Source organism: Oncorhynchus tshawytscha, unplaced genomic scaffold (genome assembly GCF_018296145.1).
Source record: "Oncorhynchus tshawytscha isolate Ot180627B unplaced genomic scaffold, Otsh_v2.0 Un_contig_17841_pilon_pilon, whole genome shotgun sequence".
Classification (NCBI taxonomy): Eukaryota; Metazoa; Chordata; class Actinopteri; order Salmoniformes; family Salmonidae; genus Oncorhynchus; species Oncorhynchus tshawytscha.
The window spans coordinates 1-56,683 of record NW_024608297.1 but is presented as its reverse complement, the minus strand read 5'-3'; the positions used below and the strand labels follow the sequence as shown (position 1 = coordinate 56,683).

The 56,683-nt window shown below is 45.2% G+C and overlaps 1 protein-coding gene across 1 annotated transcript; it reads right to left on the bottom strand.

The window, feature by feature from the left end:
* Positions 1-17,717: 17,717 nt before the first annotated feature.
* On the bottom strand, positions 17,718-52,948 carry LOC121843430 (paralemmin-2-like). The gene is made up of 2 exons (XM_042313015.1): positions 52,813-52,948; positions 17,718-17,885 (listed from the first exon to the last, which is right to left on the bottom strand). The coding sequence occupies exons 1-2, from the start codon at positions 52,932-52,934 to the stop codon at positions 17,741-17,743; spliced, it is 267 nt and encodes an 88-aa protein (XP_042168949.1). The 5' UTR covers positions 52,935-52,948; the 3' UTR covers positions 17,718-17,740.
* Between the last annotated feature and the right edge of the window lie 3,735 nt (positions 52,949-56,683).

The window sequence follows — 56,683 nt, the reverse complement described above, 5'->3', positions numbered from 1 at the left end:
ATGAATGTTCTCTCTCTGAGTAGAGTAATGAATGTTCTCTCTCTGAGTAGAGTAATGAATGTTCTCTCTCTGAGTAGAGTAATGAATGTTCTCTCTCTGAGTAGAGTAATGAATGCCTTCTCTTTGAATGTTCTCTGTGTAGAGTAATGAATGTTCTCTTTCTCTGTGTAGAGTAATGAATGTCTCTCTCTCTGTGTAGAGTAATGAATGTTCTCTTCTCTCTGTGTAGAGTAATGAATGTTCTCTCTCTCTGTGTAGAGTAATGAATGTTCTCTCTCTCTGAGTAGAGTAATGAATGTTCTCTCTCTGAGTAGAGTAATGAATGTTCTCTCTCTGTGTAGAGTAATGAATGTTCTCTATCTCTGAGTAGAGTAATGAATGTTCTCTCTCTCTGAGTAGAGTAATGAATGTTCTCTCTCTGAGTAGAGTAATGAATGTTCTCTTCTCTGTGTAGAGTAATGAATGTTCTCTCTCTCTGTGTAGAGTAATGAATGTTCTCTTTCTCTGTGTAGAGTAATGAATGTTCTCTCTCTGAGTAGAGTAATTAATGTTCTCTCTCTGAGTAGAGTAATGAATGTTCTCTCTGAGTAGAGTAATGAATGTTCTCTCTGTGTGTAGAGTAATGAATGTTCTCTCTCTCTGTGTAGAGTAATGAATGTTCTCTCTCTGAGTAGAGTAATGAATGTTCTCTCTCTCTGGAGTAGAGTAATGAATGTTCTCTCTCTCTGTGTAGAGTAATGAATGTTCTCTATCTCTCTGTGTAGAGTAATGAATGTTCTCTCTCTCTGTGTAGAGTAATGAATGTTCTCTATCTCTCTGTGTAGAGTAATGAATGTTCTCTCTCTCTGAGTAGAGTAATGAATGTTCTCTCTCTGAGTAGAGTAATGAATGTTCTCTCTCTCTGAGTAGAGTAATGAATGTTCTCTCTCTCTGAGTAGAGTAATGAATGTTCTCTCTCTGTGTAGAGTAATGAATGTTCTCTCTCTCTGAGTAGAGTAATGAATGTTCTCTCTCTCTGAGTAGAGTAATGAATGTTCTCTCTCTGTGTAGAGTAATGAATGTTCTCTCTCTCTGTGTAGAGTAATGAATGTTCTCTATCTCTGTGTAGAGTAATGAATGTTCTCTCTCTGAGTAGAGTAATGAATGTTCTCTCTCTGAGTAGAGTAATGAATGTTCTCTCTCTGAGTAGAGTAATGAATGTTCTCTCTCTGAGTAGAGTAATGAATGTTCTCTCTCTGTGTAGAGTAATGAATGTTCTCTCTCTCTGAGTAGAGTAATGAATGTTCTCTCTCTGAGAGTAGAGTAATGAATGTTCTCTCTCTGTGTAGAGTAATGAATGTTCTCTCTCTGAGTAGAGTAATGAATGTTCTCTCTCTGAGTAGAGTAATGAATGTTCTCTCTCTGAGTAGAGTAATGAATGTTCTCTCTCTGAGTAGAGTAATGAATGTTCTCTCTGAGTAGAGTAATGAATGTTCTCTCTCTGAGTAGAGTAATGAATGCTCTCTCTGAGTAGAGTAATGAATGTTCTCTCTCTGAGTAGAGTAATGAATGTTCTCTCTCTGTGTAGAGTAATGAATGTTCTCTATCTCTCTGTGTAGAGTAATGAATGTTCTCTCTCTGTGTAGAGTAATGAATGTTCTCTATCTCTCTGTGTAGAGTAATGAATGTTCTCTCTCTCTCTGTGTAGAGTAATGAATGTTCTCTCTCTGAGTAGAGTAATGAATGTTCTCTCTGAGTAGAGTAATGAATGTTCTCTCTCTGAGTAGAGTAATGAATGTTCTCTCTCTCTGTGTAGAGTAATGAATGTTCTCTCTCTCTGTGTAGAGTAATGAATGTTCTCTCTGAGTAGAGTAATGAATGTTCTCTTTCTCTGTGTAGAGTAATGAATGTTCTCTCTCTCTCTGTGTAGAGTAATGAATGTTCTCTCTCTCTGTGTAGAGTAATGAATGTTCTCTCTCTCTCTGTGTAGAGTAATGAATGTTCTCTTTCTCTGTGTAGAGTAATGAATGTTCTCTCTCTCTCTGAGTAGAGTAATTAATGTTCTCTCTCTGAGTAGAGTAATGAATGTTCTCTCTCTGAGTAGAGTAATGAATGTTCTCTCTCTGTGTAGAGTAATGAATGTTCTCTCTCTCTGTGTAGAGTAATGAATGTTCTCTCTCTGAGTAGAGTAATGAATGTTCTCTCTCTGAGTAGAGTAATGAATGTTCTCTCTCTGAGTAGAGTAATGAATGTTCTCTCTCTCTGTGTAGAGTAATGAATGTTCTCTATCTCTCTGTGTAGAGTAATGAATGTTCTCTCTCTCTGTGTAGAGTAATGAATGTTCTCTATCTCTCTGTGTAGAGTAATGAATGTTCTCTCTCTGAGTAGAGTAATGAATGTTCTCTCTCTCTGAGTAGAGTAATGAATGTTCTCTCTCTGTGTAGAGTAATGAATGTTCTCTCTCTCTGAGTAGAGTAATGAATGTTCTCTCTCTGAGTAGAGTAATGAATGTTCTCTCTCTCTGAGTAGAGTAATGAATGTTCTCTCTCTGTGTAGAGTAATGAATGTTCTCTCTCTCTGTGTAGAGTAATGAATGTTCTCTATCTCTCTGTGTAGAGTAATGAATGTTCTCTCTCTGAGTAGAGTAATGAATGTTCTCTCTCTGAGTAGAGTAATGAATGTTCTCTCTCTGAGTAGAGTAATGAATGTTCTCTCTCTCTGAGTAGAGTAATGAATGTTCTCTCTCTGTGTAGAGTAATGAATGTTCTCTCTCTCTGAGTAGAGTAATGAATGTTCTCTTTCTCTGAGTAGAGTAATGAATGTTCTCTCTTCTCTCTCTCTGAGTAGAGTAATGAATGTTCTCTCTCTGAGTAGAGTAATGAATGTTCTCTCTCTGAGTAGAGTAATGAATGTTCTCTCTCTGAGTAGAGTAATGAATGTTCTCTCTCTGAGTAGAGTAATGAATGTTCTCTCTCTGAGTAGAGTAATGAATGTTCTCTCTCTGAGTAGAGTAATGAATGTTCTCTCTCTGAGTAGAGTAATGAATGTTCTCTCTCTGTGTAGAGTAATGAATGTTCTCTATCTCTCTGTGTAGAGTAATGAATGTTCTCTCTCTCTGTGTAGAGTAATGAATGTTCTCTATCTCTCTGTAGAGTAATGAATGTTCTCTCTCTCTGTGTAGAGTAATGAATGTTCTCTCTCTGAGTAGAGTAATGAATGTTCTCTCTCTGAGTAGAGTAATGAATGTTCTCTCTCTCTGAGTAGAGTAATGAATGTTCTCTCTCTCTGAGTAGAGTAATGAATGTTCTCTCTCTGAGTAGAGTAATGAATGTTCTCTCTCTCTGAGTAGAGTAATGAATGTTCTCTCTCTCTGAGTAGAGTAATGAATGTTCTCTCTCTGTGTAGAGTAATGAATGTTCTCTCTCTCTGTGTAGAGTAATGAATGTTCTCTATCTCTCTGTGTAGAGTAATGAATGTTCTCTCTCTCTGTGTAGAGTAATGAATGTTCTCTATCTCTGTGTAGAGTAATGAATGTTCTCTCTCTGAGTAGAGTAATGAATGTTCTCTCTCTGAGTAGAGTAATGAATGTTCTCTCTGAGTAGAGTAATGAATGCTCTCTCTCTCTGAGTAGAGTAATGAATGTTCTCTCTCTGTGTAGAGTAATGAATGTTCTCTCTCTCTGAGTAGAGTAATGAATGTTCTCTCTCTCTGAGTAGAGTAATGAATGTTCTCTCTCTGTGTAGAGTAATGAATGTTCTCTCTCTGAGTAGAGTAATGAATGTTCTCTCTCTGAGTAGAGTAATGAATGTTCTCTCTCTCTGAGTAGAGTAATGAATGTTCTCTCTGAGTAGAGTAATGAATGTTCTCTCTCTGAGTAGAGTAATGAATGTTCTCTCTCTGAGTAGAGTAATGAATGTTCTCTCTCTCTGTGTAGAGTAATGAATGTTCTCTATCTCTCTGTGTAGAGTAATGAATGTTCTCTCTCTCTGTGTAGAGTAATGAATGTTCTCTATCTCTGTGTAGAGTAATGAATGTTCTCTCTCTCTCTGTGTAGAGTAATGAATGTTCTCTCTGAGTAGAGTAATGAATGTTCTCTCTGAGTAGAGTAATGAATGTTCTCTCTCTGAGTAGAGTAATGAATGTTCTCTCTCTGAGTAGAGTAATGAATGTTCTCTCTCTCTGTGTAGAGTAATGAATGTTCTCTATCTCTCTGTGTAGAGTAATGAATGTTCTCTCTCTCTGTGTAGAGTAATGAATGTTCTCTATCTCTGTGTAGAGTAATGAATGTTCTCTCTCTGAGTAGAGTAATGAATGTTCTCTCTCTGAGTAGAGTAATGAATGTTCTCTCTCTGAGTAGAGTAATGAATGTTCTCTCTCTGAGTAGAGTAATGAATGTTCTCTCTCTCTCTGTGTAGAGTAATGAATGTTCTCTCTCTGTGTAGAGTAATGAATGTTCTCTCTCTGAGTAGAGTAATGAATGTTCTCTTTCTCTGTGTAGAGTAATGAATGTTCTCTCTCTCTGTGTAGAGTAATGAATGTTCTCTCTCTCTGTAGAGTAATGAATGTTCTCTCTCTGTGTAGAGTAATGAATGTTCTCTTTCTCTGTGTAGAGTAATGAATGTTCTCTCTCTGAGTAGAGTAATGAATGTTCTCTCTCTGAGTAGAGTAATGAATGTTCTCTCTGAGTAGAGTAATGAATGTTCTCTCTCTCTGTGTAGAGTAATGAATGTTCTCTCTCTGTGTAGAGTAATGAATGTTCTCTCTCTCTGTGTAGAGTAATGAATGTTCTCTTCTCTGTGTAGAGTAATGAATGTTCTCTCTCTCTGAGTAGAGTAATTAATGTTCTCTCTCTGTGTAGAGTAATGAATGTTCTCTATCTCTCTGTGTAGAGTAATGAATGTTCTCTCTCTGAGTAGAGTAATGAATGTTCTCTCTCTGAGTAGAGTAATGAATGTTCTCTCTGAGTAGAGTAATGAATGTTCTCTCTCTCTGAGTAGAGTAATGAATGTTCTCTCTGTGTAGAGTAATGAATGTTCTCTCTCTCTGAGTAAAGTAATGAATGTTCTCTCTCTCTGAGTAGAGTAATGAATGTTCTCTCTCTGTGTAGAGTAATGAATGTTCTCTCTCTCTGAGTAGAGTAATGAATGTTCTCTCTCTGAGTAGAGTAATGAATGTTCTCTCTCTGAGTAGAGTAATGAATGTTCTCTCTCTGAGTAGAGTAATGAATGTTCTCTCTCTGAGTAGAGTAATGAATGTTCTCTCTCTGAGTAGAGTAATGAATGTTCTCTCTCTGAGTAGAGTAATGAATGTTCTCTCTCTGAGTAGAGTAATGAATGTTCTCTCTCTCTGTGTAGAGTAATGAATGTTCTCTATCTCTCTGTGTAGAGTAATGAATGTTCTCTCTCTCTGTGTAGAGTAATGAATGTTCTCTCTCTCTGTGTAGAGTAATGAATGTTCTCTCTCTCTCTGTGTAGAGTAATGAATGTTCTCTCTCTGAGTAGAGTAATGAATGTTCTCTCTCTGAGTAGAGTAATGAATGTTCTCTCTGTGTAGAGTAATGAATGTTCTCTCTCTCTCTGTGTAGAGTAATGAATGTTCTCTCTCTCTGTGTAGAGTAATGAATGTTCTCTCTCTGAGTAGAGTAATGAATGTTCTCTTTCTCTGTGTAGAGTAATGAATGTTCTCTCTCTCTCTGTGTAGAGTAATGAATGTTCTCTCTCTCTGTGTAGAGTAATGAATGTTCTCTCTCTCTCTGTGTAGAGTAATGAATGTTCTCTTTCTCTGTGTAGAGTAATGAATGTTCTCTCTCTCTGAGTAGAGTAATTAATGTTCTCTCTCTGAGTAGAGTAATGAATGTTCTCTCTCTGAGTAGAGTAATGAATGTTCTCTCTGTGTAGAGTAATGAATGTTCTCTCTCTCTGTGTAGAGTAATGAATGTTCTCTCTCTGAGTAGAGTAATGAATGTTCTCTCTCTGAGTAGAGTAATGAATGTTCTCTCTCTGTGTAGAGTAATGAATGTTCTCTCTCTGAGTAGAGTAATGAATGTTCTCTCTCTCTGAGTAGAGTAATGAATGTTCTCTCTCTGAGTAGAGTAATGAATGTTCTCTCTCTGTGTAGAGTAATGAATGTTCTCTCTCTCTGTGTAGAGTAATGAATGTTCTCTATCTCTCTGTGTAGAGTAATGAATGTTCTCTCTCTGAGTAGAGTAATGAATGTTCTCTCTCTGAGTAGAGTAATGAATGTTCTCTCTCTGAGTAGAGTAATGAATGTTCTCTCTCTCTGAGTAGAGTAATGAATGTTCTCTCTCTGTGTAGAGTAATGAATGTTCTCTCTCTCTGAGTAGAGTAATGAATGTTCTCTCTCTCTGAGTAGAGTAATGAATGTTCTCTCTCTGTGTAGAGTAATGAATGTTCTCTCTCTCTGTGTAGAGTAATGAATGTTCTCTCTCTGAGTAGAGTAATGAATGTTCTCTCTCTGAGTAGAGTAATGAATGTTCTCTCTCTGAGTAGAGTAATGAATGTTCTCTCTCTGAGTAGAGTAATGAATGTTCTCTCTGAGTAGAGTAATGAATGTTCTCTCTCTGAGTAGAGTAATGAATGTTCTCTCTCTGTGTAGAGTAATGAATGTTCTCTATCTCTCTGTGTAGAGTAATGAATGTTCTCTCTCTGTGTAGAGTAATGAATGTTCTCTCTCTGAGTAGAGTAATGAATGTTCTCTCTCTGAGTAGAGTAATGAATGTTCTCTCTCTGAGTAGAGTAATGAATGTTCTCTCTCTCTCTCTGTGTAGAGTAATGAATGTTCTCTCTCTCTGTGTAGAGTAATGAATGTTCTCTCTCTGAGTAGAGTAATGAATGTTCTCTTTCTCTGTGTAGAGTAATGAATGTTCTCTCTCTCTCTGTGTAGAGTAATGAATGTTCTCTCTCTCTGTGTAGAGTAATGAATGTTCTCTCTCTCTCTGTGTAGAGTAATGAATGTTCTCTTTCTCTGTGTAGAGTAATGAATGTTCTCTCTCTCTCTGAGTAGAGTAATTAATGTTCTCTCTCTGAGTAGAGTAATGAATGTTCTCTCTCTGAGTAGAGTAATGAATGTTCTCTCTCTGTGTAGAGTAATGAATGTTCTCTCTCTCTGTGTAGAGTAATGAATGTTCTCTCTCTGAGTAGAGTAATGAATGTTCTCTCTCTGAGTAGAGTAATGAATGTTCTCTCTCTGAGTAGAGTAATGAATGTTCTCTCTCTCTGTGTAGAGTAATGAATGTTCTCTATCTCTCTGTGTAGAGTAATGAATGTTCTCTCTCTCTGTGTAGAGTAATGAATGTTCTCTATCTCTCTGTGTAGAGTAATGAATGTTCTCTCTCTCTGAGTAGAGTAATGAATGTTCTCTCTCTGAGTAGAGTAATGAATGTTCTCTCTCTCTGAGTAGAGTAATGAATGTTCTCTCTCTGTGTAGAGTAATGAATGTTCTCTCTCTCTGAGTAGAGTAATGAATGTTCTCTCTCTCTGAGTAGAGTAATGAATGTTCTCTCTCTCTGAGTAGAGTAATGAATGTTCTCTCTCTGTGTAGAGTAATGAATGTTCTCTCTCTGTGTAGAGTAATGAATGTTCTCTCTCTCTCTGTGTAGAGTAATGAATGTTCTCTCTCTGAGTAGAGTAATGAATGTTCTCTCTCTGAGTAGAGTAATGAATGTTCTCTCTCTGAGTAGAGTAATGAATGTTCTCTCTCTGAGTAGAGTAATGAATGTTCTCTCTCTCTCTCTGTGTAGAGTAATGAATGTTCTCTCTCTCTGTGTAGAGTAATGAATGTTCTCTCTCTGAGTAGAGTAATGAATGTTCTCTCTCTCTCTGTGTAGAGTAATGAATGTTCTCTCTCTGAGTAGAGTAATGAATGTTCTCTCTCTCTGTGTAGAGTAATGAATGTTCTCTATCTCTCTGTGTAGAGTAATGAATGTTCTCTCTCTCTGTGTAGAGTAATGAATGTTCTCTCTCTCTGTGTAGAGTAATGAATGTTCTCTATCTCTCTGTGTAGAGTAATGAATGTTCTCTCTCTCTGAGTAGAGTAATGAATGTTCTCTCTCTGAGTAGAGTAATGAATGTTCTCTCTCTCTGAGTAGAGTAATGAATGTTCTCTCTCTGTGTAGAGTAATGAATGTTCTCTCTCTCTGAGTAGAGTAATGAATGTTCTCTCTCTCTGAGTAGAGTAATGAATGTTCTCTCTCTCTGAGTAGAGTAATGAATGTTCTCTCTCTGTGTAGAGTAATGAATGTTCTCTCTCTCTGTGTAGAGTAATGAATGTTCTCTATCTCTCTGTGTAGAGTAATGAATGTTCTCTCTCTGAGTAGAGTAATGAATGTTCTCTCTCTGAGTAGAGTAATGAATGTTCTCTCTCTGAGTAGAGTAATGAATGTTCTCTCTCTCTGAGTAGAGTAATGAATGTTCTCTCTTCTCTCTCTCTGAGTAGAGTAATGAATGTTCTCTCTCTGAGTAGAGTAATGAATGTTCTCTCTCTGAGTAGAGTAATGAATGTTCTCTCTCTGTGTAGAGTAATGAATGTTCTCTCTCTCTGAGTAGAGTAATGAATGTTCTCTCTCTGAGTAGAGTAATGAATGTTCTCTCTCTGAGTAGAGTAATGAATGTTCTCTCTCTGAGTAGAGTAATGAATGTTCTCTCTCTGAGTAGAGTAATGAATGTTCTCTCTCTGAGTAGAGTAATGAATGTTCTCTCTCTGAGTAGAGTAATGAATGTTCTCTCTCTGAGTAGAGTAATGAATGTTCTCTCGCTCTGTGTAGAGTAATGAATGTTCTCTATCTCTCTGTGTAGAGTAATGAATGTTCTCTCTCTCTGTGTAGAGTAATGAATGTTCTCTATCTCTCTGTGTAGAGTAATGAATGTTCTCTCTCTCTCTGTGTAGAGTAATGAATGTTCTCTCTCTGAGTAGAGTAATGAATGTTCTCTCTCTGAGTAGAGTAATGAATGTTCTCTCTCTGAGTAGAGTAATGAATGTTCTCTCTCTCTCTGTGTAGAGTAATGAATGTTCTCTCTCTCTGAGTAGAGTAATGAATGTTCTCTCTCTCTCTGAGTAGAGTAATGAATGTTCTCTCTCTCTGAGTAGAGTAATGAATGTTCTCTCTCTGTGTAGAGTAATGAATGTTCTCTCTCTCTGTGTAGAGTAATGAATGTTCTCTATCTCTCTGTGTAGAGTAATGAATGTTCTCTCTCTCTGTGTAGAGTAATGAATGTTCTCTATCTCTCTGTGTAGAGTAATGAATGTTCTCTCTCTCTGAGTAGAGTAATGAATGTTCTCTCTCTCTGAGTAGAGTAATGAATGTTCTCTCTCTGAGTAGAGTAATGAATGTTCTCTCTCTCTGAGTAGAGTAATGAATGTTCTCTCTCTGTGTAGAGTAATGAATGTTCTCTCTCTCTGAGTAGAGTAATGAATGTTCTCTCTCTCTGAGTAGAGTAATGAATGTTCTCTCTCTGTGTAGAGTAATGAATGTTCTCTCTCTCTGAGTAGAGTAATGAATGTTCTCTCTCTGAGTAGAGTAAAGAATGTTCTCTCTCTGAGTAGAGTAATGAATGTTCTCTCTCTGAGTAGAGTAATGAATGTTCTCTCTCTGAGTAGAGTAATGAATGTTCTCTCTCTGAGTAGAGTAATGAATGTTCTCTCTCTGAGTAGAGTAATGAATGTTCTCTCTCTGAGTAGAGTAATGAATGTTCTCTCTCTGAGTAGAGTAATGAATGTTCTCTCTCTCTCTGTGTAGAGTAATGAATGTTCTCTCTCTCTGTGTAGAGTAATGAATGTTCTCTATCTCTCTGTGTAGAGTAATGAATGTTCTCTCTCTCTCTGTGTAGAGTAATGAATGTTCTCTCTCTGAGTAGAGTAATGAATGTTCTCTCTCTGAGTAGAGTAATGAATGTTCTCTCTCTGAGTAGAGTAATGAATGTTCTCTCTCTCTGTGTAGAGTAATGAATGTTCTCTCTGTGTAGAGTAATGAATGTTCTCTCTCTGAGTAGAGTAATGAATGTTCTCTTTCTCTGTGTAGAGTAATGAATGTTCTCTCTCTCTCTCTGTGTAGAGTAATGAATGTTCTCTCTCTCTGTGTAGAGTAATGAATGTTCTCTCTCTCTGTGTAGAGTAATGAATGTTCTCTTTTCTGTGTAGAGTAATGAATGTTCTCTCTCTCTCTGAGTAGAGTAATTAATGTTCTCTCTCTGAGTAGAGTAATGAATGTTCTCTCTCTGAGTAGAGTAATGAATGTTCTCTCTCTGAGTAGAGTAATGAATGTTCTCTCTCTCTGTGTAGAGTAATGAATGTTCTCTATCTCTCTGTGTAGAGTAATGAATGTTCTCTCTCTCTGTGTAGAGTAATGAATGTTCTCTATCTCTCTGTGTAGAGTAATGAATGTTCTCTCTCTCTGAGTAGAGTAATGAATGTTCTCTCTCTGAGTAGAGTAATGAATGTTCTCTCTCTCTCTGTGTAGAGTAATGAATGTTCTCTATCTCTCTGTGTAGAGTAATGAATGTTCTCTCTCTCTGAGTAGAGTAATGAATGTTCTCTCTCTGAGTAGAGTAATGAATGTTCTCTCTCTGAGTAGAGTAATGAATGTTCTCTCTCTGAGTAGAGTAATGAATGTTCTCTCTCTCTGTGTAGAGTAATGAATGTTCTCTATCTCTCTGTGTAGAGTAATGAATGTTCTCTCTCTCTGTGTAGAGTAATGAATGTTCTCTATCTCTCTGTGTAGAGTAATGAATGTTCTCTCTCTCTCTGTGTAGAGTAATGAATGTTCTCTCTCTGAGTAGAGTAATGAATGTTCTCTCTCTGAGTAGAGTAATGAATGTTCTCTCTCTGAGTAGAGTAATGAATGTTCTCTCTCTCTCTGTGTAGAGTAATGAATGTTCTCTCTCTGTGTAGAGTAATGAATGTTCTCTCTCTGAGTAGAGTAATGAATGTTCTCTTTCTCTGTGTAGAGTAATGAATGTTCTCTCTCTCTCTGTGTAGAGTAATGAATGTTCTCTCTCTCTGTGTAGAGTAATGAATGTTCTCTCTCTCTCTGTGTAGAGTAATGAATGTTCTCTTTCTCTGTGTAGAGTAATGAATGTTCTCTCTCTCTCTGAGTAGAGTAATTAATGTTCTCTCTCTGAGTAGAGTAATGAATGTTCTCTCTCTGAGTAGAGTAATGAATGTTCTCTCTCTGAGTAGAGTAATGAATGTTCTCTCTCTCTGTGTAGAGTAATGAATGTTCTCTCTCTGTGTAGAGTAATGAATGTTCTCTCTCTCTGTGTAGAGTAATGAATGTTCTCTATCTCTCTGTGTAGAGTAATGAATGTTCTCTCTCTCTCTGTGTAGAGTAATGAATGTTCTCTCTCTGTGTATAGTAATGAATGTTCTCTCTCTCTGTGTAGAGTAATGAATGTTCTCTATCTCTCTGTGTAGAGTAATGAATGTTCTCTCTCTGAGTAGAGTAATGAATGTTCTCTCTCTGAGTAGAGTAATGAATGTTCTCTCTCTGAGTAGAGTAATGAATGTTCTCTCTCTCTGAGTAGAGTAATGAATGTTCTCTCTCTGTGTAGAGTAATGAATGTTCTCTCTCTGAGTAGAGTAATGAATGTTCTCTCTCTCTGTGTAGAGTAATGAATGTTCTCTATCTCTCTGTGTAGAGTAATGAATGTTCTCTCTCTCTGTGTAGAGTAATGAATGTTCTCTCTCTCTCTGTGTAGAGTAATGAATGTTCTCTATCTCTCTGTGTAGAGTAATGAATGTTCTCTCTCTCTGAGTAGAGTAATGAATGTTCTCTCTCTCTGAGTAGAGTAATGAATGTTCTCTCTCTGAGTAGAGTAATGAATGTTCTCTCTCTCTGAGTAGAGTAATGAATGTTCTCTCTCTGTGTAGAGTAATGAATGTTCTCTCTCTCTGAGTAGAGTAATGAATGTTCTCTCTCTCTGAGTAGAGTAATGAATGTTCTCTCTCTGTGTAGAGTAATGAATGTTCTCTCTCTCTGAGTAGAGTAATGAATGTTCTCTCTCTGAGTAGAGTAATGAATGTTCTCTCTCTGAGTAGAGTAATGAATGTTCTCTCTCTGAGTAGAGTAATGAATGTTCTCTCTCTGAGTAGAGTAATGAATGTTCTCTCTATCTCTGAGTAGAGTAATGAATGTTCTCTCTCTCTGAGTAGAGTAATGAATGTTCTCTCTCTGAGTAGAGTAATGAATGTTCTCTCTCTCTGTGTAGAGTAATGAATGTTCTCTATCTCTCTGTGTAGAGTAATGAATGTTCTCTCTCTCTGTGTAGAGTAATGAATGTTCTCTATCTCTCTGTGTAGAGTAATGAATGTTCTCTCTCTCTGTGTAGAGTAATGAATGTTCTCTCTCTGAGTAGAGTAATGAATGTTCTCTCTCTGAGTAGAGTAATGAATGTTCTCTCTCTGAGTAGAGTAATGAATGTTCTCTCTCTCTGTGTAGAGTAATGAATGTTCTCTCTCTGTGTAGATAATGAATGTTCTCTCTCTCTGAGTAGAGTAATGAATGTTCTCTTTCTCTGTGTAGAGTAATGAATGTTCTCTCTCTCTGTGTAGAGTAATGAATGTTCTCTCTCTCTGTGTAGAGTAATGAATGTTCTCTCTCTCTGTGTAGAGTAATGAATGTTCTCTCTCTCTGTGTAGAGTAATGAATGTTCTCTCTCTCTCTGAGTAGAGTAATGAATGTTCTCTCTCTGAGTAGAGTAATGAATGTTCTCTGAGTAGAGTAATGAATGTTCTCTCTGAGTAGAGTAATGAATGTTCTCTCTCTGTGTAGAGTAATGAATGTTCTCTCTCTCTGTGTAGAGTAATGAATGTTCTCTCTCTCTGTGTAGAGTAATGAATGTTCTCTCTCTCTGTGTAGAGTAATGAATGTTCTCTCTGAGTAGAGTAATGAATGTTCTCTCTCTGTGTAGAGTAATGAATGTTCTCTCTCTCTGTGTAGAGTAATGAATGTTCTCTCTCTCTGTGTAGAGTAATGAATGTTCTCTCTCTCTGAGTAGAGTAATGAATGTTCTCTCTCTGAGTAGAGTAATGAATGTTCTCTCTCTCTGTGTAGAGTAATGAATGTTCTCTCTCTGAGTAGAGTAATGAATGTTCTCTCTCTGAGTAGAGTAATGAATGTTCTCTCTCTGTGTAGAGTAATGAATGTTCTCTCTCTGTGTAGAGTAATGAATGTTCTCTATCTCTGTGTAGAGTAATGAATGTTCTCTCTCTGTGTAGAGTAATGAATGTTCTCTCTGTGTAGAGTAATGAATGTTCTCTCTCTCTGAGTAGAGTAATGAATGTTCTCTCTCTGAGTAGAGTAATGAATGTTCTCTCTCTGAGTAGAGTAATGAATGTTCTCTCTCTGTGTAGAGTAATGAATGTTCTCTCTCTCTGAGTAGAGTAATGAATGTTCTCTCTCTCTGAGTAGAGTAATGAATGTTCTCTCTCTGAGTAGAGTAATGAATGTTCTCTCTCTGTGTAGAGTAATGAATGTTCTCTCTCTCTGTGTAGAGTAATGAATGTTCTCTATCTCTCTGTGTAGAGTAATGAATGTTCTCTCTCTGAGTAGAGTAATGAATGTTCTCTCTCTGAGTAGAGTAATGAATGTTCTCTCTCTGAGTAGAGTAATGAATGTTCTCTCTCTCTGAGTAGAGTAATGAATGTTCTCTCTCTGTGTAGAGTAATGAATGTTCTCTCTCTCTGTGTAGAGTAATGAATGTTCTCTCTCTGAGTAGAGTAATGAATGTTCTCTCTCTCTGAGTAGAGTAATGAATGTTCTCTCTCTGAGTAGAGTAATGAATGTTCTCTCTCTGTGTAGAGTAATGAATGTTCTCTCTCTCTGTGTAGAGTAATGAATGTTCTCTCTCTGAGTAATGAATGTTCTCTCTCTGAGTAGAGTAATGAATGTTCTCTCTCTGAGTAGAGTAATGAATGTTCTCTCTCTGTGTAGAGTAATGAATGTTCTCTCTCTGAGTAGAGTAATGAATGTTCTCTCTCTGAGTAGAGTAATGAATGTTCTCTCTCTCTGAGTAGAGTAATGAATGTTCTCTCTCTGTGTAGAGTAATGAATGTTCTCTCTCTCTGTGTAGAGTAATGAATGTTCTCTCTCTCTGTGTAGAGTAATGAATGTTCTCTCTCTGAGTAGAGTAATGAATGTTCTCTCTCTGAGTAGAGTAATGAATGTTCTCTGAGTAGAGTAATGAATGTTCTCTCTCTCTGAGTAGAGTAATGAATGTTCTCTCTCTGTGTAGAGTAATGAATGTTCTCTCTCTGTGTAGAGTAATGAATGTTCTCTCTCTCTGAGTAGAGTAATGAATGTTCTCTCTCTGTGTAGAGTAATGAATGTCTCTCTCTGTGTAGAGTAATGAATGTTCTCTCTCTGTGTAGAGTAATGAATGTTCTCTCTCTGAGTAGAGTAATGAATGTTCTCTCTCTGAGTAGAGTAATGAATGTTCTCTGTGTAGAGTAATGAATGTTCTCTCTCTCTCTGAGTAGAGTAATGAATGTTCTCTCTCTGAGTAGAGTAATGAATGTTCTCTCTCTGAGTAGAGTAATGAATGTTCTCTCTCTCTGTGTAGAGTAATGAATGTTCTCTCTCTCTGTGTAGAGTAATGAATGTTCTCTATCTCTCTGTGTAGAGTAATGAATGTTCTCTCTCTCTGTGTAGAGTAATGAATGTTCTCTCTCTGAGTAGAGTAATGAATGTTCTCTCTCTGAGTAGAGTAATGAATGTTCTCTCTCTGAGTAGAGTAATGAATGTTCTCTCTCTCTGAGTAGAGTAATGAATGTTCTCTCTCTGAGTAGAGTAATGAATGTTCTCTCTCTCTGAGTAGAGTAATGAATGTTCTCTCTCTCTGAGTAGAGTAATGAATGTTCTCTCTGAGTAGAGTAATGAATGTTCTCTCTCTCTGTGTAGAGTAATGAATGTTCTCTCTCTCTGTGTAGAGTAATGAATGTTCTCTCTCTCTGTGTAGAGTAATGAATGTTCTCTCTGAGTAGAGTAATGAATGTTCTCTCTCTGAGTAGAGTAATGAATGTTCTCTCTCTGAGTAGAGTAATGAATGTTCTCTCTCTGAGTAGAGTAATGAATGTTCTCTCTCTGTGTAGAGTAATGAATGTTCTCTCTCTGTGTAGAGTAATGAATGTTCTCTCTCTCTGAGTAGAGTAATGAATGTTCTCTCTCTGTGTAGAGTAATGAATGTTCTCTCTCTCTGTGTAGAGTAATGAATGTTCTCTCTCTCTGAGTAGAGTAATGAATGTTCTCTCTGAGTAGAGTAATGAATGTTCTCTGAGTAGAGTAATGAATGTTCTCTCTCTGAGTAGAGTAATGAATGTTCTCTCTCTGAGTAGAGTAATGAATGTTCTCTCTCTGAGTAGAGTAATGAATGTTCTCTCTCTGAGTAGAGTAATGAATGTTCTCTCTCTCTGTGTAGAGTAATGAATGTTCTCTCTCTCTGTAGAGTAATGAATGTTCTCTCTCTGTGTAGAGTAATGAATGTTCTCTCTCTGTGTAGAGTAATGAATGTTCTCTCTCTGAGTAGAGTAATGAATGTTCTCTCTGAGTAGAGTAATGAATGTTCTCTCTCTGTGTAGAGTAATGAATGTTCTCTCTCTCTGTGTAGAGTAATGAATGTTCTCTCTCTGAGTAGAGTAATGAATGTTCTCTCTCTGTGTAGAGTAATGAATGTTCTCTCTCTCTGAGTAGAGTAATGAATGTTCTCTCTCTCTGTGTAGAGTAATGAATGTTCTCTCTCTGTGTAGAGTAATGAATGTTCTCTTCTCTGTGTAGAGTAATGAATGTTCTCTCTCTCTGTGTAGAGTAATGAATGTTCTCTCTCTCTGTGTAGAGTAATGAATGTTCTCTCTCTCTGAGTAGAGTAATGAATGTTCTCTCTGTGTAGAGTAATGAATGTTCTCTCTCTGAGTAGAGTAATGAATGTTCTCTCTCTGAGTAGAGTAATGAATGTTCTCTCTCTGAGTAGAGTAATGAATGTTCTCTCTGAGTAGAGTAATGAATGTTCTCTCTCTGTGTAGAGTAATGAATGTTCTCTCTCTGTGTAGAGTAATGAATGTTCTCTCTCTCTCTCTCTCTGTGTAGAGTAATGAATGTTCTCTCTCTCTGTGTAGAGTAATGAATGTTCTCTCTCTCTGTGTAGAGTAATGAATGTTCTCTCTCTCTGTGTAGAGTAATGAATGTTCTCTCTCTCTGTAGAGTAATGAATGTTCTCTCTCTCTGTGTAGAGTAATGAATGTTCTCTCTCTCTGTAGAGTAATGAATGTTCTCTCTCTCTGAGTAGAGTAATGAATGTTCTCTCTCTCTGTGTAGAGTAATGAATGTTCTCTCTCTGAGTAGAGTAATGAATGTTCTCTCTGTGTAGAGTAATGAATGTTCTCTCTCTCTGTGTAGAGTAATGAATGTTCTCTCTCTCTGTGTAGAGTAATGAATGTTCTCTCTCTGAGTAGAGTAATGAATGTTCTCTCTCTGAGTAGAGTAATGAATGTTCTCTCTCTGAGTAGAGTAATGAATGTTCTCTCTCTCTGAGTAGAGTAATGAATGTTCTCTCTCTGTGAGTAGAGTAATGAATGTTCTCTCTCTGAGTAGAGTAATGAATGTTCTCTCTCTGAAGAGTAATGAATGTTCTCTCTCTGTGTAGAGTAATGAATGTTCTCTCTCTCTGAGTAGAGTAATGAATGTTCTCTCTCTCTGAGTAGAGTAATGAATGTTCTCTCTCTGAGTAGAGTAATGAATGTTCTCTCTCTGAGTAGAGTAATGAATGTTCTCTCTCTGAGTAGAGTAATGAATGTTCTCTCTCTGAGTAGAGTAATGAATGTTCTCTCTCTGAGTAGAGTAATGAATGTTCTCTCTCTCTGAGTAGAGTAATGAATGTTCTCTCTCTCTGTGTAGAGTAATGAATGTTCTCTATCTCTCTGTGTAGAGTAATGAATGTTCTCTCTCTCTGTGTAGAGTAATGAATGTTCTCTATCTCTGTGTAGAGTAATGAATGTTCTCTCTCTCTGTGTAGAGTAATGCATGTTCTCTCTCTGAGTAGAGTAATGAATGTTCTCTCTCTGAGTAGAGTAATGAATGTTCTCTCTCTGAGTAGAGTAATGAATGTTCTCTCTCTCTCTGTGTAGAGTAATGAATGTTCTCTCTCTCTGTGTAGAGTAATGAATGTTCTCTCTCTGAGTAGAGTAATGAATGTTCTCTTTCTCCGTGTAGAGTAATGAATGTTCTCTCTCTCTCTGTGTAGAGTAATGAATGTTCTCTCTCTGAGTAGAGTAATGAATGTTCTCTCTCTTTGTAGAGTAATGAATGTTCTCTCTCTGTGTAGAGTAATGAATGTTCTCTCTCTGTGTAGATGAATGTTCTCTCTGTGTAGATGAATGTTCTCTATTTTTCTGTGTAGAGTAATGAATGTTCTCTATCTCTGTGTAGAGTAATGAATGTTCTCTCTCTGTGTAGATGAATGTTCTCTCTGTGTAGATGAATGTTCTCCTTCTCTGTGTAGAGTAATGAATGTTCTCTCTCTCTCTCTCTGTAGATGAATGTCCTCTCTCTCTGTGTAGATTAATGTTCTCTCTCTCTCTCTCTGTGTAGATGACTGTCCTCTCTCTCTGTGTAGATGAATGTTCTCTCTCTCTGTGTAGATGAATGTTCTCTCTCTCTCTGTGTAGATGAATGTTCTCTCTCTCTCTCTCTCTCTCTCTCTCTCTCTCTCTGTGTAGATGAATGTTCTCTTTCTCTGTGTAGATGAATGTTCTCTCTCTATCTCTGTGTAGATGAATGTTCTCTTACTTTCTGTAGGTCTTCTATGGACCTCTCAGTCTTCTTCAGTCTCTCTCTGAGCATCTGTTCTTTAGCTGAGATCTGACACTCCTCGCTCTCCAACAGACCAATCTCTGACTCCAACCTACAATGAAAGAACAAAAAAGAAACCATGAAAAAAAACCTTTTAAATCATCCTAAATGGATCAAATAAAGGATTTTAACTACAACTATTTCATATGAGTGGCTTGGTATTTTTGGGTGGTCAAACTCAACTCTGGACCTTGAAGCCAGTTCCACCCTGTTGTCATTGTTCCCCTCTAATCAGGGACTGATTTAGACCTTGGACACCAGCTGTGTAACATGAATGATGAAGTAGGACAGAAAAGCAGCAGGCTCCGGACCTCGTAACGTAAAATCCACCATGTTAGGAAGAAACACAACACATTCTCTATTCCTCCAAATCCAGTGTGGAACAATGGAACAGCAACACATGGTGACGTGATGTTAGTATGAGCAGGAGGCCTTTCTGGTAATGGCTCTTATTGGTGTAAATTGGCCACGCCTTTCTGGTAATGGCTCTGATTGGTGTAAAGCTGCCACTCCTTTCTGGAAATGGCTCTGATTGGTGTAAATTGGCCAAGCATTTCTGGTAATGGCTCTGATTGGTGTAAATTGGTCACGCCTTTCTGGTAATGGCTCTGATTGGTGTAAATTGGCCACACCTTTCTGGTACCTGTCTGGTCTCCTGTTAGACAGGGGAGGCTGTACCAGTCTTAACCTCTACCTGTCTGGTCTCCTGTTAGACAGGGGAGGCTGTACCAGTCTTAACCTCTACCTGTCTGGTCTCCTGTTAGAAAGGGGGAGGCTGTACCAGTCTTAACCTCTACCTGTCTGGTCTCCTGTTAGACAGGGGGAGGCTGTACCAGTCTTAACCTCTACCTGTCTGGTCTCCTGTTAGAAAGGGGGAGGCTGTACCAGTCTTAACCTCTACCTGTCTGGTCTCCTGTTAGACAGGGGGAGGCTGTACCAGTCTTAACCTCTACCTGTGTCCGTTCAGATATGACAGGTTCAGCCTGATACAGAGGATATTTCTTTTGGGTCGTGTATATTTCTCTGCTACCGCACGGCAAGCGGTACCGTGGGGCCAAGGCTTCTAAACAGTTCTACCACCAAGCCTCCAAGCCACATCAGTCTGTGTTCCGTTGTTTACAACCAATAAGTAACTAGGTACAGAGCCTTCGGAAAATATTCAGACCCCTCGACTTTTTCCACATTTTGTTACGTTACGGCCTTATTCTAAAATGGATTACATTGTTTTTTTTCCCTCAAAGTACACAAAACACCCCATAATGACCAAGCAAAAACAGGTTATTAGATATTTATGCAAATGTATAAATAAAATAATGAAATATTACATTTACATTAGTATTCAGACCTTTTACTCAGTACTTTGTTGAAGCACCTTTGGCAGCGATTACAGCCTCCAGTCTTCTTGGGTATGACGCTACAAGCTTGGCACACCTGTATTTGGGGAGTTTCTCCCATTCATCTCTGCAGATCCTCTCAGGCTCTGTCAGGTCCCCATTTTTAAAATAAAGTGGTGATCCTAACTCACCTAAAATAGGGATTTTTACTAGGATTTAAATGTCAGGAATTGTGAAAAACAAAGTTTAAATGTATTTGGCTAAGGTGTATGTAAACTTCCGACTTCCGACACACACAAACACACACACACACGCGCACACGCGCACACGCACACACACACACACACACACACACACACACACACACACACACACACACACACACACACACACACACACACACACACACACACACACACACACACACACACACACACATTCCATTTATCCCAGAGGACCTGGGTTTGGGTTATTATTTTTGCTGGCTAGCCAATCAGGAAGCATCGTTCAGAGGAACCCCCCTGCCTCCTCCCTGGTCATTTCCTGCCATTGTATACTGCAAGAGGGTTCCAGAATGCCTCAAAAGTTCCATGGTCAGTAATAACAAGGAAGCTTCCCAAGATTCCATCTCTTAGTCCACCCTATTCCCTATATAGTGCACTACTTTAGACCAGAGCCCTATGGAACCCTATTCCCTATATAGTGCACTACTATAGACCAGAGCCCTATTCCCTATATAGTGCACTACTATAGACCAGAGCCCTATTCCCTATATAGTGCACTACTATAGACCAGAGCCCTATTCCCTATATAGTGCACTACTATAGACCAGGGACCATAGGGGGTTCATAGAGTTCTACTGCGATGGTCAACACTGACATCTGGTCAATACCAACACCTGCACCCCCGTGGTCAATACCAACACCTGCACCCCCGTGGTCAATTACCAACACCTGCACCCCGTGGTCAACAACAACACCTGCACCCCGTGGTCAATACCAACACCTGCACCCCGTGGTCAATTACCAACACCTGCACCCCTGTGGTCAATACCAACATCTGCACCCCCGTGGTCAATACCAACAACTGCACCCCGTGGTCAATACCAACACCTGCACCCCCGTGGTCAATACCAACATCTGCACCCCGTGGTCAATACCAACACCTGCACCCCCGTGGTCAATACCAACACCTGCACCCCGTGGTCAATTACCAACACCTGCACCCCGTGGTCAATACCAACATCTGCACCCCGTGGTCAATACCAACAACTGCACCCCCGTGGTCAATACCAACACCTGCACCCCCGTGGTCAATACCAACACCTGCACCCCGTGGTCAATACCAACACCTGCACCCCGTGGTCAATTACCAACACCTGCACCCCCGTGGTCAATACCAACACCTGCATCCCTGTGGTCAATACCAACATCTCGGGGGCGGGAGGGTGGCCTAGTGGTTAGAGTGTTGGACTAGTAACCGGAAGGTTGCAAGTTCAAACCCCAAAGCTGACAAGGTACAAATCTGTCGTTCTGCCCCTGAACAGGCGGTCAACCCACTGTTCCTAGGCCGTCATTGAAAATAAGAATTTGTTCTTAACTGACTTGCCTAGTTAAATAAAGGTAAAAAAATAAATAAAAATAAAATCTGCACCCGTGAACAAGGCCATGATTGGGAGTCCCATAAGGTGGTTCACAATGGCCATCGTCCAGGTTTGGCCAGATAGGCTCGTCCAGGTAGGCTGTCATTGTAAATAAGAATTTGTTGTTAACTGACTTGTCTAGAAGTTAAATAAATACCTAAAAATAAATCCAACTGGTCAATACCAACATGGTCAAAGACAACTCACAAACAATAACAACATGACAAAGACCACCGTGTTGAAAACACAAACATCGTCTCTGTGGTCCGAGGTCACTCCCCTCTCCCCTTTTTTTTCTCACTTTCACTTTTTCTGCTCCCTCCCTCTCCCTCCTCTCTCCCTCCACTCACCCTCCTCTCTCCCTCCACTCTCCCTCCTCTCTCCCTCCACTCTCCCTCCTCTCCCCTCCTCTCCCTCCTCTCTCCCTCCACTCTCCCTCCTCTCTCCCTCCACTCTCCCTCCTCTCTCCCCTCCTCTCTCCCTCCACTCTCCCTCCTCTCTCCCTCCTCTCTCCCTCCACTCTCCCACCACTCTCCCTCCACTCTCCCTCCTCTCTCCCTCCACTCTCCCACCACTCTCCCTCCTCTCTCCCTCCACTCTCCCTCCACTCTCCCTCCACTCTCCCACTCTTCTTCCTCCCACCACTCTCCCTCTCTCCCTCCACTCTCCCTCCTCTCTCCCTCCACTCTCCCACCACTCTCCCTCCTCTCTCCCTCCCTCTCCCTCCTCTCTCCCTCCTCTCTCCCTCCACTCTCCCTCCACTCTCCCACTCTTCTTCCTCCCACCACTCTCCCTCCACTCTCCCACTCTTCTTCCTCTCTCCAGCTCTCCCTCCACTCTCCCACTCTCCTTCCTCTCTCCAGCTCTCCCTCCACTCTCCCACTCTTCTTCCTCTCTCCACTCTCCCTCCTCTCTCCCTCCACTCTCCCTCCACTCTCCCTCCTCTCTCCCTCCACTCTCCCACCACTCTCCCTCCTCTCTCCCTCCTCTCTCCCTCCTCTCTCCCTCCTCTCTCCCTCCACTCTCCCTCCCTCTCTCCCTCCACTCTCCCTCCACTCTCCCACTCTTCTTCCTCCCACCACTCTCCCTCCACTCTCCCACTCTTCTTCCTCTCTCCAGCTCTCCCTCCACTCTCCCACTCTCCTTCCTCTCTCCAGCTCTCCCTCCACTCTCCCACTCTTCTTCCTCTCTCCCACTCTCCCTCCTCTCTCCCTCCACTCTCCCTCCACTCTCCCTCCTCTCTCCCTCCCTCTCTCCCTCCACTCTCCCTCTTCTCCCTCCTCTCTCCCTCCTCTCTCCCTCCTCTCCCTCCACTCTCTCCCTCCTCTCTCCCTCCACTCTCCCTCCTCTCTCCCTCCTCTCTCCCTCCACTCTCCCACTTCTCTCCCTCCTCTCTCCCTCCTCTCTCCCTCCACTCTCCCTCCTCTCTCCCTCCACTCTCCCTCCTCTCTCCCTCCTCTCTCCCTCCACTCTCCCTCCACTCTCCCACTCTTCTTCCTCCCACCACTCTCCCACTCTCCCTCCACTCCCTCCACTCTCCCTCCACTCTCCCACTCTTCTTCCTCCCTCCACTCTCCCTCCTCTCTCCCCTCCACTCTCCCTCCACTCTCCCACTCTTCTTCCTCCCACCACTCTCCCACTCTCCCTCCACTCTCCCTCCACTCTCCCACTCTTCTTCCTCTCTCCAGCTCTCCCTCCACTCTCCCACTCTCCTTCCTCTCTCCAACTCTCCTTCCTCTCTCCAGCTCTCCCTCCACTCTCCCACTCTTCTTCCTCTCTCCCCACTCTCCCTCCTCTCTCCCTCCACTCTCCCTCCACTCTCCCTCCTCTCCCTCCTCTCTCCCTCCACTCTCCCTCCTCTCTCCCTCCACTCTCCCTACTCTCCCTCCTCTCTCCCTCCACTCTCCCTCCACTCTCCCTCCACTCTCCTCTCCTCTCTCCCTCCACTCTCCCTCCTCTCTCCCTCCACTCTCCCTCCTCTCTCCCTCCACTCTCCCTCCTCTCCTCCACTCTCCCTCCACTCTCCCACTCTTCTTCCTCCCACCACTCTCCCACTCTCCCTCCACTCTCCCTCCACTCTCCCTCCACTCTCCCACTCTTCTTCCTCCCACCACTCTCCCTCCTCTCTCCCACTCTTCTTCCTCCCACCACTCTCCCTCCTCTCTCCCACTCTTCTTCCTCCCACCACTCTCTGTCCACTCTCCCTCCACTCTCCCTCCACTCTCCCACTCTTCTTCCTCTCTCCCCACTCTCCTTCCTCTCTCCCACTCTTCTTCCTCCCACCACTCTCCCTCCTCTCTCCCACTCTTCTTCCTCCCACCACTCTCCCTCCTCTCTCCCACTCTTCTTCCTCCCACCACTCTCTGTCCACTCTCCCTCCACTCTCCCTCCACTCTCCCACTCTTCTTCCTCTCTCCCACTCTCCTTCCACTCTCCCACTCTTCTTCCTCCCACCACTCTCCCTCCTCTCTCCCACTCTTCTTCCTCCCACCACTCTCCCTCCTCTCTCCCACTCTTCTTCCTCCCACCACTCTCTGTCCACTCTCCCTCCACTCTCCCTCCACTCTCCCACTCTTCTTCCTCTCTCTCCCACTCTCCCTCCTCTCTCCCACTCTTCTTCCTCCCACCACTCTCCCTCCTCTCTCCCACTCTTCTTCCTCCCACCACTCTCCCTCCTCTCTCCCACTCTTCTTCCTCCCACCACTCTCTGTCCACTCTCCCTCCACTCTCCCACTCTTCTTCCTCTCTCCCACTCTCCTTCCTCTCTCCAACTCTCCCTCCTCTCTCCCACTCTTCTTCCTCCCACCACTCTCCCTCCTCTCTCCCACTCTCCCTCCTCTCTCCCACTCTTCTTCCTCCCACCACTCTCCCTCCTCTCTCCCACTCTCCCTCCTCTCTCCCACTCTCCCTCCTCTCTCCCACTCTTCTTCCTCCCACCACTCTCCCTCCTCTCTCCCACTCTCCCTCCTCTCTCCCACTCTCCCTCCTCTCTCCCACTCTTCTTCCTCCCACCACTCTCCCTCCTCTCTCCCACTCTCCCTCCTCTCTCCCACTCTCCCTCCACTCTCCCACTCTTCTTCCTCTCTCCCACTCTCCTTCCTCTCTCCAACTCTCCCTCCTCTCTCCCACTCTTCTTCCTCCCACCACTCTCCCTCCTCTCTCCCCACTCTCCCTCCTCTCTCCAACTCTCCCTCCTCTCTCCCACTCTTCTTCCTCCCACCACTCTCCTTCCTCTCCCCACTCTCCCTCCTCTCTCCCACTCTTCTTCCTCCCACCACTCTCCCTCCTCTCTCCCACTCTTCTTCCTCCCACCACTCTCCCTCCTCTCTCCCACTCTTCTTCCTCCCACCACTCTCCCTCCTCTCTCCCACTCTTCTTCCTCCCACCACTCTCCCTCCTCTCTCCCACTCTTCTTCCTCCCACCACTCTCTGTCCACTCTCCCTCCTCTCTCCCACTCTTCTTCCTCTCTCCCACTCTCCCTCCTCTCTCCCTCCACTCTCCCTCCACTCTCCCTCCTCTCCCTCCTCTCTCCCTCCACTCTCCCTCCTCTCTCCCTCCACTCTCCCTACTCTCTCCCTCCTCTCTCCCTCCACTCTCCCTCCACTCTCCCTCCACTCTCCCTCCACTCTCCCTCCTCTCTCCCTCCACTCTCCCTCCACTCTCCCTCCTCTCTCTCCTCCACTCTCCCCTCTCTCCCTCCACTCTCCCTCCTCTCTCCCTCCACTCTCCCTCCTCTCTCCCTCCTCTCTCCCTCCACTCTCCCTCCACTCTCCCTCCACTCTCCCACTCTTCTTCCTCCCACCACTCTCCCACTCTCCCTCCACTCTCCCTCCACTCTCCCTCCACTCTCCCACTCTTCTTCCTCCCACCACTCTCCCTCCTCTCTCCCACTCTTCTTCCTCCCACCACTCTCCCTCCTCTCTCCCACTCTTCTTCCTCCCACCACTCTCTGTCCACTCTCCCTCCACTCTCCCTCCACTCTCCCACTCTTCTTCCTCTCTCCCACTCTCCTTCCTCTCTCCCACTCTTCTTCCTCCCACCACTCTCCCTCCTCTCTCCCACTCTTCTTCCTCCCACCACTCTCCCTCCTCTCTCCCACTCTTCTTCCTCCCACCACTCTCTGTCCACTCTCCCTCCACTCTCCCTCCACTCTCCCACTCTTCTTCCTCTCTCCCACTCTCCTTCCACTCTCCCACTCTTCTTCCTCCCACCACTCTCCCTCCTCTCTCCCACTCTTCTTCCTCCCACCACTCTCCCTCCTCTCTCCCACTCTTCTTCCTCCCACCACTCTCTGTCCACTCTCCCTCCACTCTCCCTCCACTCTCCCACTCTTCTTCCTCTCTCCCACTCTCCCTCCTCTCTCCCACTCTTCTTCCTCCCACCACTCTCCCTCCTCTCTCCCACTCTTCTTCCTCCCACCACTCTCCCTCCTCTCTCCCACTCTTCTTCCTCCCACCACTCTCTGTCCACTCTCCCTCCACTCTCCCACTCTTCTTCCTCTCTCCCACTCTCCTTCCTCTCTCCAACTCTCCCACCACTCTCTGTCCACTCTCCCTCCACTCTCCCTCCACTCTCCCACTCTTCTTCCTCTCTCCCACTCTCCCTCCTCTCTCCCACTCTTCTTCCTCCCACCACTCTCTGTCCACTCTCCCTCCACTCTCCCTCCACTCTCCCACTCTTCTTCCTCTCTCCCACTCTCCTTCCTCTCTCCAACTCTCCCTCCACTCTCCCACTCTCCCTCCACTCTCCAACCTCCCACCACTCTCCCTCCTCTCTTCAACTCTCCCTCCTCTCTTCAACTCTCCCTCCACTCTCCCACTCTCCCTCCACTCTCCCTCCACTCTCCCACTCCCCCTCCACTCTCCCTCCACACTCCCACTCTCTCTCCACTCTCCTTCCTCTCACCAACTCTCCCTCCACTCTCCCTCCACTCTCCCACCACTCCCTGTGGCTGATGTGAGTAAGACATTTAAGCGTGTTAACCCTCACAAGGCTGCCGGCCCAGACGGCATCCCCAGCCGCGTCCTCAGAGCATTTGCAGACCAGCTGGCTGGAGTGTTTACGGACATATTCAATCTCTCCCTATCCCAGTCTGCTGTCCCCACATGCTTCAAGATGTCCACCATTGTTCCTGTTCCCGAAGGTAACTGAACTAAATGACTATCGCCACGTAGCACGCACTTAAGGTCATCATGAAGTGCTTTGAGAGGCTAGTTAAGATCCTCTTCTTTACCTGACACCCTAGACCCACTTCAATGTGCTTACTGCACCAATAGATCCACAGACGATGCAAATCGCCATCGCACTGCACACTGCCCTATCCCATCTGGAGAAGAGGCATACCTGTGTAAGAATGTTGTTAATTGAACACAGCTCAGCCTTCAACACCATAGTACCCTCCAAGCTCATCGTTAAGCTCGAGACCCTGTGTCTGAACCCCGCCCTGTGTAACACCTAAAACACAAGGGTGCGTGTTCAGCCCCCTCCTGTACTCCTTGTTCATCCACCACTGCGTGGCCATGCACGCCTCCAACTCAATCATCAAGTTTGCAGACAACACAAAAGTAGTAGGCATGATTACCAGCAACTACGAGATGGCCTACAGGGAGGATGTGTGGGCCCTCGGAGTGGTGCCGGGAAAATAACCTCTTCCTCAACGTCAACAAAGCGAATGTGCTGATCGTGGACTTCAGGAGACAGCAGAGGGAACACGCCTCTATCCACATCGACGGAACAGCGGTGGAGAAGGTGGAAAGCTTCAAGTTCCTCGGTGTACACATCACTGATGATCTGAAATGGTTCCACCCACACAGACAGTGTGGTGAAGAAGGTGCAACAGCGCTTGGCCCCTAAAACCCTCACAAACTTTTCACAGATGAACAATTGAGAGCATCCTGTCGGGCTGTATCACTGCCTGGAATGGCAACTGCACCGCCCACAATCGCAGGGCCCTCCAGAGGGTAGTGAGGTCTGCACAACGCATCACCGGGGGAAAACCACCTGCCCTCCAGGACATCTACAACACCCGATGTCACAGGAAGGCCAAAAAGATCATCAACGATATCAACCACCCGAGCCACGGCCTGTTCACCCCGCTATCATCCAGAAGGCGAGGTCAGTAGAGGTGCATCAAAGCTGGGACAGAGAGACTGAAAAACAGCTTCTATCTCAAGGCCATCAGACTGTTCAACAACCATCACTAGCCGGCTCCCACCCGGTTACTCCTTAGTGACTGCTGCCCTATGTACATAGACATGGAATCACTGGTCACTTTAATAATGGAACACTAGTCACTTTAATAATGTTTACATACTGCTTTACTCATCTCATATGTACAGTGGGGAGAACAAGTATTTGATACACTGCCGATTTTGCAGGTTTTCCTACTTACAAAGCATGTAGAGGTCTGTCATTTTTATCATAGGTACACTTCAACTGTGAGAGACGGAATCTAAAACAAAAATCCAGAAAATCACATTGTATGATTTTTAAGTAATTCGGTCTGTATGTTCCCTAGCCGTTGGCAGAACAGTTGAAACTGGAGCAGCAGCACAACCAGGTGGACTGGGGACAGCAAGGAGTCACCATATCAGGTGGTCCCGAGCCTTCTGACGGTCTGTATGTTCCCTAGCCGTTGGCAGAACAGTTGAAACTGGAGCAGCAGCACAACCAGGTGGACTGGGGACAGCAAGGAGTCATCATGCCAGGTGGTCCTGAGCCTTCTGACGGTCTGTATGCAGTATATTTGGGAATAGCAGTCATTGGAAAGAAGTGGAGGGCTCTCAACAAAAACATTTAATAATCAATGAAAAGGTAAAAGGTCAATGAACATATGGCGGTTATTAGACAGAGACAGTGCCAGAGACAAACAGAGACAGAGACAGAGACAGACAGAAACAGAGACAGTGACAGTGACAGAGACAGTGACAGTGACAGAGACAGAGACAGAGACACAGACAGAGACAGAGACAGACAGAGACAGAGACAGAGACAGAGACAGAGACAAACAGAGACAGAGACAGAGACAGAGACAGAGACAGAGACAGAGACAGAGACAGAGACAGACACAGTGACAGAGAAAGTGACAGTGACAGAGACAGAGACAGAGACAGAGACAGTGACAGAGACAGAGACAGAGACAGAGACAGAGAGAGTGACAGAGACAGAGACAGAGACAGAAACAGAGACATAGACAGAGACAGTGACAGAGACAGAGACAGACAGAAACAGAGACAGACAGTGACAGTGACAGAGACAGAGACAGAGACAGTGACAGAGACAGAGACAGAGACAGACAGAAACAGAGACATAGACAGAGACAGTGCCAGAGACAGACAGAGACAGAGACAGAGACAGAGACAGTGACAGAGACAGAGACAGAGACAGAGACAGTGACAGTGACAGAGACAGACAGAAACCGAGACAGAGACAGAGACAGTGACAGTGACAGTGACAGTGACAGTGACAGTGACAGTGACAGAGACAGAGACAGAGACAGTGACAGTGACAGAGACAGAGACAGTGACAGAGACAGAGACAGTGACAGTGACAGAGACATAGACAGAGACAGAGACAGACAGAAACAGAGACAGTGCCAGAGACAGACAGAGACAGAGACAGTGACAGAGACAGAGACAGACAGAAACAGAGACATAGACAGAGACAGTGCCAGAGACAAACAGAGACAGACAGAAACAGAGACATAGACAGAGACAAAGACAGAGACAGACAGAGACAGAGACAGAGACAGAGAAAGTGACAGAAACAGAGACAGAGAATTTATGGAGCTATCTCAGTGTAAAGTCACTGTACAGCACTGAGCCTGTCCCACATTCACCCAGACATCTCAGACTAACAGGAAATATACTGGCTCTGCTTCCCTCAAGTGGTGCAACTGAACACTACAAAAAAAATAAAGGGAGCACTAAAATAACACATCTTAGATCTGAATGAATGAAATATTCTTATTAAATACTTTTTTCTTTACATAGTTGAATGTACTGACAACAAAATCACACAAAAATGATCAATGGAAATCAAATTTATCAACCTATAGAGGTCTGGATTTGGAGTCAAAATTAAAGTGGAAAACCACACTACAGGCTGATCCAACTTTGATGTAATGTCCTTAAAACAAGTCAAAATGAGGCTCAGTAGTGTGTGTGGCCTCCACGTGCCTGTATGACCTCCCTACAACGCCTGGGCATGCTCCTGATGAGGTGGCGGATGGTCTCCTGAGGGATCTCCTCCCAGACCTGGACTAAAGCATCCGCCAACTCCTGGACAGTCTGTGGTGCAACGTGGCGTTGGTGGATGGAGCGAGACATGATGTCCCAGATGTGCTCAATTGGATTCAGGTCTGGGAACAGGCGGGCCAGTCCATAGCATCAATGCCTTCCTCTTGCAGGAACTGCTGACACACTCCAGCCACTTGAGGTCTAGCATTGTCTTGCATTAGGAGGAACCCAGGGCCAACCGCACCAGCATATGGTCTCACAAGGGGTCTGAGGATCTCATCTCGGTACCTAATGGCAGTCAGGCTACCTCTGGCGAGCACATGGAGAGCTATGCGGCTCCCCAAAGAAATGCCACCCCACACCATGACTGACCCACCGCCAAACCGGTCATGCTGGAGGATGTTGCAGGCAGCAGAACGTTCTCCACGGCGTCTCCAGACTGTCACGTCTGTCACATGTGCTCAGTGTGAACCTGCTGTCATCTGTGAAGAGCACAGGGCGCCAGTGGCGAATTTGCCAATCTTGGTGTTCTCTGGCAAATGCCAAACATCCTGCACAGTGTTGGGCTGTAAGCACAACCCCCACCTGTGGACGTCGGGCCCTCATACCACCCTCATGGAGTCTGTTTCTGACCGTTTGAGCAGACACATGCACATTTGTGGCCTGCTGGAAGTCATTTTGCAGGGCTCTGGCAGTGCTCCTCCTGCTCCTCCTTGCACAAAGGCAGAGGTAGCGGTCCTGCTGCTAGGTTGTTGCCCTCCTATGGCCTCCTCCACGTCTCCTGATGTACTGGCCTGTCTCCTGGTAGAGCCTCCATGCTCTGGACACTACGCTGACAGACACATCAAACCTTCTTGCCACAGCTCGCATTGATGTATCATCCTGGATGAGCTGCACTACCTGAACCACTTGTGTGGGTTGTAGACTCCGTCTCATGCTACCACTAGAGTGAAAGCACCACCAGCATTCAAAAGTGACCAAAGCATCAGCCAGGAAGCATAGGAACTGAGAAGTGGTCTGCGGTTATCACCTGCAGAACCACTCCTTTATTGGGGGTGTCTTGCTAATTGCCTATAATTTCCACCTGTTGTCTATTCCATTTGCACAACAGCATGTGCAATTTATTATATTATATTATCTATTTATTATTATTTATTATTACAGGTAACTTATTAGATACTATGCATTTTGGGCGAGTTGGAATATTTCTAAATCAAACGCGCCAAATAAATCGACATTTTGGGGATATAAATATAAAGAAGGACATTATCGACCAAAAGGACCATTTGTGATGTTTCTGGGACATTTTGGAGTGACAACAGAAGAAGATCTTCAAAGGTAAGGCATGAATTATATATTATAATTATATCATTATTTCTGATTTTTGTGTCGCCACCTGCCTGGTTGAAAATGATTTTCATGCGTTTGTATGCGGGGGCGCTGTCCTCAGATAATCGCATTTCGCCGTAAAGCCTTTTGAAACATACAGTGGATTATTGGATGAACATGAAGATAAGCTTTATTTTGATGTATTACACTTATATTTTCGTGAATATTGATTCTGTAGTTTGAATTCTCTGCCATTTCACTGGATGTTGTCAAATCCATCCTGCTAAAGGGATTGGCGTGCGAAGGGATCAGTAAGAGGCTAAAGGGATTGGCGCGCGAAGGGATCAGTAAGAGGCTAAAGGGATTGGCTCGCGAAGGGATCAGTAAGAGGCTAAAGGGATTGGCGCACGAAGGGATCAGTAAGAGGCTAAAGGGATTGGCGCACGAAGGGATCAGTAAGAGGCTAAAGGGATTGGCGCGAAGGGATCAGCAAGAGGCTAAAGGGATTGGCGCGCGAAGGGATCAGTAAGAGGCTAAAGGGATTGGCTCGTGAAGGGATCAGTAAGAGGCTAAAGGGATTGGCTCGCGAAGGGATCAGTAAGAGGCTAAAGGGATTGGCTCGCGAAGGGATCAGTAAGAGGCTAAAGGGATTGGCTCGCGAAGGGATCAGTAAGAGGCTAAAGGGATTGGCTCGTGAAGGGATCAGTAAGAGGCTAAAGGGATTGGCTCGCGAAGGGATCAGTAAGAGGCTAAAGGGATTGGCTCGCGAAGGGATCAGTAAGAGGCTAAAGGGATTGGCGCGCGAAGGATCAGTAAGAGGCTAAAGGGATTGGCTCGCGAAGGGATCAGTAAGAGGCTAAAGGGATTGGCGCGAAGGGATCAGTAAGATGCTAAAGGTATTGGCGCGCGAAGGGATCAGTAAGAGGCTAAAGGGATTGGCTCGCGAAGGATCAGCAAGAGGCTAAAGGGATTGGCCCTTGAAGGGATCAGTAAGAGGCTAAAGGGATTGGCTCGCGAAGGGATCAGTAAGAGGCTAAAGGGTTTGGCTCGCGAAGGGATCAGTAAGAGGCTAAAGGGATTGGCTCGCGAAGGATCAGTAAGAGGCTAAAGGGATTGGCGCGCGAAGGATCAGTAACAGGCTAAAGGGATTGTTGCGCGAAGGGATCAGTAAGAGGTTAAAGGGATTGGCTCGCGAAGGATCAGTAAGAGGCTAAAGGGATTGGCGCGCGAAGGGATCAGTAAGAGGCTAAAGGGATTGGCTCGCGAAGGGATCAGTAAGAGGCTAAAGAGATTGGCTCACGAAGGATCAGTAAGAGGCTAAAGGGATTGGCTCGCGAAGGGAACAGTAAGAGGCTAAAGGGATTGGCGCGCGAAGGGATCAGTAAGAGGCTAAAGGGATTGGCTCGCGAAGGGATCAGTAAGAGGCTAAAGGGATTGGCTCGCGAAGGGATCAGTAAGAGGCTTAAGGGATTGGCTCGCGAAGGGATCAGTAAGAGGCTAAAGGGATTGGCTCGCGAAGGGATCAGTAAGAGGCTAAAGGGATTGGCTCGCGAAGGGATCAGTAAGAGGTTAAAGGGATTGGCTCGCGAAGGATCAGTAAGAGGCTAAAGGGATTGGCTCGCGAAGGGATCAGTAAGAGGCTAAAGGGATTGGCGCGAAGGGATCAGTAAGAGGCTAAAGGGATTGGCTCGCGAAGGGATCAGTAAGAGGCTAAAGAGATTGGCTCACGAAGGGATCAGTAAGAGGCTAAAGGGATTGGCTCGTGAAGGGAACAGTAAGAGGCTAAAGGGATTGGCGCGAAGGGATCAGTAACAGGCTAAAGGGATTGTTGCGCGAAGGATCAGTAAGAGGTTAAAGGGATTGGCTCGCGAAGGGATCAGTAAGAGGTTAAAGGGATTGGCTCGCGAAGGGATCAGTAAGAGGCTAAAGGGATTGGCGCGAAGGATCAGTAAGAGGCTAAAGGGATTGGCTCGCGAAGGGATCAGTAAGAGGCTAAAGGGATTGGCGCGCGAAGGGATCAGTAAGATGCTAAAGGGATTGGCTCGCGAAGGATCAGCAAGAGGCTAAAGGGATTGGCGCGCGAAGGGATCAGCAAGAGGCTAAAGGGATTGGCTCGCGAAGGGATCAGTAAGAGGCTAAAGGGATTGGCGCGCGAAGGGATCAGTAAGATGCTAAAGGGATTGGCTCGCGAAGGGATCAGCAAGAGGCTAAAGGGATTGGCGCGCGAAGGGATCAGCAAGAGGCTAAAGGGATTGGCTCGCGAAGGATCAGTAAGAGGCTAAAGGGATTGGCGCGCGAAGGGATCAGTAAGATGCTAAAGGGATTGGCTCGCGAAGGATCAGTAAGAGGCTAAAGGGATTGGCGCGCGAAGGGATCAGTAAGAGGCTAAAGGGATTGGCTCGCGAAGGGATCAGCAAGAGGCTAAAGGGATTGGCCCGCGAAGGGATCAGTAAGAGGCTAAAGGGATTGGCTCGCGAAGGGATCAGTAAGAGGCTAAAGGGTTTGGCTCGCGAAGGGATCAGTAAGAGGCTAAAGGGATTGGCTCGCGAAGGGATCAGTAAGAGGCTAAAGGGATTGGCGCGCGAAGGGATCAGTAACAGGCTAAAGGGATTGTTGCGCGAAGGGATCAGTAAGAGGTTAAAGGGATTGGCTCGTGAAGGGATCAGTAAGAGGCTAAAGGGATTGGCGCGCGAAGGGATCAGTAAGAGGCTAAAGGGATTGGCTCGCGAAGGATCAGTAAGAGGCTAAAGAGATTGGCTCACGAAGGGATCAGTAAGAGGCTAAAGGGATTGGCTCGCGAAGGGAACAGTAAGAGGCTAAAGGGATTGGCGCGCGAAGGGATCAGTAAGAGGCTAAAGGGATTGGCTCGCGAGGATCAGTAAGAGGCTAAAGGGATTGGCTCGCGAAGGGATCAGTAAGAGGCTTAAGGGATTGGCTCGAAGGATCAGTAAGAGGCTAAAGGGATTGGCTCGAAGGATCAGTAAGAGGCTAAAGGGATTGGCTCGCGAAGGGATCAGTAAGAGGCTAAAGGGATTGGCTCGCGAAGGATCAGTAAGAGGCTTAAGGGATTGGCTCGCGAAGGGAACAGTAAGAGGCTAAAGGGATTGGCGCGCGAAGGGATCAGTAAGAGGCTAAAGGGATTGGCTCGCGAAGGGATCAGTAAGAGGCTAAAGGGATTGGCGCGCGAAGGGATCAGTAAGAGGCTAAAGGGATTGGCTCGCGAAGGGATCAGTAAGAGGCTAAAGGGATTGGCGCGCGAAGGGATCAGTAAGAGGCTAAAGGGATTGGCGCGCGAAGGGATCAGTAAGAGGCTAAAGGGATTGGCTCGCGAAGGGATCAGTAAGAGGCTAAAGGGATTGGCTCGCGAAGGGATCAGTAAGAGGCTAAAGGGATTGGCGCGCGAAGGGATCAGTAAGAGGCTAAAGGGATTGGCGCGAAGGGATCAGTAAGAGGCTAAAGGGATTGGCTCGCGAAGGATCAGTAAGAGGCTAAAGGATTGGCGCGAAGGGATCAGTAAGAGGCTAAAGGGATTGGCTCGAAGGGATCAGTAAGAGGCTAAAGGGATTGGCTCGCGAAGGGATCAGTAAGAGGCTAAAGGGATTGGCTCGCGAAGGGATCAGTAAGAGGCTAAAGGGATTGGCTCGCGAAGGGATCAGTAAGAGGCTAAAGGGATTGGCTCGCGAAGGGATCAGTAAGAGGCTAAAGGGATTGGCTCGCGAAGGGATCAGTAAGAGGCTAAAAGGGATTGGCTCGCGAAGGGATCAGTAAGAGGCTAAAGGGATTGGCTCGCGAAGGGATCAGTAAGAGGCTAAAGGGATTGGCGCGTGAAGGGATCAGTAAGAGGCTAAAGGGATTGGCGCGCGAAGGGATCAGTAAGAGGCTAAAGGGATTGGCTCGCGAAGGGATCAGTAAGAGGCTAAAGGGATTGGCGCGAAGGGATCAGTAAGAGGCTAAAGGGATTGGCTCGAAGGGATCAGTAAGAGGCTAAAGGGATTGGCTCGCGAAGGGATCAGTAAGAGGCTAAAGGGATTGGCTCGCGAAGGGATCAGTAAGAGGCTAAAGGGATTGGCTCGCGAAGGGATCAGTAAGAGGCTAAAGGGATTGGCTCGCGAAGGATCAGTAAGAGGCTAAAGGGATTGGCTCGCGAAGGGATCAGTAAGAGGCTAAAGGGATTGGCTCGCGAAGGGATCAGTAAGAGGCTAAAGGGATTGGCTCGAAGGGATCAGTAAGAGGCTAAAGGGATTGGCGCGAGGATCAGTAAGAGGCTTTAATAATAATGTTTACATATCTTGCATTACTCATTTCATATGTACTGTATTTAATACTACCGCTTGGTCATCGCTCATCCATATTTTGTATATATTTATATGTACATATTCTTATTTCATTCATTCTTATTTTATTCCTTTACTTAGATGTGTGTATTGTTATGGAATTATTAGATATTACTTGTTAGATACTACTGCAAAATTGGAGCTAGAAACACAAGCATTTCACTCGCAATAACATCTGCTAAACAGGTGTATGTGACCAATAACATCTGCTAACCATGTGTATGTGAACAATAACATCTGGTAAACACGTGTATGTGACCAATAACATCTGGTAAACAGGTGTATGTGACCAATAACATCTGCTAACCATGTGTATGTGAACAATAACATCTGGTAAACACGTGTATGTGACCAATAACATCTGGTAAACACGTGTATGTGACCAATAACATCTGGTAAACACGTGTATGTGAACAATAACATCTGGTAAACACGTGTATGTGACCAATAACATCTGGTAAACACGTGTATGTGACCAATAACATCTGCTAACCATGTGTATGTGAACAATAACATCTGGTAAACACGTGTATGTGACCAATAACATCTGGTAAACACGTGTATGTGACCAATAACATCTGGTAAACACGTGTATGTGACCAATAACATCTGGTAAACACGTGTATGTGACCAATAACATCTGCTAACCACGTGTATGTGACCAATAACATCTGGTAAACACATGTATGTGACCAATAACATCTGCTAACCACGTGTATGTGACCAATAACATCTGGTAAACACGTGTATGTGACCAATAACATCTGCTAACCATGTGTATGTGACCAATAACATCTGGTAAACACGTGTATGTGACCAATAACATCTGGTAAACACGTGTATGTGACCAATAACATCTGCTAACCACGTGTATGTGACCAATAACATCTGGTAAACACGTGTATGTGACCAATAACATCTGCTAACCATGTGTATGTGACCAATAACATCTGGTAAACAGGTGTATGTGACCAATAACATCTGCTAACCATGTGTATGTGAACAATAACATCTGGTAAACACGTGTATGTGACCAATAACATCTGGTAAACACGTGTATGTGACCAATAACATCTGGTAAACACGTGTATGTGACCAATAACATCTGGTAAACACGTGTATGTGACCAATAACATCTGGTAAACACGTGTATGTGACCAATAACATCTGCTAACCATGTGTATGTGACCAATAACATCTGGTAAACACGTGTATGTGACCAATAACATCTGGTAAACACGTGTATGTGACCAATAACATCTGGTAAACACGTGTATGTGACCAATAACATCTGGTAAACACGTGTATGTGAACAATAACATCTGGTAAACACGTGTATGTGACCAATAACATCTGGTAAACACGTGTATGTGACCAATAACATCTGCTAACCATGTGTATGTGAACAATAACATCTGGTAAACACGTGTATGTGACCAATAACATCTGGTAAACACGTGTATGTGAACAATAACATCTGCTAACCACGTGTATGTGACCAATAACATCTGGTAAACACGTGTATGTGACCAATAACATCTGGTAAACACGTGTATGTGACCAATAACATCTGGTAAACACGTGTATGTGACCAATAACATCTGGTAAACACGTGTATGTGACCAATAACATCTGGTAAACACGTGTATGTGACCAATAACATCTGGTAAACACGTGTATGTGACCAATAACATCTGGTAAACACGTGTATGTGACCAATAACATCTGGTAAACACGTGTATGTGACCAATAACATCTGGTAAACACGTGTATGTGACCAATAACATCTGGTAAACACGTGTATGTGACCAATAACATCTGGTAAACACGTGTATGTGACCAATAACATCTGGTAAACACGTGTATGTGACCAATAACATCTGCTAACCATGTGTATGTGAACAATAACATCTGGTAAACACGTGTATGTGACCAATAACATCTGGTAAACACGTGTATGTGACCAATAACATCTGGTAAACACGTGTATGTGACCAATAACATCTGGTAAACACGTGTATGTGACCAATAACATCTGCTAACCATGTGTATGTGACCAATAACATCTGGTAAACACGTGTATGTGACCAATAACATCTGGTAAACACGTGTATGTGACCAATAACATCTGGTAAACACGTGTATGTGACCAATAACATCTGGTAAACACGTGTATGTGACCAATAACATCTGGTAAACACGTGTATGTGACCAATAACATCTGGTAAACACGTGTATGTGACCAATAACATCTGGTAAACACGTGTATGTGACCAATAACATCTGGTAAACACGTGTATGTGACCAATAACATCTGGTAAACACGTGTATGTGACCAATAACATCTGGTAAACACGTGTATGTGACCAATAACATCTGGTAAACACGTGTATGTGACCAATAACATCTGGTAAACACGTGTATGTGACCAATAACATCTGGTAAACACGTGTATGTGACCAATAACATCTGCTAAACAGGTGTATGTGACCAATAACATCTGCTAACCATGTGTATGTGAACAATAACATCTGGTAAACACGTGTATGTGACCAATAACATCTGGTAAACACGTGTATGTGACCAATAACATCTGGTAAACACGTGTATGTGACCAATAACATCTGCTAACCATGTGTATGTGACCAATAACATCTGGTAAACAGGTGTATGTGACCAATAACATCTGCTAACCATGTGTATGTGAACAATAACATCTGGTAAACACGTGTATGTGACCAATAACATCTGGTAAACACGTGTATGTGACCAATAACATCTGCTAACCACGTGTATGTGACCAATAAAATGTTATGTGTGTGTGTGTGTGTGTATTGGAATGTCAAAGTAAGTATGTGTGAGTGTGTTGGGGTACAGTCCAGTGTGCTGGGTAGAGTCCAGTGTGTTAACTATTTAGTTAACTGTTTAACTAACTATTTAGCAGTCTCATGGCTTGGGGGTAGAAGATGTTCAGGGTTCAGTTGCTTCCAGACTTAGCGCTCCGGTACCGGTTGACGTGCAGTAGCAGGGAGAACAATCTATGGCTGGAGACTGACACCGCCTGGTATAGAGGTCCTGGATGGCAGGGGTTCAGCCCCAGCGATGTACTGGGCCGTACGCACTACCCTCTGTAGCGCCGAGCATTTGCCATACCAAGCGGTGATACAGCCAGTCAAGATGCTCTCAGTGGTTTTAGAACTTTTTGAGGCTCTGAGGCTCCGTGATAAATCTATTGAAAGGAGGGAAGAAACAGTATGGCCCTCCGTTTCCCTAAAGTCCGCGATCAGCTCCTTTGTCAGACCATAATGGTACAGCAAAGTTTAATCGGTATTGTACACAACAGATTGATATGAGCAATCACCAGTCAGACGGGGAGAGGACCACAAAGCTGCCCTGTGAGAAGCCTGATTAGAAAGGCCTGCAGAGGGAACTGTGGGTGTACTGTACAGCTATAACAGGCTTTCTGGATTTCCCTGTGTCTCTCAGAACAACAAACATATGACCTCTAACGTTTAGGACTGTTTATTATCTTTAGTTTACTGCTTAAGGAACTGCGTCCCGACAAACTCCCTTCTCTGGTTGGAGCCTCATCGACTCACCCTGAATGTTTATAAGGTGGCTACTTTGATCAGAGCAACTACTTTCAATTGCAGGGCAGCGGAGTGAGAGAAGAAAAAGAGAGAGAGAAAGAGCGCGAAAGAGCGAGAGAGAGAGAGATAAAGAGAGAGGGGGAGAGAGCAGAGAGAGAGAAAGAGTGAGAGAGAGAGAGTCACAGAGAGAGAGAGAGAGAGAGAGAGAGAGAAAGAGAGAGGGGAGAGCAGAGAGAGAGAGAGAGAGAAAGAGAAAGAGAGGGGGAGAGAGAGCAGAGAGAGAGAGTGAGAGAGAGAGAGTCACAGAGAGAGAGAGAGAGAGAGTGAGAGAGAAAGAGAGAGGGGGAGAGCAGAGAGAGAGAAAGAGAGAGAGAATGAGCAAGAGAGAGCGAGAGAGAGGGGGAGTGAGAGAGAAAGAGAGAGGGGGAGAGCAGAGAGAGAATGAGAGAGAAAGAGAGAGAGAGAGTGAGAGAGAGAGAGTGAGTGAGAGAGAGAGAGTCACAGAGAGAGAGAGAGAGAGAGAGAGTGAGTGAGAGAGAGAGAGTCACAGAGAGAGAGAGAGAGAGAGAGTGAGAGAGAAAGAGAGAGGGGAGAGCAGAGAGAGAGAGAAGGAGCGAGAGAGAGAGAAAGAGAGCAGGGGAGAGAGCAGAGAGAGAAATAGAAAGAGAGATAGAGAGAGAGAAAAAGAGTGAGAGAGACTAGAGACAGAGAGAGATAGAGAGAGAGAGTGAGAGAGAGAGAGGCGTTGGCAAAGTTAATGATTATGTCCACCCACAAGCTCCCCTCCCAATCTTGACTTCTCCTCTCTCTTCCTGTCTGAATCTCCCAGCCGAGCTTATTGGTCCCCGAGGCCTCCACTGTGTGTGTCTGTGTCTGTGTCTGTGTCTGTGTCTGTGTGTCTGTGTGTCTGTGTGTGTGTTCATGTCTGTGTGTGTGTGCCAGTGTGTGTGTGTGCCTGTGTGTGTGTGTGTGTGTGTGTGTGTGTGTCTGTCTGTCTGTGTCTGTGTGTCTGTGTACGGGTGTGTGTATGTATGTGTCTGCCAGTTTCCAAGATTCACCCATCTAGTAGCGGCTCGCATCACACTTTGCCTCCAGAACAGCTTGTATTCTTCAGGGCATGGATTCTACAAGTCATAAATGTTCAACAGGGATGTTGGCCCATGCTGATTCATTGGCATCACTCAGTTGCTGCAGATTGGACAGCGGTCCACCACCGTCACCAGCCTGTAATGTTGACACCAGGCAGGATGGGGCCATTGACTCATGCTACTTAAACCAAATCCCGACTCTGCCATCTGCATGACTCAACAGGAACCGGGAATGGTCGGACCAGGCAATGTTTTTCCACTCCTCATTTGTTCAGTGTTGCATGATTCTTCCCTTTCTCCTTTAACCTCTCATCAACCAGCTGTTTTCACCCACAGGACTGCTGCTGACTGGATGTTTTGGTTTGTTGCATCATTCTCAGTAAACCCGAGAGAGACACTGTCGTGCGTGAAAAGCCCAGGAGGCCGTTTCTGAGGAACTAGAACCGGTGCACCAGGCACTGATCATACCAGGCTCAGTCACTTAGGGCACTAGTTTTGTCCAGTCTAATGTTTAATCGAACAGTAACTAAAAGCCTCGATGCCTGTCTACATGCTTCAATAGCCATTATTATACCTAATAAACTGTCCGGAGAGTGTATGAGTGTATGGTGATGTAGTTCCCTTCCCCTCCGACACACGCTCAAGGCTGTAAGTCCCAGCTCTGTGGTGGACATTTGAGGAGATGTTCTCTATAGGAGAGAGAGAAACGGACAAGGTGGTGCAGGGTGGTGCAGGGATGTACATCAGACATATCCACACCCTCATATCCACACCCTCTAACAGGAGACCTGGGGTATGTAGCATACCCTCTAACAGGAGACCTGAGGTATGTAGCATACCCTCTAACAGGAGACCTGAGGTATGTAGCATACCCTCTAACAGGAGACCTGAGGTATGTAGCATACCATACCCTCTAACAGGAGACCTGAGGTATGTAGCATACCATACCCTCTAACAGGAGACCTGAGGTATGTAGCATACCATACCATCTAACAGGAGACCTGAGGTATGTAGCATACCATACCCTCTAACAGGAGACCTGAGGTATGTAGCATACCATACCATCTAACAGGAGACCAGAGGTATGTAGCATACCATACCCTCTAACAGGAGACCTGAGGTATGTAGCATACCATACCCTCTAACAGGAGACCTGAGGTATGTAGCATACCCTCTAACAGGAGACCTGAGGTATGTAGCATACCATACCCTCTAACAGGAGACCTGAGGTATGTAGCATACCATACCCTCTAACAGGAGACCTGAGGTATGTAGCATACCATACCATCTAACAGGAGACCTGAGGTATGTAGCATACCATCTAACAGGAGACCTGAGGTATGTAGCATACCATACCCTCTAACAGGAGACCTGAGGTATGTAGCATACCATACCCTCTAACAGGAGACCTGAGGTATGTAGCATACCATACCATCTAACAGGAGACCTGAGGTATGTAGCATACCATCTAACAGGAGACCTGAGGTATGTAGCATACCATACCCCTAACAGGAGACCTGAGGTATGTAGCATACCATACTCTCTAACAGGAGACCTGAGGTATGTAGCATACCATACCCTCTAACAGGAGACCTGAGGTATGTAGCATACCATACCCTCTAACAGGAGACCTGAGGTATGTAGCATACCCTCTAACAGGAGACCTGAGGTATGTAGCATACCATACCCTCTAACAGGAGACCTGAGGTATGTAGCATACCATACCCTCTAACAGGAGACCAGAGGTATGAAGCATACCATACCCTCTAACAGGAGACCTGAGGTATGTAGCATACCCTCTAACAGGAGACCTGAGGTATGTAGCATACCATACCCTCTAACAGGAGACCTGAGGTATGTAGCATACCATACCCTCTAACAGGAGACCAGAGGTATGTAGTAAACCATACCATCTAACAGGAGACCTGAGGTATGTAGCATACCATCTAACAGGAGACCTGAGGTATATAGCATACCATACCATCTAACAGGAGACCTGAGGTATGTAGTATACCCTCTAACAGGAGACCTGAGGTATGAAGCATACCATACCATCTAACAGGAGACCTGAGGTATATAGCATACCATCTAACAGGAGACCTGAGGTATGTAGCATACCATACCATCTAACAGGAGACCTGAGGTATGTAGCATACCATACCCTCTAACAGGAGACCTGAGGTATGTAGCATACCATACCCTCTAACAGGAGACCTGAGATATGTAGCATACCCTCTAACAGGAGACCTGAGGTATGTAGCATACCATACCCTCAAACAGGAGACCTGAGGTATGTAGCATACCATACCCTCTAACAGGAGACCTGAGGTATGTAGCATACCATACCCTCAAACAGGAGACCTGAGGTATGTAGCATACCATACCCTCAAACAGGAGACCTGAGGTATGTAGCATACCATATCCTCTAACAGGAGACCTGAGGTATGTAGCATACCATACCCTCAAACAGGAGACCTGAGGTATGTAGCATACCATACCCTCTAACAGGAGACCTGAGGTATGTAGCATACCATACCCTCTAACAGGAGACCTGAGGTATGTAGCATACCATACCCTCTAACAGGAGACCTGAGGTATGTAGCATACCATACCCTCTAACAGGAGACCTGAGGTATGTAGCATACCCTCTAACAGGAGACCTGAGGTATGTAGCATACCTTACCCTCTAACAGGAGACCTGAGGTATGTAGCATACCATACCCTCTAACAGGAGACCTGAGGTATGTAGCATACCATACCCTCTAACATGAGACCTGAGGTATGTACCAATCCCTCTAACAGGGTACCTGAGGTATGTAGCATACCCTCTAACAGGAGACCTGAGGTATGTAGCATACCATACCCTCTAACAGGAGACCTGAGGTAGGTTGCATACCATACCCTCTAACAGGAGACCTGAGGTATGTAGCATACCATACCCTCTAACAGGAGACCTGAGGTATGTAGCATACCATACCCTCTAACAGGAGACCTGAGGTATGTACCATACCCTCTAACAGGAGACCTGAGGTATGTAGCATACCATACCCTCTAACAGGAGACCTGAGGTATGTAGCATACCCTCCAACAGGAGACCTGAGGTATGTAGCATACCATACCATCTTAACAGGAGACCTGAGGTATGTAGCATACCATACCCTCTAACAGGAGACCTGAGATATGTAGCATACCATACCATCTTAACAGGAGACCTGAGGTATGTACCATACCCTCTAACAGGAGACCTGAGATATGTAGCATACCCTCTAACAGGAGACCTATGGTATGTACCATACCCTCTAACAGGAGACCTGAGGTATGTAGCATACCATACCCTCTAACAGGAGACCTGAGGTATGTACCATACCCTCTAACAGGAGACCTGAGGTATGTAGCATACCATACCCTCTAACAGGAGACCTGAGGTATGTAGCATACCCTCCAACAGGAGACCTGAGGTATGTAGCATACCATACCCTCTAACAGGAGACCTGAGGTATGTAGCATACCATACCCTCTAACAGGATGCATTCTCCCTCATCTTCCATCTCTTCTACCTCCTTCTCCTCCTCTTCCTCATTCTCCTCCTCATCTGCCTTCTTATCTGCCTCCTCATCTGCCTCCTCCTTCTCCCACCCTCTCTTCCTGTTCCTCATCGTCTATATTATCACTGATTCCTGTAGAGATGACCTAGCCTACTGTGCGTTGTGGAACATATCATTGTGTTATCGATTCTTAGGTGACGTGTTTATTGATCAGTCGACCTCTAGTATGTATATTGTGTGTTAAGGACCAGAGCAGAACAGAGCGGCCTGGTAGCACAGATCAAAGTGTTCATCCCAAATAGCACCCTATTCCTTATGGGCTCTGGGCAACAGAGGCAACTGCATAGGGGCTAGTGTGCTATTTGGGAGGCTGTCACAGATTAAAGAAGGCAAAGTATACAGAGATCTGACTGCTTATCATGAAATTTAATACAGAGATCTGACTGCTTATCATGAAATATAATACAGAGATCTGACTGCTTATCATGAAATATAATACAGAGATCTGACTGCTTATCATGAAATATAATACAGAGATCTGACTGCTTATCATGAAATATAATACAGAGATCTGACTGCTTATCGTGAAATATAATACAGAGATCTGACTGCTTATCGTGAAATATAATACAGAGATCTGACTGCTTATCGTGAAATATTAAACACAATGGCTTTCCTCTTTAATCCACCTCTCTTTTCGTCCTCTTTAATCAAATTATCTTTACCTCCTCTTTAATCAACCTCTCCTTTCCTTCCTTCCTTTCCCTCCTTCCTTCCTCTCTCTGTCTGCTGTTGAAGAACTGAGGACAGGTCCCAATGTGAGCTACTCACCATATTAGGTATCACTCTCGCTCTGTCACACAGACAGAGAGACTAGATAAACACTGGAACACTTCCGTAGATTGAACTCTCAGGTCTAGTTCAGAACAATCATTATTTGGCCAACAATAGGGGCCGATCTGTTAGAAAATGCCCGGGTCGGTTTCTGGTCCAAGTCTGTCACTGCTCTGCCCTTAAACAAACATTGAAACATCTCATTTCTCTCTGCCTGGATGGCAAACGATCACACTGAATATAATAAAGCATAAATTCACTGAGATGTTATTTAGCTGTTCTCATCTGTTCTCCTCTGTTCTCCTCTGTTCTCCTTTCCTCCTCTCCTCTACTCTCTCCCTCCTCTCCTCTCCTCTCCTCTCCTCTCCTCTCCTCTCCTCTCCTCTCCTCTCCTCTCCTCTCCTCTCCCTCTCCTCTCCCTCTCCTCTCCTCTCCTCTCCTCTCCCTCTCCTCTCCTCTCCTCTCCTCTCTCTCTCCTCTACTCTCCCCTCCTCTCCTCTCCTCTCCTTTCCTCTCCTCTCCTCTCCTCTCCTCTACTCTCCCCTCCTCTCCTTTCCTTTCCTCCTCTCCTCTCCTCTCCTCTCCTCTACTCTCCTCTCCTCTACTCTACTCTACTCTCCCTCCCTCTCCTCTCCTCTCCTCTCCTCTCCTCTCCTCTCCCTCTCCTCTCTCCTCTCCTCTCCTCTCCTCTCCTCTGTTCTCCTCTGTTCTCCTCTGTTCTCCTCTCCTCTGTTCTCCCCTCCTCTGTTCTCCTCCTCTACTCTCCTCTCCTCTCCTCTGTTCTCCTCTGTTCTCCTCTCCTCTCCTCTCCTCTCCTCTCCTCTCCTCTCCTCTCTCCTCTCCTCTCCTCTCCCTCTCCTCTCCTCTCCTCTCCTCTCCCTCTCCTCTCCTCTCCTCTCCTCTCCTCTCCTCTCCCCTCCTCTCCTCTCCTCTCTCCCTCTCCCCTCCTCTGTTCTCCTTTCCTCTCCTCTCCTCTCCTCTCCTCTCCTCTCCTCTCCCTCTCCCCTCTCCTCTCCTCTCCCTCTCCTCTCCTCTCCTCTCCTCTCCTCTCCTCTCCTCCTCCCTCTCTCCTCTCCCCTCCCCTCCTCTACTCTACTCTACTCTACTCTACTCTACTCTACTCTACTCTACTCTACTCTACTCTACTCTACTCTACTCTACTCTACTCTACTCTACTCTACTCTCCCCTCCCTCCCCTCCCCTCCCCTCCTCTCCTCCCCTCCTCTCCTCCCTCTCCTCTCCTCTCCTCTCCTCTCCTCTCCTCCTCCTCTACTCTCCCCTCCTCTCCTCCCTCCTCCTCTGTTCTCCTCTCCTCCTCCTCTAATCTCCTCTGTCTATTGTCATAAAATATATTTGTTATAATAATAAACATTTGCCAGGATTCAACCTCGTTCCTTCTGTCAGTGTTCTGGTCCCTGACTCTACTCACTGAGCCAGATGACACATCAACAAATCCTGACGACATTGTAGGCCTAACTACGGTGTCCAGTAGAGGTCAGTGTTTGAATGCAACCTGGAATCGAAGAAAACACAAGAAATCAGTGGAAATCACTCCCTAAAACCCTTCAGCGAGTAGGCCTCTCTAATCGACCTGGCCAGGGTATCTTGTAAGGATATTGACCTCATTCCATCAGTAGAGGATGCCTGGTTATTCTTTAAAAGTGCTTTCCTCACCATCTTAAATAAGCATGCCCCATTCAAAAATTTAGAACCAGGAACAGATGTACCCCTTAGTTCACTCCAGACCTGACCGCCCTTGACCAGCACAAAAACATTCTGTGGCGTATTGCATTATCATCGAATAGCCCCAGTGATATGCAACTTTTCAGGGAAGTTAGGAACCAATATACACAGGAAGTTAGGAAAGTGAAGGCTAGCTTTTGCAAACAGCAATTTGCATCCTGTAACACAAACTCCAAAAAGTTCTGGGACACTGTAAAGTCCATGGAGAATAAGAGCACCTCCTCCCAGCTGCCAACTGCACTAAGTACAGGTATAATATTAATAGTGCTTTGAAAACTGCATTGGCACATCAGAGCTCTAGTATCAATTGTTCCATCATTACATTGCAGTGTTGATTCTGTTCTGTTTTTGGAGAAGGTATGTACTTAATGTCTTGTGCTGACAAGTTGATGTATCTGAACATGAGCATCTGTGAGTGTTGCTCCGTGTTGTTGTCCAGAGGAAGTGTCCGTGTTGTCCAGAGGAAGTGTCCGTGTTGTTGTCCAGAGGAAGTGTCCGTGTTGTTGTCCAGAGGAAGTGTCCGTGTTGTTGTCCAGAGGAAGTGTCCGTGTTGTTGTCCAGAGGAAGTGTCCGTGTTGTTGTCCAGAGGAAGTGTCCGTGTTGTTGTCAGAGGAAGTGTCCGTGTTGTTGTCCAGAGGAAGTGTCCGTGTTGTTGTCCAGAGGAAGTGTCTATTCTATGAGTATGGTTTATGCTAGAGATAGTTAGCTAGCTGTCTCTGTAGCTTAGTGGAGTGTTGGGTCAGTTACTGTAAGGTTATAGGTTTGAATCCCAGAGGTGACTAGGTGAAGAAACAAACCATCTGTTGGTGTGATCTTGAACAAGGCACTTTAACCCTTAATACTCCTGTAAGCCTCTCTGGATAAGCGCCTTGACTAGATGACTGAAACCTCCGTCTCTCTCCGCAGTGGAAAACTTCTGATTGTCATCGTTTATTTTTGGGGCCACTGTTCTGTTCCACAGGGGGGCAAATATAGAGCTGCAGCCTGTTTTTTCTACCTGCCATATCCTCAGCTACCAGCTCAGCATACCACAGAGTGAGAGAGAGGTATACCACAGAGAAAGAGAGAGGTATACCACAGAGAAAGAGAGAGGTATACCACAGAGAAAGAGAGAGAGGTATACCACAGAGAAAGAGAGAGGTATACCACAGAGGAAAGAGAGAGGTATACCACAGAGGAAGAGAGAGAGGTATACCACAGAGAAGAGAGAGGTATACCACAGAGAAAGAGAGAGGTATACCACAGAGAAAGAGAGAGAGGTATACCACAGAGAAAGAGAGAGGTATACCACAGGGAAGAGAGAGGTATACCACAGAGGAAGAGAGAGGTATACCACAGAGGAAGAGAGAGGTATACCACAGAGGAAGAGAGAGGTATACCACAGAGGAAGAGAGAGGTATACCACAGAGAAAGAGAGAGGTATACCACAGAGAAAGAGAGAGGTATACCACAGAGAAAGAGAGAGGTATACCACAGAGAAAGAGAGAGGTATACCACAGAGAAAGAGAGAGAGGTATACCACAGAGAAAGAGAGAGAGGTATACCACAGAGAAAGAGAGAGAGGTATACCACAGAGGAAGAGAGAGAGGTATACCACAGAGGAAGAGAGAGAGGTATACCACAGAGAAAGAGAGAGGTATACCACAGAGAAAGAGAGAGGTATACCACAGAGAAAGAGAGAGGTATACCACAGAGGAAGATAGAGGTATACCACAGAGAAAGAGAGAGAGGTATACCACAGAGAAAGAGATATATATATATATATATATATATATATATATATATAAAAAGAGAGACTAATGACATGCTCTATGGCTATATAAAAAATGACATGCTCTATGGCTATATAAAAGCCCCCAATGACATGCTCTATGGCTATATAAAATCCCCCTAATGACATGCTCTATGGCTATATAAAAGCCCCCAATGACATGCTCTATGGCTATATAAAAGCCCCTAATGACATGCTCTATGGCTATATAAAAGCCCCTAATGACATGCTCTATGGCTATATAAAAGCCCCCTAATGACATGCTCTATGGCTATATAAAAGCCCCCAATGACATGCTCTATGGCTATATAAAAGCCCCCTAATGACATGCTCTATGGCTATATAAAAGCCCCCAATGACATGCTCTATGGCTATATAAAAGCCCCCAATGACATGCTCTATGGCTATATAAAAGCCCCCAATGACATGCTCTATGGCTATATAAAAGCCCCCCAATGACATGCTCTATGGCTATATAAAAGCCCCCCAATGACATGCTCTATGGCTATATAAAAGCCCCCTAATGACATGCTCTATGGCTATATAAAATCCCCCTAATGACATGCTCTATGGCTATATAAAAGCCCCCTAATGACATGCTCTATGGCTATATAAAAGCCCCCCAATGACATGCTCTATGGCTATATATGGAAAAAATTTAATCTAGTGCTCAAAAAAACTCTATGTCCTATTTATTAGTTATGCCTCTATCAGGTGTCTGCAATGAATACCACTTCTTATAGTGGACTCTTCTGAACTGTTATGTTATGTTAGGGGGAAATCATGAAGAATGGTTCTTTCACATGTGAATGACTCAGTGACTGTGTTACATAATGAGCAGGACTCTGACTTTCAGTCCACTTCATCTACGTAAAGAAGCCGTGCATCAACTACGATATTACCTGCCATAACAGACATTAATGAAACTTTATGAATGACATTTAGGCCCATTCATTCGTAAGATATAGAGTTCCCCACAGCCTCAACACTTCCCCCACAGCCTCACATTCCCCACAGCCTCAACACTTCCCCCACAGCCTCAACACTTCCCCACAGCCTCACATTCCCCACAGTCTCAACATTCCCCACAGCCTCAACACTTCCCCACAGCCTCAACACTTCCCCCACAGCCTCAACATTCCCCACAGTGGCCCCACAGCCTCAAACTTCCCCCACAGCCTCAACACTTCCCCACAGCCTCAACACTTCCCCACAGCCTCAACATAAACAGCCTCAACACTTCCCCACAGTCTCAACACTTCCCCCACAGCCTCAACACTTCCCCCACAGCCTCAACACTTCCCCCACAGCCTCAACACTTCCCCACAGCCTCAACACTTCCCCACAGCCTCAACACTTCCCCTATCAGGTGTCTCAATGACAGCCTCAACACTTCCCCCACAGCCTCAACACTTCCCCCACAGCTCAACACTTCCCCATGTTATGTTAGCCTCAAATTCCCCAAGCCTCAATGGTCAACTTTCCCCACAGCCTCAATGACTCCCCACAGCCTCACACTTCCCCACAGCCTCAATTCCCCACAGCCTCAGGATATCACAGCCTCAACACTTTCCCCAGTCCACTTCATCTAGCCTCAAACTTCCCCCATCAACTTCCCCCACAGCCTCAACACTTCCCCACAGCCTCAACACTTCCCCACAGCCTCAACACTTCCCCACAGCCAACACTTCCCCCACAGCCTCAACACTTCCCCCACAGACTCAACACTTCCCCCACAGCCTTTCCCCCACAGCCTCAACACTTCCCCCACAGCCTCAACACTTCCCCACAGCCTCAACACTTCCCCCACAGCCTCAACACTTCCCCACAGCCTCAACACTTCCCCCACAGCCTCAACACTTCCCCACAGTCTCAACACTTCCCCATCCTCAACACTTCCCCACAGCCTCAACACTTCCCCACAGCCTCAACACTTCCCCACAGCCTCAACACTTCCCCCACAGCCTCAACACTTCCCCACAGCCTCAACACTTCCCCACAGCCTCAACACTTCCCCACAGCCTCAACACTTCCCCACAGCCTCAACACTTCCCCCACAGCCTCAACACTTCCCCACAGCCTCAACACTTCCCCCACAGCCTCAACACTTCCCCACAGCCTCAACACTTCCCCCACAGCCTCAACACTTCCCCACAGCCTCAACACTTCCCCACAGCCTCAACACTTCCCCCACAGCCTCAACACTTCCCCCACAGCCTCAACACTTCCCCACAGTCTCAACACTTCCCCACAGCCTCAACACTTCCCCACAGCCTCAACACTTCCCCCACAGCCTCAACACTTCCCCACAGCCTCAACACTTCCCCCACAGCCTCAACACAGCCTCAACACTTCCCCACAGCCTCAACACTTCCCCACAGCCTCAACACTTCCCCACAGCCTCAACACTTCCCCACAGCCTCAACACTTCCCCACAGCCTCAACACTTCCCCCACAGCCTCAACACTTCCCCCACAGCCTCAACACTTCCCCACAGCCTCAACACTTCCCCACAGCCTCAACACTTCCCCACAGCCTCAACACTTCCCACAGCCTCAACACTTCCCCCACAGCCTCAACACTTCCCCACAGCCTCAACACTTCCCCACAGCCTCAACACTTCCCCACAGCCTCAACACTTCCCCCACAGCCTCAACACTTCCTCACAGCCTCAACACTTCCTCACAGCCTCACTTCCTCACAGCCTCAACACTTCCCCACAGCCTCAACACTTCCTCACAGCCTCAACACTTCCCCACAGCCTCAACACTTCCTCACAGCCTCAACACTTCCCCACAGCCTCAACACTTCCTCACAGCCTCAACACTTCCCCACAGCCTCAACACTGTCGCACTGTCACCAGTAGACAGGGCCACTTATCCTGGAAACCAAGGTAACTGAAAGACTATCGACCCGTAACGCTCACTTTTTGTTCCACACGAAAGGGGTTCGACAGGCGAGTTAAAGATCATATCACCTCTACCTCTACCTGACACGACTTTCTTCAAATTGCATCCCGTCTCCAACAGGTATTCAATCAAGGACTTTGAAGATGTGGGGATTAGAAGCCGAACTAAAGCAGGAAGCCCAGGTGACCTCTCGTGATAGAACTGATGGTCAACCGTGTTGAGATACATCAACTTGTCAGCACAAGACATTAAGTACTTACCTGTGCTTCTCCAAAAACAGAACAGAATCAACACCGTAATGTAATGAGGGAAAGAGTGATGCCAGAGCTTCGATGCTCGTTGTTCTTCAAAGCACTACTGATCCATCACAATGTGTCACATGGGATGCCGCTGGAGAGACAGAGCAGGTACGGTGGAGTCAAACATTTAATAAGGAACGGACATGGAACGAGACAGGAACAGCGTCAGTACACGAGTAATACAGACAAAAAACAATCAATTCATCAGCAGGGAACAGAGCAGGGAACCTGACTTATATAGGGGAGGTAATAAACAGGTGATGAGTGAGTCCAGGTGAGATATCGCTGATGGGCGTGACGAGGGAAGGCAGGTGTGCGCAATGGATGATGGGAGTGCGTGATGCAGGGCAGCCTGGCGTCCTCAAGCGCCGGGGGGGGGGGGAGACGTGACACTTCTGAAGTTTTGTTTGATCACTTGCGAGATCACACTGATTTCTGGTGCTTTTCTTCTATTCCAAGTTGCATTCAAACACTGACCTCTACTGGACACCGTAGTTAGGTCCACAATGTAGTCAGGATTTGTTCATGTCGTGTCGTCTGACTGGTAGCTCAGTAACTAGAGTCAGGGACCAGAACACTGACAGAGGGAAATGAAGTTGAAATCTGGCGAATGCTTATTATTATTATTACAAATATATTTTATTTCAATACACTTTCTGCACATTGTTGTTCAAACAATTTGTTTAATTTAATATAGTAATAAGCTTCTGTCTTAAGCATCCTAAATAATGCCACCTACTCACAGTTTTTGATCGCAAAAACAAGGGAATTCACAGCAACAAGGGGACGGATGATGGAAGGTTCCAACCTGGAATGGTAACTGATTCTAGGCTACGACGACCTGCGATGAACCACTGCGCATCGGAGATTTGATGTTAGATTGTGGAGAGCAAACTTTGAAATGACTGTCAAACGCTGCTTTTTATTGCGGACCACCATATGTCACTAATGGACGTTGTGTTCTAATGGGCATTATGTTCTAATGGGCATTGTGTTCTAATGGGCGTAGTGTTCTAATGGGCGTTGTGTTCTAATGGGCATTGTGTTCTAATGGGTGTAGTGTTCTAATGGGTGTAGTGTTCTAATGGGCGTTGTTCTTCTAATGGGCGTGTTCTAATGGGCATTGTGTTCTAATGGGCGTTGTGTTCTATGTTCTAATGGGCGTTGTGTTCTAATGGCGTGGTGTTCTAATGGGCGTTATGTTCTAATGGGCGTTGTGTTCTAATGGGCGTGGTGTTCTAAAGGGCGTTGTGTTCTAATGGGCGTTGTGTTCTAATGGGCGTTGTGTTCTAATGGGCGTTGTGTTCTAATGGGCGTTGTGTTCTAATGGGCGTTGTGTTCTAATGGGCATTGTGTTCTAATGGGCGTAGTGTTCTAATGGGCGTTGTGTTCTAATGGGCATTGTGTTCTAATGGGCGTTGTGTTCTAATGGGTGTAGTGTTCTAATGGGCGTTGTGTTCTAATGGGCGTAGTGTTCTAATGGGCGTTATGTTCTAATGGGCGTTGTGTTCTAATGGCCGTGGTGTTCTAAAGGGCGTTGTGTTCTAATGGGCGTTGTGTTCTAATGGGCGTTGTGTTCTAATGGGCGTTGTGTTCTAATGGGCGTTGTGTTCTAATGGGCGTTGTGTTCTAATGGGCATTGTGTTCTAATGGGCGTTGTGTTCTAATGGGCGTTGTGTTCTAATGGGCATTGTGTTCTAATGGGCGTAGTGTTCTAATGGGCGTTGTGTTCTAATGGGCGTTGTGTTCTAATGGGCGTTGTGTTCTAACGGGCATTGTGTTCTAATGGGCGTTGTGTTCTAATGGGCGTTGTGTTCTAACGGGCATTGTGTTCTAATGGGCATTGTGTTCTAATGGGCATTGTGTTCTAATGGGCGTTGTGTTCTAATGGGCGTTGTGTTCTAATGGGCGTTGTGTTCTAATGGGCGTTGTGTTCTAATGGGCGTTGTGTTCTAATGGGCGTTGTGTTCTAATGGGCGTTGTGTTCTATTGTGTTCTAATGGGCGTTGTGTTCTAATGGCCGTTGTGTTCTAATGGGCATTGTGTTCTAATGGGCGTTGTGTTCAGGGTTGTGTTCTAATGGGCTGTTCTTGGCACTAGTTTGTGTGAATGGGCGTTGTGTTCTAAGCCTCTGTTCCCATCACTAACTGCATTGTGTTCAACCGTAAAACTGTTCTTGGCACAGTTTGGTGAAAGGCTTCAACTCTCTTCCCATCACTAACTGCATTTGTGCAACCGTAAATAGTGTCCCCCAGTCTCTTCCTCTCCTATGTGTTTACCTGTGAATAGTGTCCCCCAGTCTCTTCCTCTCCTATGTTTGTACCTGTGAATAGTGTCCTCCAGTCTCTTCCCCTGCTCTTCGTCCTTCTCCAGCTGTCTTCTTCGGCCATCGTCTTCGTCGTTAGTTCCAGGGGACGTGCCTTGTAGGAGCCAACGCTCTCTCATGGCTTTAGACTGGTGACAGAGAGACAGATAAGAAAAGAGACAACAGGATTAGAAAAAAATAAAAATACTTGTTGATAAATTCCCATATCTACTGGGTGAAATACCACAGTGTGACATCACAGCAGCAATATGTGTGACCTGTTGCCACCAGAAAAGGGCAACCAGTGAAGAACAAACACCATTGTAAATACAACTCATATTTATGTTTATTTATTTTGTCTTTTGTACTTTAACTATTTGCACAGTTACAACACTGCATATATACATAATATTAGAATTTAAATGTCTTTATTCTTTTGGAACTTTTTGTTTATTTCACTTTTGTATATTATCTTTTTCATTTGCCTTGGCAAAGTTAACATATGTTTCCCATGACAATAAAACACTTAAATTGAAATTGACAGACAGACAGACAGACAGCTGTTTTATCTACTACTTACTTAAAGAACTGAACTATTGATTCCATGTGTGTTTTTCTGTTTCTCATTTAAGAAAAACAAGAATTCAGTTCTGTGGCAGTTACTGATGATTTTCCCCCATGAGACACTATCTGAAGGAAGGCAGTATCACTTCCTCAAAATAGACAGAATGAATCTAAGATAACTCAAGAAATCTGTAACTTATTTTGATGTTTTCGTGCAGGAGGTTTTACATCTAGTTAAGGTGCTTGGGGCAGAATGTCTCAGGTAAAAAAAAGTGAGACATTTTGTCTTATGTAAACAAAGTCCGATCCGCTGGACACTGCTGGACAGGTCTGTCTCACCGACAGTGCTGCTGGACAGGTCTGTCTCACCGACAGTGCTGCTGGACAGGTCTGTCTCACCGACAGTGCTGCTGGACAGGTCTGTCTCACCGACAGTGCTGTTGGACAGGTCTGTCTCACAGACAGTGCTGCTGGACAGGTCTGTCTCACCGACAGTGCTGTTGGACAGGTCTGTCTCACCGACAGTGCTGTTGGACAGGTCTGTCTCACCGACAGTGCTGCTGGACAGGTCTGTCTCACCGACAGTGCTGTTGGACAGGTCTGTCTCACCGAAAGTGCTGTTGGACAGGTCTGTCTCACCGACAGTGCTGTTGGACAGGTCTGTCTCACCGACAGTGCTGCTGGACAGGTCTGTCTCACCGACAGTGCTGTTGGACAGGTCTGTCTCACCGACAGTTTTGCTGGACAGGTCTGTCTCACCGACAGTGCTGTTGGACAGGTCTGTCTCACCGACAGTGCTGTTGGACAGGTCTGTCTCACCGACAGTGCTGCTGGACAGGTCTGTCTCACCGACAGTGCTGTTGGATAGGTCTGTCTCACCGACAGTGCTGTTGGACAGGTCTGTCTCACCGACAGTGCTGCTGGACAGGTCTGTCTCACCGACAGTGCTTTTGGACAGGTCTGGGTAAATGGACACAGCTGTTCATCCCGTGGGTCTGGGTAAATGGACACAGCTGTCCATCCCGTGGGTCTGGGTAAATGGACACGATTCATCCCGTGGGTCTGGGTAAATGGACACAGCTGTTCATCCCGTGGGTCTGGGTAAATGGACACAGCTGTCCATCCCGGTCTGGGTAAATGGACACAGCTGTTCATCCCGTGGGTCTGGGTAAATGGACACAGCTGTCCATCCCGTGGGTCTGGGTAAATGGACACAGCTGTTCATCCCGTGGGTCTGGGTAAATGGACACAGCTGTCCATCCCGTGGGTCTGGGTAAATGGACACAGCTATTCATCCCGTGGGTCTGGGTAAATGGACATAGCTGTTCATCCCGTGGGTCTGGGTAAATGGACACGGCTATTCATCCCGTGGGTCTGGGTAAATGGACACAGCTGTTCATCCCGTGGGTCTGGGTAAATGGACACAGCTGTCCATCCCGTGGGTCTGGGTAAATGGACACGGCTATTCATCCCGTGGGTCTGGGTAAATGGACACAGCTGTCCATCCCATGGGTCTGGGTAGCGTTCTTCCTCTCTCTGCACTTACTTCGTCACAGGGAACGTCCGAATTCTGACCAATCAGCGGCCCTTTGAATGTTGATAGGTTACCTGTGGGTGTTTGTCGTGGATAAGAGGACGCGTCGGTCCTGACAAACTCTTGCCCACAAATCTTACAAAACTCTGTTGTGAATGATAGTGACTTCATGACTACAAGCATTTCGCTACAATAACATCTGATAAACACGTGTATGATACCACTGACATTTTATTTCATTTGAAGACAAAAATGTACCTACTTGTACACTTTTAGTACATTTTGGTGCTGAAATAAATGTTTCTGACTAATATCTATGTCACTAATGCCGACGATAGAAGTTGGTTCTATATTCTGAGTATTGTGTACTATTCATACTACATACTATTTAGAACATCGTGACTCCTCTACTTGGTTGGAAAAAGTTTGTATGCTTTTGTAAGCGAGGGCACTGTCCTCAGATAATCGCATGGTATGCTTTCACCCTAAAGCCTTCTTTCAAATCTGATAAAGCAGCTGGATTAACAAGAAGTTAATCTTTAAGCCAATGTATAACACATTTTCATGAATGCTTATTTATTATGACTATTTCTGTATTTTGAATTTGGCGCTCTGCAATTTCCCCGGCTGTTGGTCAGGATGCTACCGTCCCGCTTGTCTCAAAGAGGTTTTAATAAAATGTTCAAAGTTTCAGTGTTTTAACCTCTCTTTAAAAACAGTTTCAGCTACCCTCAGGTTCTCAGCCCCCCTCAGGTTTTCTGCCCCCTCAGGTTCTCTGGCCCCCTCAGGTTCTCTGCCCCCTCAGGTTCTCTGCCCCCTCAGGTTCTCTGCCCCCTCAGGTTCTCTGGCCCCCAGGTTCTCTGCCCCTCAGGTTCTCTGCCCCCTCAGGTTCTCTGCCCCCTCAGGTTCTCTGGCCCCCTCAGGTTCTCTGCACCCTCAGGTTCTCTGCCCCCTCAGGTTCTCTGCCCCCTCAGGGTCTCTGGCCCCCTCAGGTTCTCTGTCCCCCTCAGGTTCTCTGCCCCCTCAGGTTCTCTGGCCCCCTCAGGGTCTCTGGCCCCCCCCTGGGTTCTCTGGCCCCCTCAGGTTCTCTGCCCCCTCAGGTTCTCTGGCCCCCTCAGGTTGTCTGCCCCCTCAGGTTCTCTGCCCCCCCCCAGGTTCTCTGGCCCCCTCGGTTCTCTGGCCCCTCAGGTTCTCTGCCCCCCCCTCAGGTTCTCTGGCCCCCTCAGGTTCTCTGGCCCCCTCAGGTTCTCTGGCCCCCTCAGGTTCTCTGGCCCCCTCAGGTTCTCTGCCCCCCTCAGGTTCTCTGGCCCCCTCCAGGTTCTCTGGCCCCCTCAGGTTCTCTGCCCCTCAGGTTCTCTGGCCCCCCCAGGTTCTCTGCCCCCCTCCAGGTTCTCTGCCAGGCTGTTCCAGAGGCAGGGGGCATAATAACAAAGGCTTTCTCTCCATTCCTCTTGGTCCTAGTTATCAGATGCACCAGCGGGTGGTTGCTGTTCAGAGAGGGTAAATTACCCTGTTGTTTAAGTGCCCAACATTTAATGCCAATTACCTCTCACAAAAAAATGTGGCTGTGCCCAAAGAGAGTTTAGAATGAGTCTTTGTTCCATCTGTTCTCCAGAGTAAAGGATTGTTAGCTGTTGAGGAAGTGGCACTTTACTGAATACTCTCTCAGAGATGTAGTCGGTGTGATAAATCCCTGACTCGAGGGACTATTATATAGACAACATCAGCTCTGTGGGAGAGACAGAGTAAACAGAGAGAGTTTTACACAAAGAGAAGTTAGTTCTCTGGAGA

Coding starts and splice junctions, on each gene's coding strand:
- LOC121843430 (XM_042313015.1), bottom strand. CDS start 52,934: ATGAGAGAGCGTTGGCTCCTACAAGGCACGTCCCCTGGAACTAACGAC. Junction 17,886..52,812: donor CTGGAGGACACTATTCACAG/GTACAAACATAG, acceptor CTTTCATTGTAG/GTTGGAGTCAGAGATTGGTC.